Source organism: Arachis ipaensis, chromosome B8 (genome assembly GCF_059453495.1).
Source record: "Arachis ipaensis isolate K30076 ecotype BB chromosome B8, ASM5945349v1, whole genome shotgun sequence".
NCBI lineage: Eukaryota > Viridiplantae > Streptophyta > Magnoliopsida > Fabales > Fabaceae > Arachis > Arachis ipaensis.
In genome coordinates, this window is record NC_142443.1 from 136,947,516 (window position 1) to 137,019,604 (window position 72,089).

Here is a 72,089-nt window from a genome sequence, read left to right on the forward strand (position 1 = left end):
GGGTTCATGAGATGTTTGATTTGGATGCATTTAAAAGTTAGATTCGAAATCTAATCCAATTCATAAAATTTGTTAAAAATGTAGTTCAATTCAATATAAATTATGATCGAATTTTGGTTTAAATTTAATTGAATAAGCGATTTTAATTGAAGTTGATCTAGATTTGAATAACATCCACACATGTTTGATAAGTAAAATGTGCTATTGCAAGGCATGTAAACCGTAATTCTAAACTTTAACCCAAAATAATTCTTTGATAAATTATTACACATACACTTGACCAAGTTGTTATGTATACATCGTATTACACTAATAAGAAATAGTATTACTTTTCAAAACAATTAACTACTAGATGAAAATTATTGCTATTCTGCCCTAACTATAGAAGAACTACATGTACCAATTGAGTCCACAAGTAAATTCTTGCTCTGTTCATAAGTATAGTCTAAAAGAGTTAGTTGAATTCAATTCCTAGAAATTTTGTATGCTGATTTATGTTCATGCCGGTATCACTCATTTTAATTTTTTTTAATTAGGAGTAAAATTTGAATTCGAAACTTTTAGACGAGGACGAAGAGATTATGTCATTGGACTACTCATCTCAATTATTAACAATTGGTATTAGTGGTTATGTGATTCATAAATTTATATTATATTATTATATAAATAAATCTATAAAGAGAGATACATATTAGTTAACCAATATTTTTTTATATTTATCTTATATTTGAGTCAATATTAACCAATTTTCTATTTTTAACTAAAAGTGTTAACTCTCTAAAATTTTTCATATGTATAAAACATTTAATTCATTGGAATGTGGTGTGTACTCTAGTCCACTCTTTAAATATCCTTCTAAAATTAATATATTGAAAAAATTACTAATTTACTTTAACTTGTGAAGGGAATTTGAATATGGAAGGGTATAAATTACTATAAATTCAAGCATTCCTCGTTCAGGGAAAAAGTGTCACTTTCCTGCATTGAAAATATACAGCTAAAGTTGAGAGCTTGAAAGAAAGAAAACAATATAATAGAGACGGAGAGTGAAATATTGAGAGATGGTATTTCGTTATGCACAAAAGCCATGATGCACATAGCCCAAGTATATAATAAACAATGATTCAATAAACAATACATAATATAGATCATATCATATCCTATCATAATAAGGTCACAACGTACTATGTTTAAGCTTTTGGGATTGTCAAATTTCCAACCGAAGTACCTAAAGAAGGGGCAAGTGTCCCTAAGCTGGAGTCCTTATTTATTTAGTTATTATTTTGTATTTGGTTTGAAGAGTCCTTTTACTTTTTATTTTTTATTTTTTTGTCATGAAGAGTCCTTTTGTTTTTTTTTTTTTTTTGTCAATGAATTAGACAACTCTCAATCCTAGGTATCTCAGGTGGATTAGACAATCTCTAATCTTAGGTACAACACACATATCTACACGTTCTTCGCATAGTTACCATTTTTTATTTCTCAATTGCCATTGATAGAAGTTGAACCCAAAACCTTTGAAATGGGAAGGGAACGAAATACCGTGTGAGTTAAAGCTCGTTGGCAGTCCTTTTGCTTTAATGGGATTGTAAATGTAGTTTTCAGCGTGATGTTGACTTGGCTAATCAATATACTCAAATGTTTATTGAACCTTATTAGTTCATTTTCATCACGTAGCCCAAAATTAAGCCCAAGCAACTTAGCAAGCAATGAACCCAATCAAATGACTGAAAGAGACTCCCAACCCAAAAAAAGAAAGAGAAAGACTGAAAGAGACAAGCAACTTGCTCATACAACAATAAAATGTCATACAACTTTTTCAAACAAAAAAATGAAAAAAAAAAATCAGTTCAGATGATATAGATTTTTTTTATGTGTTCTCTTTACAATAAAAGATGATGAAGACATCTGCATAGAAAAAAGAAATTCTTATTCCATCTTTTTCACTTTTTCTATTTCAATTGGACATATATAATACATTCCATCATATCAGCTTTTCTAAAATTTCTTAAAATTTGTTGTGACTTTCCTTTGTATAAAATATATATATTAATATTAATATCTTTCTAAGATTTAGTTAATATTAAATCGAATGCTTTAATATGCGACTAAATATCCTTAATTATAGAAATAACATTGACATCTTTAGATGAGAAGTTTAAGAAAAATCAACATAACCGAATAAATAAAAGTGAAATACAGTCAACTTCATTAAAAATCCTTACAAATGTTAACATCATTTACTATCGCAATTTACATCTACCTACGTTGCTCAACACTTTATTATGTTACTTTGGTACTAAATATTAGAGTAAAAGTCATTTCCGCACCTTAATCATTTATTTAATGGACATTACGTCTCTAACAATTATAAAAACATAAATTGGTTCCATCCACATTTTAATTTGTTTAATCCAATTTCGACAATCAATTGACAACAGATCACACGCTCACGTATCAGATAACGTGTCTACATGACTGTCTCTCTTATAATAGGAATAAATCGTCTCCTAAACCTATCAATTGTCTAGCATAATTCCTTTTTCGTTTCTCCCGCGCTCTCTCTGTTGCCGCCTCCCCCCTCTCCCTCCAAAACTCTCTCTCTCTTCCTCTTCTCTCTCTTCCCCACCACTTTTCTAAGATCCAAAACTCTAACCTCAACACTCCCAATCTGCCTCACATCCTTTCTAAAATCATCATCAAAATTATCACCACTGTACTCACAACACTCTTCATCCTCATCACAATCATCATTGTCATCAATAATATTATCATTAGAACTAAAAAATCTGAGATACTGGTGGTGCATATTTTGGGCCTTTATGGAGACGTCGCGCTATGACGTGAAAAGAGAAGGCAGAGGGATCACAATAGTGGTAGAGGGAATTAACGTCGTCGGCAACAGATTTGAAATTCTTCTCACGGGTTTTGAGCTTAACGAGGAATTCAAGTAGAGGGAGAGAGAGTTGCGGATGAAGAGGAAGGAGGGAGCGAGAGAGAGAGAGCGAGAGAAGCGGTGGAAAGATCAACCTGAACGGTTGATAATGAAATTGAGAGGTTCACGAGCAATTTATCCTTATACAAAAGAGATAGCCATGTAAACACTTTACCTAACACGTCAGCGTATGACCTGTTGCCAACCGATTGTACGGATGGGATTGAACAAATACAAAAGTGGGTGAGAACCGATTTGTGTTTTTATAATTGTTAAGGAGCACAATATCCATTGAATAAATGATTAAGAACCGAAAATGACTTTTACTCTAATATTAAGATATACTAAATTATAATTTTAAATTAAATACTATTTAAGTTACACTTATAAATCCAACTGTAAATATAAATATAAAATTTAAAATTTGATGATTTGGTTTAGATCCATTTGATTGTATATATTTAGAAAAGGTAGAGTTTTAAAATTATATTCAATTTAAACATAGCTTATCAATATAAAATAGACTTTTATATTCAATAAAAAAGATTTTTTTAAAATATTATGATTTGAATTATCAATTTAAACATAGCTTATCAATATAAAATAAACTTTTATATTCAATAAAAAAAATTTTAAATATATATTATGATTTGAATTCATCAATTTATTTAATTTTGAAAAAAAGAAGAAATAAATAAATAAACAAAAATATTTTTTCAAATTTCAAATTTTAACATTTATATCTAGAGTTGTATTTATTAGGTTAAATTAAATAACATTAAATTTAAATTATGATTTAGTGTATCGTAAATAATTAAAATACTATGAAAATTCAATTCTACTAACTACAAAACTTTGACTAGTAAAAATAATACATATATTTTTAGAAAAACTAAACGGGTGGGATTCACCCTATTTTGGTTACAATCAAGATGAGCTCATTCAAAATCAGATGGATCTCACTTAATGTTTTCTATTAAGAAAAAAGAGAAAAAAAATTGGATAATAATATTGTTATAAATTATTTTTTGGAATATAATTTTTCAATTTATTTATAAAAAATTTCCCGCATATTTTTATATGAAATATCAATAAACTTAACGGCTATGATTTAATTAGAGATCTTAATTATGATATTTTAAAAATGTAAAGAAAAACACTGCTCAATATTATACATTTTATTCAAAATTATTATAATAGTAAAAATTTTGTAGACGAGTATTTTAAAGTTATTTTTAAATTTTCAATCCACATTAAAATTTTCAACCTTTTTACTATTTTTTATTTATTAAACCCCTAAAAGAGTGATTTGTAATGATAAATTATTTCTACTACTCCAATAAAAAGTACAAAAAGTTCTATTATATATACACAGTTGTATAATCATAATTGTTCTTTTACATGACCGTTTACGTAGTCAATGTAAAAGATAATTATTTTTTGTTAATATGATATTATGTAATTGAATACACGTGTAAAATAATTTTACACTGATAGTGCATCATAATTAAATTCTAATTATTATTTACATATAAAAATATCTTTACATAAATAGTTGTTACCTTCTCTTTTATATATATTTTTACTTTTATATGTTATATATATGACCAAGGATTAAGCATTTTGGAGATAAAAAATGGAAATTTTTTTTATAGGATAAAAATTTTCACTAAATTCATAAAAATATGTATTGATCCGGCCATTACAAACCCAACATCATAACTCGACATTACCAATCATAACTCGGCAAGTTACGTTATAATTCGGCAAGTTACGTTATAGTTCGGTATCTTACGTTACAGCCAGACTCAACGGATTGTATCCTGAAATCAAAACGTCCAATATAACGTCATCACCCATAAAAACGTAATCATTGCTCTTCAATTCAGGAGACCAACAGAAATGTAACCGATCTATCTCACTTCACCTATAAAGGTATGATATTCTATCTAAAAGAGGACATATTAAATTCTCAATACTAACTTAAGTTTCGGAGTGCCTTTGCAAGTACACTTCCCCATTTTGGATCATTCTCTTTACAAGCGTAGGCTCAGACTCCTCAAAGTTCACAGTTCGGCGTTGAAGGAAAACAACTCGGCGTCGACTTATAGAAGCCGAGCTCTCCTCAAGGTATCATACAAGAACATGTATATTTCATATAATAAATTTTTTTAATTTCTCTTTTAAAATGAATAATTTTTACTCTTCATTAAAAGATATAATGCACTATTGAATTACCAAAAATAAAAAATACTACTATTAGTATATATATTACTATTGGAAGATGTTCACATATGACGTTGTGGCGGTGCGGAACGTGATATTCCGTGCTATTCAACTATTTAGATATAATCTAAAAAAGTGGAATGGTGAGGAGGCATGCGGCCTTTCGTGAAGGAGAGTAGGTAGTACGGATGGTGGGGCCTCAACGGGTTTGGAAAGTTATGCGTTGAGAAAGAAAGCGGTTGGCATGTTTGCCCATAGTGAGTTGATGCTTGGAAGCTGTGGGGGAGTGATTTGACGAAGCTGAGTGGAGCCGATTTGGTTTTGGGTCAGTTGCCTTTTTGGTTGCTTCTCTTTCATGGTTTGGGCCAGTTCAGTTCCATGTAACAAAAATTGCTGTGTTGGACAGTTGTGAATGAGTGTGTTCCAGAAAAGAATATTGAGTGGGTAAAATGTTAGGTTACCCGGTAACCTATTTTAATTTTATTCTAATGCTATTTCTTGAGTTAGAGTTATTTGTGGATTTATTTGTTATGTCTAAAAAATTTAAATAGATAAAATTAGTTTATGTTTGGGAAAATATGTTTAGAAAATTCAAAATATTGAAAGCATCCGATGTTTTTGTTGTTTTAAATAAAGTATGGTTCGCTTGTAGAGAAATTTGTGAAAGTGGTTTTGTTTTACGAAAATATTTTTATAGAAACAAATTCATCAAAGTTAACAGTTAGGCATTATCTAGTAAAATTTTGACATTTCTAAAATTCTGGGTTAAGTTAATATATGTTGTTACGAATTAAAATGTTTATTTTTTGAGACAAACGTTTAATTTCAATTGTAAAAAATTATTTGATTTAAAATATGTTATTTATTGTGGTATAATATTTTAATTTAAAGTTATTTTCTTCAAAGTATAATTCTTCTGTTTATTGTTGTCGTTATCCTTTGTTTTGTTCTTTGACGTTCGTTATCAATTAATTACAATGACTAATATGAGCACGACAAGTATAATTTATGATTTTATGTAAAAAAAGAAATCATAATAACACCACACAGCGGATGTAGTAATCTAAGGTAAAATTTATTAGGTACATTTGAAATGGAAAAAATGTGACTAAATTAAGTCTAAGCAAGTCTTAGTTTTGATTGATTTATCCGTACATGAAAATGTTTTTAAAAAAATTATTGATTTTTCCTGAAAGTGAATTATATGGTATTTGCAAAAATAGGACGAGGGAGAAGATGCTTTTGTTGTTGGAAATTTTTTTTTAATGTTTATGTAAATTTAGAATATTTTTGTTTATTAAAATTTGTAGTTGATAGGTAATGAATATTTTTTTAAAGAAATTCCAGACAAGTGGTATTCATGAAATACAATTAAAATAAAATTAAAAGAAGTAAAGGAATTAAAATGTTACTCAGTCATTATTTATTTGATGGGAGATGTAGCAGGAGAATTAGCTCCTGGCAAAATGAGGGAGCGCTTCCGAAAAAGGGTTTAGGTAGTTATTTTGTTGTGATTAAACTTTACTAAATTGTAATTAGCACTTAAGTAGGGAGGAATCCTTAGAGTACAGAGTGATTAGTACAGCCTTAAGGTGTTATTTCGTCGACTTACCACCAAATTTTGAAAGAGATGAGGGGTAAGAATGAGATATGATAAAAAGTGCAAACACATGCCAAAACACATGACAACGAGAAAAGATTATTACAGCGTGATTAGCATTGCATGACAATAACAGCATTGGTAGAAAGTTGCAGAAGTTTGAAGACAGGAACTGGCATGAAGGAAGTAGTGAAGATAACCACATGGAAAGGACGATGGGACTGGAAGAACAACATGTGACATAGAAGAGAGACGACTTATGGTGTGGGAAGTTATAGTTAGAGCCGGGTGGAGATGCAGTTGGAGCAGGATGTGCCCAGAAAGATTAGTCCGATTCGGGTGGGATGGCGGAGTTGGATGCACCCATCCTGCGATTGGGGATGGCATCAAGGTCAAAGACCTTTTCTGGGGGTTCTTCAGTATCGTCGTCTGAGTGTGCTACGTTTATCTTTCCCTTTCGCCCGATGTTGCGAAAGTGATCGGCGAGGTTGGCATATTTGTCCGTCAAAGCCTGGACAATATCGTAGTTGTAGTCGTAGACAACGACTTCTAGGCTGGCACAGAGTGTGTGTAGTGTCATTCTCGCGGTGTCCTCTATGCTGGTATCGACATCGAACGCAATCCGGCCAGACTCGACCAAAGGCTGTTGACAGGGGGAGGGACCAGTGAGGCGAGGTGGCGGTAACATGTGCGACCATCGCGGAAGGTTTTTGTGATGACTTGGTACAGGGGTTCCGGAATTTCAAGCCTGTCACATGCATCACTAAGCAGTTTTCTCATGCTGAAGGTGAGAAGGTGAGCGTTGGTGGGTTTTCTGGGGGCAAGTTCGTCGGCTACGAAAACAAAGGAAGAGTATTAGGTGCTGCTAGCAAGGAAATGTGATTAGAGTATGCATGTAAAGCAGTTTAGGTGTGAGAGGAACTTACCTCGCAGGTAGTGAGGAAGGGGGATCTGGTCCCCGCGGCGAAACCGTTCATGCAGGGCTCGCAATGCAACACGCTGTTTTTCACGATAATGGTCGAGAGTAACTGGCTCTAGCGCCAAGCCATTGTTAATGCGGCTTAGACCACGATCGTAATCCCCATCGCCGAAGAAGAGGACCCATGCTTTGTCGGCATTATCAAGAGATGCGGACTTACACCAAGATGGACCATGGAAGTCATTGATCTGTTCTTGAACCTCTTCAAAGGAAGTGTAGATCCCAGGTACCCATCCGGCAAAGACGCAGTAATAGTCTGGTGTTGGTTCTATGTGATCCGTGTGGATGAACCCTTTTTTGTTTGTGGTTTGTGTGTAGCCTCCACGGCAATGGCGTCAAAGTGGCAGTTATATAGGAGTAACTAGAATGTCTAGCAAGAATGTCTAGCGTATGCAAGGGTGCAAGGATAAAATTTTTAGATTTGCAAATGGGTGTATGATGTAGATGGCCTGGGTAGAGAATCAAAATCTAATCCACTCTTCCTGACAAAGCATGGACAATTTGACTAAGACTGGACATTGTTCTGGCGGAAAAATAGTTGGCATTTTTGGCAGTAGAAATTGATGTTGAGTAATATGCAAATTTAAGTATAATGGAAAAGCTTTTAGCGTGAGGAAAGTATTTTAAGGTCCTTAATGAACTAGGATAAATAAAAAAAATGTAAAAAATATATAGTCACTTTGAAATATAATAAACAAGTAATTAATCTTCACATGACTACCACACTCGTATAACCATCAAGTGTGTTCAAAGAGAAATCAAAACCCATATTGCTGAAGATCTATACCACTAATTATACGTGTCAACCTCACTAATAAAAGAAACACGGTAAATTTAAATGACTTGCTCATTGATTAAAACAAAATTATTAAGAGATGTAAAACATTTTGGGTAAAAAATGTGCTAGTCATAAGAAGTAACAATATTAAGAGTAATAATAATTATTATAATAGTAACAATTAATGTACGTCATTGATATGAATAATAATAAAATGTATTATAATCATAACCAAAAGTTTTGGCTCTTTAAAATTAAAGTTTAGAAAATTTTTTATTCTCTTAAAATGAATTTTAGGTAAATTTTAGTCTAGTTAAAATCAAATTCAAATTTTTCGGTTCTAATACGATCAAATAATATGAATTTAATCTATAATGGTATTTTAATTTCTTTTAGATAAACCTTAAAATGATATTTTGTTATTTTAAAAATTAATTATATGAATATTTTAGTTGTGTCGAATGTTAAATTTACAATTTCTAATACAATTAAATAAATTTTAGTCTGAAATGGTATTTTAGTTTTTAAAGTAAATGCTTAAAAAAAGTTGTTTTGGTATTTTAAAATTTAACTATAGAATGTTTTAACCTTTTTTTTAAGATATAGATTATGATACCATATAAGAATAAAATCAGACACGCTAGATTCTCGAATACTATAGAGAATAACGTTATTGAGAGTACTAGAATAAGAGTACGACGTTAAGAAGAACTCTTTTTTTAGAATAATCAAATTTTTTCTTGTTGAAAGCTTAAAAAAATGACAACTTTTAAATGTTACTATTATTTTAGTTAACAAATATTAAATTTATTGTTCAGTTAATAAATAACATCTAATTAAATATGCTTACTTCAATGATAGGATAATATAACAAAATTATTTAACTTGTTGCTTGCTTGGGGTACATTCTTATTCAAAAGCGATTATGAGTTGTGTAGTGTAAGCAATATCGTTTTTTATTTTTTTTTACTATAATGCAGTTTCATGTAAACATTGCCAAACATACATAAATGTGTCTTGAAAACAGACTTAGCGCACAGTTCGACTAAAGTTTGCAAAAGGAATTGCATGCAACATCTCGTTGTAAATGGTTACTTCTGCATCGACCTGTCTCTTATAGTTGATATCCGTGGGCCTTGTTTTGTCGATCAAAACTTTCGTATCTAAACCACCCACTTATGAACGAAAATATTTAGGTTTTTCACAAAATTTTAGTTCGGTAGTTGGTGTTTTGAATTTTTATTTTCATGGTATTGAATTGTGTGTAATAGTTTTGTTATGAAATAAATTATTGATCTTGGTTAAAAGAATAAATTAAATAAAATAGAAATTCCATGTGCCCGTGCCAATAATTATAGTCGGTTGTGACGATATTTTTAATTTTTGCTGCATGTGCTAATATTCATGGGGGGATTAGTTGTGGTGAACATTGTTAAGGAAGGTTGCGCTATTTTTTACTGGTCTCCTTTAAACATGACTTTTAAATTTCAAAATGACTTCGTGGTTACTCGTTTAAAAATTGAAATGTGTTTCTGCTACGGACCCCTAGAGCATAGATGTAGACCAAGCACGTGGGTCTGAAACAGACACGAAGGAAGAGACAGGCTACCCTCTATGACAGGTAAGAATGATTTGCCTACGATAAGAGATGCAGAAGTTCTTCCGAAGACGTTTCCATTCTCATTCCCCCAAGGAACAGAAATGTGAAGATAAGGAACAAATAGTGGACGACATTTGTAGCATATGAACCTCAAATGTTTGGTTTTTTATTTTTTTTAAAACCGGTTTGTGGATTAAGTCATATCCGTCGCTGCCAATGGGCCCAAAGTTACAGCCCATCTTCATAACGGTGGATAATCTGAGCCTGTGTTGTGTGGCTTTAGGGTTAACCTTTCTAAAGAAAAGCCATGTGTGTTGGCTTCAATCGTCTACCATTCTCTGAGTATGTGACAGTGGTTAGTTTGTAGCTTTTCGACCAACTCGCTCGGAGCATGAGTGCAAGGACGTCACACCGTGAAACCAAATTGGATGGAGTTGTTGCTTGGGCTTTTGTAAGAATGGTTTAGGAGCAGTGGAAAGGCTTGGACAATTGGTTGTAACGTTTAAATTTCCCTGACCCTAAATGTTCACAAATTCATGCCACGCATGGACGGATCTGTTATGGTGTTTGTTACCCTTATGTGGTTCGGCGAGTGAGCCTAGTCAATATTGTTGTTAATGGGCGGGAAACTTTGTGTCCACAAGGTTGGTTGTACAATAGCCCTGATTGATGTGTTACCTTCCACTGATAAGGAAATCAAAGGTCAAGATGGGCAGAGTGAACCATAACCAACGCCATCAGATCCAATAATTTGGTGAATTAACGTTTTGTGTGGAATTGAGCAGAAACAAGAAGGAAATCAACAACGTTTTGTGTCCACAAGGTTGGTTGTACAATAGCCCTGATTGATGTGTTACCTTCCACTGATAAGGAAATCAAAGGTCAAGATGGGCAGAGTGAACCATAACCAACGCCGTCAGATCCAATAATTTGGTGAATTAACGTTTTGTGTGGAATTGAGCAGAAACAAGAAGGACGAAGGCCCACAGGTATTCCGCTAATCAAAACATACGAAAGGAATAAAAAAGTGGAGTGGTTACCCTCCCTTTTACTCCTTTGATGACATTGATAGGTGACAGCCACATCATCTCCCATTTATGCTCAAATCCCTATAGTGTTAATGGACACAAAGCTGTGTTTATTTTAAGTTGGAGACGGTGGTATCCCAATTATCACCGCCAACACCACAAGTAGAGAAATGGAAACGTTCGACCCATTTTTTATAGATTCTCAGGATTCTTCTGCTGGTGTCGGGTAAGCCACCTACATGGCCGGTGAAACTTTCTCTGCCGTTATTTTGATCACATTGATAAAATCGGATCTTTGTGAGTTAAAATTTTCTTTACTGTTTTCCTGTAAGGTCAATGACGGGCTCCGCGTTGACACCTTTGATGCCCTTGGTACCATTCAGGATAACAGCATGAACTTGGAGCATAGTGTTGACCTGGTTTGTGTTGCTGACTTCCCTTTTCTTATGTTTGTTTTCTTGTTGGTGTGACTGTAGTGGATGCTTAGAGTGTTGTAGTGGTTGGTAGCGTCTCTTTTTGTGACTTAAGATTGATTGAAAGAGTCTCACATGCTAACCTCATGGTCATACCTTAATAGTCTCCGCTGAAGCAGTTGTCCAGCCAGCCGATGGTGGTGGTGACGTTGTCACAAATGAGGAGAAAAGCTTAGTTGGTCGCCTAGTTGATTTGGCTGAGGTATGTGTGGAGACCCTACGTGGTTTGAACGTTGTGTAGGTGTATGTGTTTACTATCCTCATGCCATGTTAATAGCAAGCAGTGGCAGTGAGTGAAACCCCATGAAGTGTTCCGCTGCGATGAGTTTTGGTTTCTTTTCTTGTGGACTCCGGTGGTGAAGCATGTGTCGCTACTTTATTGAAAAGAAAAACCCTAAATACAAATGCGACATATGTTTCTTATGCTGGAAGGTCCCTTTACACCCGATAATGAAAGCATTGGGCTTCACATCTGGGTTCTAAGTAATGTATTAAACTCTGAACGGTTGTGTGCTACATTCTGCAAGGCATCAAGCTAAAGGTTGCCAATGTGGACGCTTACATAGTAAACTTGGAGACCAAATTGGACCTCTCGGAGGGCATGCTCCTTCAGATCCTACAAATGATTTAAACTCACTATGAGGACTACCATAAGATTGTCATGGTTCTCAGGCCTAACAGGGAAAACGAAGGGACCGACGGTGCGGATCTCATAGGCCGTTGTGGTAGTTAGAACAGTGAGACTCTTTTTGGCGCAAACTCCTCTTTTTATTTATCTGGTTTGTTAGGTTACCTGGCATCAGAAATTGTGCTAGTTTCAACAACACTACCCAATAGACTGTCTATCTTTTGACTTGTTTTATCTAACTAGTGAAATCTTTGATGAATATCAAAATTACATATGTATTTTATGATTAGCCTTGTGGATGGGTTAATGTACCCTGGTTAGACACGGAAATTTATTCTAACTAAATAAAAGTTAATGATGTCAATTCTTCCTTTATTTTAGCTAAACCCATTCGGAGCTTCAATTTAGTAAGAAAGTTTCATGGTTTCAGTATTCTTTCACCCATCAACTCTCGAGTTGTAAACTACACATATCAGGAACAATATAATGCATTAAGCAGCTAACAATAAGGACGCAACGCATAATGAGAATGTCAATTTTATATTGCAGGGTATACATGGAAGTTGTTTTGGGAAACAAACAAGTTCTGCTCATTTGTCTTGCTGAATGTTGCTAACGTCATAGTAAAAATGAATACAAAGAAAAGTTTTCCATTAGCTACTCTATCCCATTCAAGCACATAACTTACCACAACCACAAACATATGGATCAATACACAAGCGAAATTAGCTAATTACTAGACAAAATTCCACTATGGTGTAGTTCCCAACAAAAGGAACTCCTCCTTCTAGACTTTAGTTATTGGTCAACGGGGTTGCAATGACACGCACGGTCTTGCTACCTCTTTGGCTTTGGTCTTCATCACCGGCCACCTACGAACCACATGGAAATTAGGATCAAATTCCTCACTTTATGTCAATGTTAGTGCCTGCATATGAAATGGATCATTATCATTTACTTAATCAACGGACCCACCAATCAATCCATTAATAAAGAGGGATATGCTAATTCAAACCAATACTCATACTACATATTTCTGTATGCCACACAATGAGCCCCACAAGGTTATTTAATCATTCATTAAACTCTACTTAGTATATTGAACTGGTTTGGCCAGAAAAATATTTGACGTCCATATAGCACATCATCAACACAAACTTTTCCAACTAGAAAGGTAAGTCACTGTACGTACCGGGCCATGGCTCTGTGATTCACTCTGGGGTACAATATCTTCTGTCGGGTCTTGGCTACATGTTGGCTGACTTGGTGGACTGCTCGGGCAACGAGTTCGGCGATGACCAACTATACCACAGGTGCTGCACTTGCGCCTCTTTCTTCCCCGACACCCAAAAGGCTCTTGAGCACGCCCAGTTCCCTTAGTCCGAACCGCAACAGGATCACGCACTCCTTCTTCGGAACCATCAATGCTACACCTACCGACAGTCCCAACACCATTCTTCATTTCCAATAAAGTAGTTTCTTCAATATCTTCTCTAAATAACTCTTGAAATCATTCTCTCGCATACACGCAACTCTTGCCAACCGCTTACAATGCTGCAGGAAAGCACCCACTCGGACCTTGTATATTGCATTCACATCCCCCTCTTCGTTCATGGGGGAAGACCCCTCCAGCTCAACTTTGGCAGTCTTCGACTAGCGTTCCAAGACTATGTTTTCTGGAAGACAACCTATGTCCAACTGCACCAACACCACAAGTATGTGCACACAAGGTATTCCGAACGACTCAAACCTCAGGCAACTACAAAAAAAGGAATCCTCTAAAAAATGGTGGGCAACAGTCCACCGGAATTATGGCCTACGATACTTTTGTGTCACATAAACTGTCCGATCATCTAATTTGTTGCACTCTACAATAGTAATCCGCACGCTTCTCTTCAATGCATCTCTAAAACACAGAAATATTTCCTTCGTGTAGTTCAGTGCACTTGACTTCTCTAGCTCTGGAAATTGAGTTTGGAGCACGGGGCTCCCATACAACGACCTAAAGTCAAGCTCCTCCTCATTATCCCTTAGGAAATTAACACACCGTTGGAAGTTCGTCACAAACTCTAAGATTCCGTATCGCCTCTCCACAAACCTCCCCATTTTCGCATGCAGTAACTCACATCGAGATGTTGTCATCAGCCCAGCATAAAAGCATCCGCGTATGTACGCCGTTGCCCATGACATCTTCTTAGCATATAAATCCTTTACCCACTCTACTTTCCACACCCTACATTCATCCATCATTGCCTCCCATTGCCTCTCAAACTCCTCAACCTCAACATCGGTCTAAGCAGAGTTGTGAAGCAAGGCTTACACACATTCACGGTTGCATTTTTCAGTAGGTTCCATGCACAAAGCCTGTGATGAGCCTCTGGAAACACTTCCTAAATGGCAAGCCGCATTGCTCTATCCCCATCAGTGATAACTGCGTTAGGCGCTTTCCTTCCCATGCACTCCAAAAACCTTCCCAACACCCACACATATGCCGCTTTTGTTTCAGAAGACACCATGGCTGCGCCAAAGACACATGTTTGGTTGTGGTGGTTCACCCCGGAAAACACAATCACCGGTAGATTGTACTTGTTTCGCTCATACGTCGGATCAAATGCCAAAACATCACCAAATATTTTGTAATCATGTTGACTACACCCGTCACTCCAAAACAGATCACACATTTGTTGTTCATCCCCAACCCGGTATCGCCAATACATGTTCTCATCTGTCCTTGCACAAGAATTGAAATACCGTAATGCGGCATTCACATCGTCGCAGTGCATTGCACGTTGCCACCTAACCACATTATACATATATCTCTTTTTGAACGGAACTAGGTTAAACCCTCACACCTGGGCAGCAATAGACTCATAAATTTTTGGAATTGAAATCCCAACTTGCCTCAAACTTTCGATGTGGGCTACATCAACATCTGATATTTTCCTGTAAGCTGGCAGGTATAACACAAACTTTGCTGGAAGAAGGTCATGGTTATGCTCATCCACAAAACGACACACATACCAACTGGTACTATCAGCTTTCCGTTTTATCCTCATCTCAGCCTGACACCCGCAACGGGTTACAACCTTGTGCTCCCTCTTCCGATCTTGCATCTCAAGTCATTTTCTATGTCTAAATCCTTCTCTATTGCACATGTACGTGTAGCGAACAATTTGACCCTTCCTATTCTTCATTTTCTTCCTTTGTTGCATGGCAAAACCCTTTGCTCGACTGTATTGCTCATAGAAACGACACGCCTCATCCGGGTTAGCGAAGTCCATCTCTAATATCTGTGCACGACTAAGCATTACATGTTCAGTACTGCCATTTTGCTCACCGTGTCGTTCATCCGGTGATTCTCCCTCCAACTCCTCTGCCTCTGTTTCCATCCATGTATCCACCGGCGTCTCCTACACAGAGACAAGCTGACTAGTTATGGTTACCGCTAACGATCCTAAATTACAATTACTATACAACCTACTAAATTATACACCAAAGCCACTCATACCATTGTATCACAATTTTCGCTATCCTCGGAGACGTTAAAATTCTCTTCATCATCTGCATCCAATTCGTGGATCGTTCTGCTACAAGAAGACATTAAAAAAATATTTTGCCTTGCCTCTGCTGCCCCAACTTCCCCCGAGACTCTGTATCTTGCAAAACCGTTCAGCAATACTGAAGCAAATTGAGCAAACAGAATGTTAGTTACGTCCGGAAAGAAGAACAAGGACAGACCATGAATGTGATGCCACCACCAACACTCCAAATTTAAACATGCTATACTTGCACTAATAATCATCTTCCTTGAAAATCACATCACAAAGTACCTTACTAAACTAACTCCCAAAATAACTCGGTATTCCATACCAATAAACTTTCCACAATCACAGCACCCTTAGGCTACGCAATAAAATTACTATACAAATTTATATTCTTCCATTAACGGTTAGACCCATCTACACCATCAAACCCACACCATCATCTAGGTTTCTAAGCAAAAACTTATTGCATCGACATACACTGTTCCAAACCGATGTGCCCCTCCCCCCATAATACCCACCGAGCATAGGCAAAATCTTACCAAAATCTAAATCACATTAAACATCATATAGGCAAGAGCTTACTGACCTTATCCTTCACCGGCATCCCACTTTGGTCTTCACTGAAATACGTCATTCCTCCTTCAACACAAAATGAACGCACTCCTTCGGAGCTGAACAACCCAACACTGGACCGCCGCATCCACTCTCTCACTCCATTTTACCTTCGATCTTACTTCACACTTGCAAAACTATTTCTTACAACAATCATATGGGTTTTCTCTAAATCGGCTCAAGCCCAAAACTTCGGAACTCATGCTAGCTATGCTGTTTAACAAGCTCCACTCCAACTTTGTTTTCACAGCCAGTCCTTAATGTAATTTTAATAGAATGCTTGAGGTTATTTTGGACTATTTGCCCTTCACTAATGGACAAATTTAAAACAACCTACTTAGTGGTACAATGAATACCATATTCCGCACATTCACATCGGTATACGGGATAACTTTCCATTACTATTTAGTATTTACTCCAAGATTTTGGAAAATAAAAAAAGGGACAAAAGAAGTTGGTAGTGTGGGCACGTGATTCCTTCATTTGGTGTGGCCTTTGTGTTACAATCGTTGCGCATCGTCTGTTTGGCTATTTATCTAGATACCTAATCATCAATACCCAACAAGCACCTGCCACGTTAACATTATACAATACTCTAAATTACTTTTAAAAAAATTCATTTTGATGTATTGTAAATATAAAATCGTTTTATACGTACATTTAATTACACAATGTCGAATTAATAAAAATAACTACTTTTATATTTACTGTATGAATAATAATTTAAAAGAACAATTATAATTATATAATTGTATAAATTATTTTATATTGTCAATGAATTATAATTAAATTAAAAAAAATATTCACTGCAAAATACAAGGATTAATTTCTTTATTAAATACAAGTTTTTTAAAGTTAAATGATTGATTATGAAATGTTTTTTTTATATAAAAAATTATATGAGATAATAACAATTTTATAATAAAATATAAAACAAAAAAATTAATTGACTAAATAGTAAATATACATTATGTTCTTTTTATAGAAAAGAAAAAATAAAAATAAAATTAATCAAGAAAAAACTTCTGATTAAGTAACTTTTTTAATACAAATAAAATTTAAACGTTTAATTTTTTTTTAATTGCGCAGACATTAAATATTGAACATATTAGAGCCCAAGACAAATACTTGGGGTTGCCCTCCATAGTTCAGAAATCAAAGAAAGCAACCTTTGGAGCTATCAAGGATAAAGTTCAGAAGAGGATTATGGATTGGAAAAGAAGTTTATTGTCCTCAGGTGGCAGGCACACGCTATTGAGAGCGGTGGGGGAAGCGATTCCTATTTACACACTCTCTTGTTTCAAGCTCCCGGACACGCTGTTAACTGAGATTCATAGCATGCTATCGCAATTTTGGTGGGGTCAAAAAGGCGCAGAACGAAGAATGGTTTGGATTAAATGGGATACAATGACGAGACCGAAGAAAGATGGAGGGTTGGGGATCAAAGATCTAAGGGCACAAATTTTGGCCTTATTGGGCAAGCAATGTTGGCGTCTAATGAAATACCCTAATTCTACACTGTCAAGAATGTTCAAAGCTAAATATTTCAGATATACAGATTTCTTACATGCAGAGATAGGAAGCATACCGTCGTGGGGCTGGAGAAGTGTTCTTGAAGGCTGCAAGGTGATTGAGAAAGGCTTGTTATGGAAAATAGGCTCTGGTGCTAATGTCCACATCTTCCATGATCCCTGGCTCCCACCACCATTACCCTTTAATGTCCCTCAAGCTGCAGTGACAATCCCACCGAATTTGCAAGTGTATTATGTTAGTGCGCTACTAAATCCTGATAGAAGCTGGAACAGAAACCTGATTGAGTCAATTTTTCAAGTTGATATATGCAATAAAATTTTTTCCATCAAACCAACAGAGGAGGAGGATGAAGTTAATTGATGCTGGACAAAATATGGTATATACAAAGTTGGGTCAGGATACAAAGTTGTTTATGGGTTCTTTCATTCTCCTACTTCATTGATGCCTCAGAACATACAGAACAACAGAGTATAAAATAGCATTTGGAAATTGAAATTACCTCATAAAATTAAGATTTTTTTTTATGGAAGAGTCTTCATGAAAAACTTCTGATTTTGCAACAAATCCATAGCCGGTTTGCATCCACCCCCGCCACTTGCCCAAGATGCATGCTGAAAGATGAATCAATTTCTCATGCCTTGTTCTAATTCCCTCTGTCTTCAATAATCTGGAGTCTAAACTTAATAACCCCTGACTTATGGCAGAGAGAAGAGGAGACCTTCATCAATTGGTGGCAACGAGCCTTATCTTGGGCAGCGGCTCAAATCGAAGGTAGACAAAAGATCCTCTTCATCGCGGCGCTGTGTTGGAGCACTTGGAAAGTGAGGAATAGGTGTGTCTTTGAGAAGCTAATAAGTCTAGCGCCGGAGCGCGTGTCATGCACGTGATAAAATTAAAATATTAATTTTAAGTTGTTTTGTTAAAATTAATATGAATTATAATAATTTGATTAATAAAAAAATAAAATATCATACATTATTCGATTTTTCTTAATCTGGTGTTAAGTGTATCAACTTTAATGTAGTTATTAATCGTTTTTATTAATCTACTCTAATGGCAAGCACGTGACGGCGCGACGGGTGGGCGGCGATGGCGAGCACGTGACGCACGACAGATTTGTTCTTTATGTCGTTGAGTGGCCGCTAGGTTTGTTCACTTAGTTGGATTTATGGCTGTTTGTGGGCTTGGTTGTAACAGGTAGCAGTTAGACCCAAATTATGATGAGTTTCATGATCCGGGTTAGCGGAAGAGGGGAATTCCTAGGTAGATTTATAAAAATATGTGAGGTAGTTAAATGGGTGAGTTAAGGAGTTCTTTGCTGTGATTGTGTTTGGAGTTGGGTTAAATGTGTTGTGTCTGTATTTGTGTTTGTAATATCTATTTAGTTTAATTTTTATTTTTATCATATGTTGTAGTTAATTTTAAAATATTTATCTAATACACCATGTGTTAATACTAAGAGTATTTTTTAAAAAGATATATACGTAAAAATAGATATAATATGATTATAGATATAACGTAAACAAATATATTAAATAAAAGGTTAAATCAATATGCTTACCAATGCATTTGTTAAGTTTCTTAAATTGGAGAATAAGTATGTATTTGATTGCTTGGTGATCACGTAGATAATTGAGTAATTGGGTTGCAAATTATGAAGATCAACCACAATGTAATGACCATTTCTCTCTGTTTTTGATCATGATATAAGTTCTCTTTTTCCGGTCAAGAATCCAATAATATCTAATTGAAAAAAAAACTGAATTAAAAGTATTAAATTAAGGACAAATAAATGAATAATATAATAAATTACTAATTTATTTTATACTAAACGATAAAACTAACAATATATTAATAAAATGATATACCTTTAAAAAGATCACAATAAAATTTTAAGCATTTGCATAAATTAAATGTTAAAATTTATGTTATCGATAAAATGATGCTATTATATAATTTTTTGAAAAAATTAAAATAAAAAAATAATTTTGTGTAGGTTAATATAACTTAACTACATACTAAATAAGTTAGACTATTCATTTATTTGTTTTAATATATAAGCATGAGTAAGAAAATTGAAATGATTGTTAGAAATTTTACGATCATTAGCTGTATTTATTATACGTGATTCCTTTTTAAAAGTTATTCTACACACTTGTGCAATTGAAAGATAAATTCTGCTTGATTTTTTAATCACAAAATTTGAGAAGACATATATCCTTTCTTCGATCAGATCATTCTCAAATATTTTTGCCAAATAGTTCTTGATTGAACAAAGAATTTTATCACACTGTAAAATAAATTAAGTATAAAAGCTATTAGCACTTATAAAGCTATTAAAAATATTTATAAACTGGATCCAGCATCACTTGAAAGAATTATGAAAAATAATCAACTAGCCTTATCATCCATTAGAACCATTTCTATGTAAGCCGTCTTGCTCTTGTCAAATTTGGATGGAACTTTCCATAATCTTATAATTCTTACCTTTATTTTCCAAACTTTTTCATCACATAATTTATCATAGGTAATACTATTGATAAAATCATAACTAGCAGCCATTAGGTATGAAAAATAAAAAACAGAAGAAAAACTATGTCTGAATTATGAATCCTCTAAATGATAAATAATTGTAAAACATCAGTATTACTCAATATATATATATATATATATATATATATATATATATATATATATATATATATATAGGCAATATTTTCAATGGAGATACTTGCTACAATTAGGTAAAAATTATGCCATTATATTTTATTAACCTTTATGATTAATTTAATGAAAATACTTTCTCGGTATATATATTATCTAAATATTTAAAGAAGAGAAAAAAATATAATACTAAATAAATAAATAATTGTCAAATAATATAGAGTAAAAATTTCATATTTTATAAAAAATGATATAATCTCTAATGTATTCATTATATAAAATAAGTAAGTTAAACGTATTATCAAAATTTAAACACAACTAAACATATTATTGAACGTGTAAAACTTTTAATAAATATTATTATTAATTTATTTGTACCTAATTATTAATTATTTTATTATTTATTTACAATAATTTTACATAATTGATTAAAACAATTGTCTTATAAAAATAATATTTATTATATACAATTTTTTTAACTTAATTATTTTTTCCTTAGTTATAATGAGAGCAAATAAAAAAAATAACTTAAAAACCGAAAAAGAAAGAAACTTCATATTCAAAAATTTAAAAATAACATATTAAAAAAAAATAGCCGTAATATATAAATTGAGACAACAATTTAAATTTAAATTAATTTAAAACTAATTTAATCAAATACTAATATTAGAACTAAATTATTTAAATAATATTTAATCTATTCTAGTCCTTAGACATGTATAGATTAGAGTCATTCTCGTAACGACAATCAACTAAAATAACATCATAAGTTCAAACATTTAGAATTTATACAAATTTAGACCATCTCCTTATTAAATAAGCTTCATTATTCGCTATCACAATGCAGCAAGGTATAAAATTTTCACACCGAGAAATTAAAATGACCTTTATTTTCCTTAATGACATTGCATTGATGCAAAAAAAGGCCGATAATTTCTGAAAAAAAAAGCTGTTATAAAATTATTTTAATTACAAAAAGTTTAAAATAAGAAAATTTGAATATATTTACCAATTATTGAAATTGCATCTCCGAGTTTGACACGAATTTATCAAAACCGAACTTAAATTGAGGAAATTCAATCTCATTATGTGCTATACTTTGAAAATTTTCGGGCAGATGTAGAAAGCATAGAGGGGATGGAACCTGAACTTGGTCTACAAAACTCCGTGAAAACAATTCCTCAATAAAAAATCGAGCTCCTCCTAAGAAAACTAACTTTACCCACATTCCATTAAGTTGGTCATAATATGTGAGTAGATCCAACCATCTTTTGGTAAAATAGAGTTTACTGCCATTCGTTAGACGCTTACATCTATGTAATTAGAATCCGAATCAGTGAATACAACTTGAGATAATATTTGATGGATGTAGTGCATTATAAACGATTGCGGCAAAAGACAATCGCACTGGAACATTAGATGAAAAGAATAAGTTCAAGTAAGAACAATCATTAAATTATCAAATGAATAATATAATAGAATGAATATATAAAAATACTATAAAAAATTATAAATTGTACCTTAAAGGATCAACTTGGATGAAAAATGAAGAATATATTCTTATTCTATGAAATAGTCAAAGAAGAATAATAAATTAAAAAAAATGAGTTGACTCTCAGATCTAGGCTCACGAACCACAAAAAAAACTATATATAGCCTTTATTAAAACAAAAATAATTATATAAATTAGTTATTATTAAATTAATTTTTTATTATTTACGTTATACATCATATATTTACCGTGATTGAATAAGACATTATCATATCATATACATTTTTATTATGATTAAAATCATAGATTTTTGTTTTAATTTTTTAAGGTAGATATCGATATTAACTTGTCGGAAATTATGATTAATTTAAAATTATATTAGAATGATTGAAAATTAAAATTATTGACAATTAACATAATTATGTATTAAATATTGATTTGATGTATAATTAAAAAAATTTATTGACAATTAACATAATTATGTAGAGAATAAAATATAGCAACTAAAATTAAATTTGTTAACTAATTGAAGTTAGGTAGGCAATGTTTGGCAATTATTTTTAGCATTTAATTATTGATATCTATTATTATTATTATTATTATTATTATTATTATTATTATTATTATTATTATTATTATTAATGGGTCACCATTAAATTAACAACTTGCCACTAATAAAATTATTGCATAATAAATGAGAATTAATTAGAATTGTATCAATATAATTAAAATGATTAAAAATATTTTCGATTGATAATTAGTTTAATAATGCATTAAATATTGATTTTATATAATTATAATAAAGATATTTTTTAAAATAATTTTAGAATTGAGAATAGTACTTTCATTTTAGAGAAAAAAATAAATTTATGAGAAATTGACACCTCATTTTAATCAGTTAAAAAAAAAACCAAATTTAAATATATTAAGTAGATAGATAGATTTTGCATAATTTAAAAAATATGTTTTCTAAAAAAAAAAGAATTAGTTTTTAGATTAAAAATTAGTTTTTTACTTGAAAAACCGATTTTTTTTCATAAAAAATCAGTTATTTTTAAAATTAATTTTTATTTTAAAAATCAATTTATTAATTTTATAATCGATTAATGGTTAATTTTATTATTTAAAATTAGTTTAATTTATTAACCTAAACAAAATTTTTTGTTAACCAAAATTAAATTTAGTTTTTTAGTTAACTTTAACTATATGCAATCAAATGTATTTTATTAATAGAGATTGTCTTATCTTAATTTAGAATGGACAATAATCGAATTAAATATTTACCCAAAATACTCGTATAAATGACCAACTTAAGGCTAGCCCACTCAAAAAAAAAAAAACAAAAGGGGTTGAAAATCACGTTAAGAAAACAAGGAGTTTACAATTTTCAAATGGCAAGTACTAAAGCGTTTAGAATAAAATAGGAAGCATATGTTTTTAGAAAATGACTTTAAATAAATGCCATTAGATTAAATACATGTATAAATAAATAAATGGAGGCAAAATAATGTATGAAACACAAAACGTGTAGACCGAAGAAGTCCCCTCACACGGAAATTTGGAGAAGAGAGTGACTCATTCTCTCTGACCCCAACTTTTAAAAAATAGGAAAAAGGAAAAAAAAAAAAACTATTTTGTTTTTTTATTAAACATAACTATTATGGAAAGTAGCTATCAGTGGCCAAATTAACACTCATTGGAATGTTTTGTCTATTCCTCTGTTCTCTCTCTCTCTCTACTAAACACCCATGGGTCATTGTTTCTTCATCTGATCCAACATAAGCAGAACAAGAGTGATTAATTAAAAAAAAAGAAGAAGAAGATGAAGTTGTTGGGTAAGAACCACACGAGCAGCGACAAGAAGAAGAACTACGCAGTGAAACTGAATCAATTGAAGCTTGACACAGGACTGTTTGGAGCAAGAGGAAGGGTTCTAACCGCCGCAAATGACAAGGTTGCCATTCAGATTGTTTCAGAGACATCAACGTCGTCTTCTACGAAGAAGAAACCAAACCCTCCTCCTCCTTCTTCTTCTAAACAACCTCTCTCATCACTTCTCATGATTCCGTTTCATCGGAATCCAAAATCACGATGCACTCACACCACTCCCGCTACAAGATTCCTCAGCTCCACCACAGCAACTTCTTTCACGTGGGACGCACGTGACCTCTCCAATTTCCATCTTCTCCTCAGCTCTTCACATGCCTTAGACATCGCATTTGATTTTCATGTCTTATATGTAACAACTCCAATCCTAGTCACGATTAGTATATCTATGTCGTACAATTGGTCTGAAATTTAATATAATTTAAGATGTGTGTGTTAATTATATAATTATCTTAATTGATATTTAATTATGAAATGCAGGGAGAGGGTGTAGTGGGAGAATCCGACGGCGAAATGACGGTGGTCGGAAAAGCTTCGACGATCGTTGCCGTGGAGGAGGAGATGATGAAGAAGACGGAGTCCAATTCTTCTTCTCATTGGAATCTTCAAAGAAAGCTTCCAATCAAATTGAGGGTCAATGGCTTATCCATCGAAGCCTCCCTTTCGGTACGTTCCATGTTCATTTTCCTCAATTTTTACTTTCTAGTTCTATGAATTATTTATTTTTCTAAATTATACAGTAACCGACATTGATATAGATATAAAATATTTATACGCATAAATTTAAAATTTTTACTACATATATATATATAATATAAAATATTTTTATAAATAAATGGTAGTGATATTATGATATTTATTAATATTAAAATATAAATTAATTTTTATTTTTTTAATTATATAAAATATTTAAAATAATTTTTATTTTAATAATTAATAATATATATTATTTTTAAATTTATTTTAATAATATATGTTCAGAATAAGGTTGGATACGCTGATAAGTAATGGTTTAAATATGTTTGAGCGTGTCTAGAATTTTTTTTTTGTTTTTTATTAAAACATAGTTGGACACAAAAAATACGTATTAAGAATATAATAATTTTTTTAATAATTTTTTTATAATAGATTAATTATATATATTTAGTGAAAATATATCGAACTTGTTAGAAGTATAATAATAAGTTTTTTAATTTTTTAATATATTGAAAATATATATATAAAAAGTTAATATTTAATTTTTTATCAAATATTTTTCTTTTGTAATACTATTAAAATATGTTGTTAGGACACATACTAATAAGATACATTATATAAAATTATATTTATACCTTAAGTGCATTTATTGGGCAATCCAATTAAATAAGCACACTCACAAAAATGAAAGCCAAGCAAATTTGTTTCAATTTTTTGAGAAAGATAATCTTAATTTTTTTTTAAAACATTCTCTAACTAAAAATAAAATGAATTTAAAAGATTAATGTTTTTAAAGTTGACACAAAAAATCAATTTTTATAAATAAAGATTGTCTTGAAAATCAAGTAATAATTTTGTCCCTCTTTACACAACGTTACAACTTACAACCTCAAGTCCTCCAAGAAAATAAATTAGTACAACCTCGTAAAAACAAATGAGTTTATGCCCTATGTTGTGGTTAATTTTTTTGTATATTGAAAAAATTTTGGTGTAATACTCAATCATTGAATTTTATGGTATTTTTTAAAATTGTGGAAATAGTACAATATGCTCCTTTGTATTGTATATTTTAAATTAAAATATACAATACAATGGAGCATATTATCAATAAAAGGGACATATTATACTGTTCACACAATTTTAAAAAACATCATAAAATCCAATAATTGAGTATTACACCAATGGTATAGCAAAATGTAAAAAAATAAACGCTATGTTGTTGCATCAAGTCATTAATTGCATAGAGTTCATCCCTATTACATCATTTCTCTCCAAAGTCCAAATATTCTTCCAAATAAAGTTTATTTGACCCTGATTCTAGAAAAACTTGTATTATTATTTAGCAAATATGTATTCTAAGATACATATTAATAACGATTGAAATTTTTTTATAAAAAATATATAAAATTTAAATTTTTTATTAATAATAAATTTAATATATATTTTTTAGGACACATATTAGTTCATGGGCTTAATAAAAAAAAGGAAAGTTTTTATATATTTAATGAACTTAATGCATAATAAATCTAAAATTTTGTATTTATATTATCTTTAACTAGTTTTATTAGAATTCCTTTTTATTTTTCAAAAATATTATATATGTATACAAAATATTAAGGACAAAATTTATTACTATATATTTGCATATATAAATGTGTTGTTCCACATTTTTTAATGTACATTTTATATTTCAATACATACAAATAACTAATTTATGAACTAATTTTTTTTACACATATTATAATTATTTATATTTGGTAATCCATGCATGTTTGGTAAATTATATCTTTTCCTTGCAATAAACGCGCGTGTCAACAAAGGAAGGTGCAAATCTATTGGCATGAACTTAAATTTCACGACGACGATGAGCAATAATTATGACTTTTGATCCCATCAAAAACGTAGTAAGCAAAATAATTTTTTAATATTGATTCTCAATTTAGTATTATTTCTTGCCGTTTCACTGTGGACAATAAAATTTTAACTTTCACATATATATTGACGGTGATTGATGAATTGAGGGAGTAAAAAGACAAGTTGATGTTTATATGTATGTTTTGATCCAATAAAATTTGAGAAAATAAAAACTTCGTTAAGAAATTTATTAAACTTTAATGACTTTTAAGAGCCATGTATATTTAGTAATCTTTCGTTAAGAAGTTATTTCGTTGACTTAGGTATATTTTATACTAACTAATTTAGATTAGTATTTGTCCGTTTAAAATTTAAGTAAGTGTTGGGATTTGAATCTAACCTTGTATATAAGATTGTGTTCGTTTATATATACGAGACACTAAGACAAAAATACAAAAACATAAAATTATATTTGACAGATAAAATATAAATAGAAATATTATATTCAGAATTAATATATTTTATATTTTTCTTAATAGAAAAAACACGTAAATATTAATAAAAGATACAATTTATTTTTTATTTTTTATTATTTTTATCAATTTTTTATAATTATATATTTTTTAATTCTTTTGTTATAAAAAAAATAAATTAAATTTTTATAACCTTTATATTTCTATCTTTTTGTATTTTTGTCCAAATTCTTATGCTTGACAAATTAGTACTTAAAGATAAGGTGAAAACAAAAATATATTTAAAAAAATTTAAATATATTAGTATATTAATAGTTCAGTAAATTTTAATTATTAAATTTAATTATATATATTTTTTATAATTAAAATAAATGATTAAAAATCACTGAAATAGTAATATATTGGTACACTTAAAATTTTTTCTAATATTTTATACTAGTTAATGAATGACTTTTGGTAGGTCTCAATGAAGTTAATGAAGATGAAGAATTCTGAGGATGACTCGGCAAGACCAATTAAAAACTCGGTTGAGCCAAAGAGACACGCCATCATAGAAAGAGTGAAGTATCTAACAAGCTTGACCAACAGGGGCAAAAACGGAAAACTACATCACACAGGGATTGGAACGGAACAAACGAGTCCATACGAGTCAGATGGATCTCCCGTGTTTGACTCAGATGACTCGTCCGAGTCCACATCAAGCAGTGGGAGTAGTGGTAGTAATAATAGTAGTATTATAATTGAAAATGATCAAAACTCGGGGTCCAGACTCGGTAAAAGTAGTAATAAAAATGGGTGTTGCGAGAGTGAGAGGTTTATGGGGTCATCGGCGCCAAGGACGCGTTTGGATGGAACAGCGAATAGGAGCCGGTTGCAGTTGTCACGGACTAGAAGCTTCACTGAATTTGGATCCAATACAATCACAACTAAACAACAATTTCAACTCACGACTCGTTCAAGTGCTCTCACGGTATGTAATTTAACTATATTAAATTATCAAATAAATTTTAATTATATTTTATATACAAATCTCGTCATCTAAATAGTCACCATTTGGTAAATAGTCAATTTATTCCATAAAGATTATGACATAAAATTAAGGGCCAATTTAAATAGGTTCAAATTTTTTTTTTATAATTTTTAATTTACGAAAAGTTATAGTATTAATATTTGATATAATTTTTAAAATTAAATTATAATTTTTAAGAAACTATTTAAGTGTTTATAAAAAAATTAAAAAATGACTTCGCTGATAATAAAATTTTTTTTAAAATTAAATTCTAAAATGATTCCTGAGATTTACAAAATTTGATCTCTGACTTACTAATTGTATTATTTGCGTCCCTAAAATTGTAAAAAATGCATCTATTTGGTCCTTCACCTCATTTTTAGCCATTTAACCATATTGCCGGCAATGACATGGAAAATGAATACCACACTGGAGCTTGCCTCTGCCGCTCTTGGGCCCTGATCCCGCTGGAGCTTGTCTCTGCCTTCAGCATCTTCCCGGAGCCCTTCTAGACTCTTCTCGACGTCAACTGTGTTTCGCAGGACACCATCTCACCATTTTCGCAATTCGCGGCGGCGCCTCCCAAGCCTTCTTTTCCAGCAATTTCCAACTCGACAACGGCACCATCATGCTTGAACTCGACGCCACAACGTTTGCCGAACAGGAATTATAGCCCGATCAAGATGGTTCCGGCTTGATTCCAGAAGGAGATCACGAGTATAATCATAGCTAAAAAGCTCGCCCTTCTGTTGGATCAGCTGCATTGGAGGAAGAGAGAGCCCACATAATATTATTATTGTAGACAAATGTGTTAGGACAGTGCGTGTAGGTATTGGAAAATACAGAGTAGGTATAAGAGGAAAAATCAAGCGACGTAGAGGCATATATGAATCGCGAGAAGAGTATGTCATCTTCAACAAGACCTGTGATAAGCATGAAGGCCTGCATTTGGCGAAGATGGCTCTTATTTGAGCAACGGCGGAGGTAAGCTCTGATGGGATTAGGGCCCAAGAGCGGCAGAGGCAAGCAAGCTCCAACATGGTACTCATTTGCTGCGTCATTGCCGGCGGAAATGAGGCGAGAGACCAACTAAATGCATTTTTTACAATCTCGGGAAGTAAATGGTGCAATTGATAAGTCAAAGACTAAATTAGTACAATTCGAGAATCTCAGGGACCACTTTGATAACTTATTTATAAGCTATTTTTAATATAAGTATTTATTATTTAAATTATTTTTTTAAAATGAGCTTAATTAAACTGTCTACCAAACTAAGTCTAAGTATATGTTTGGTTTAGCATTCATGAACGCACGTTAAAAAGTCTTGGACGCTAGACTAAACTTATTTGGATGATTTTTTTTAACATGATTTTTACCCTCAAATGTACCTTGAAGTAAAATTTTGTAGTTTTTGCTTTCAATTCTTACTATTGAGAATTGATTTTAAAATTTATTCTCTCAATTATCCTTCTTCACCTTCTTCCTTTTATACAGTCATCTTCATTTTATTTCTTAACTATCTTTTTTTATTTTTCTCATTTGTTCTATATACAAGATTATCTTATTTTTATTTTTAAATTATCTTTTTTCACCTTCTTCATCTTCCATCTTCATTTTATTTTATGTACCTTATTGTTATTATTGTTTAATTTTATAAATTTATTTATCTTTTATTATTATAGTTTATAATTATTAGACATTTTAAATATAATATACATATAATATTTAAGAAAATATTTTATATAATAATAAATTATAATTTAAAATTTTATAATATAAAAATTGTTAAAATAATAATATTAAAATCTTAATATAATTATTATTTTTTTAATAATTTTACATCTAAAAATAATTTTAGTCATTGTTATTTAAATAATATTTTATTAATTATAATTACTTTTATATTAATGTATCCAACCATAAATCACCTCGAAATAAACTCAATTTAAATCAAAATCAATTTTAATATAATTAAATCAAATCAACTCCAATTTACAAAAATTAAACCAATCACACGCTAAGCTCTTGCGAAAACAAATAAGATATGCTTTGTCTCTTTAAAAGTAAATAATGTGCGATAAAGTGCAACGCTCGTTATTTAGAGTAAAAAATATTTAAAAATAAATTATAAAAAATGTTAATCCATTTCGTAAAAAATAAAAGTGCAATATTTTTGAATTCTAAAGTTTAAATTCTAATTTTTAAATTAAAAATTTTAAATTTTAAATTTTAAACTATCAATTTTAAAAATATAAATCTAAAATATTAATATAAGATATAATGAATAAAAAGCTAACATTGATTAATAAAAAGTACAATATTTTTATTTGGTAAGAAATATTTAAGAATGAACTGTGATAAAATATGGCAAAATTTAAATGGTAAAAAATATATCTTAAATATTTTATCAAATATTATTTATATTTTAAGCATTATGTATATATATTTTTTATTTTCTAAACACTAAATTATCAACACTATCATTCTTTTAAATTAAATTAGTAGTTTACTTTTGTCCTCCTTATTCTTTTTAGAGCGGTCCCCTTCATAGGCTTCATTCCCTGTTACAGAATGCAATTACATTGAGCAACGAATGTTACTTTTCTAGAGGAGAGATGTTATTTAATAAGGTGAAAGATTTTAATATAGAGTAAGAATGTAGAAATACAAAGAGAGGTTGTAACTTTCTTTTATTTAAGGAGTGTGAATTTATTTAAATTATATTTATATTATAATTAATATTAAACGAAGGAGAGTCATAAAATAATAGATGAGTTATCTCTGTTCACATTATACCACTTAGGTATATCTTTTTTTTCAAATCTTACATTAACACGAGATGCTGGTAAAACATTTTAGATAAGCATAAAATTTAACTTGTCGTCTTTACTCACATACTCAATTATATAATAAAATTAAACCTCACTTATATGCATTTTTTTTTTAATACTCATCCCAATCTATGAGTAATTCTTTTGAAAAATCATAAGGCTCTTTTAAAAAATATACCTTTTTCGATTTTTAATATTTAATTTTGTGAGATTGGTTAGTATCTCCGTTAATGATATCTTTACAAAATATGTTTATGTGACAAGTTAGTCACTAATATATCCTCTATTTAATTTTTATAAATAAAAATAATTTAAAAATCACTAATATTTCTCAGTTTTATACAATAAATTTAATCAATATATTTAAAAAATGTAATAAAAAGAAAACAAAACGGCCCAACAATTATTCCAAAAGACAATGAGATTCCTAACAAAAAAGAATTTGTCAATTCTAATTGGTTTTTAACAGATAAATCAACAGTTTAACATGTCACGTAGACTTATTCCATTAATATCGAGAGAAAAATATCGACAGAAGGGCTAACCAGTCTCACAAAAATAAAGATTAAGGATCGGAAATAATTTTTTTTTTTTAGTCTTGAAATAATTGTGAGGAACCATTTAAGAATTTTTTTTTCTTTTCATTTTTTTTTTCACAAGAAACTCTATAGCAAGAATTAAGAAGTATTTATTGAACACTACAGAGTTTTGTGTTACCTAAAAATTTAATGTGGATGTTGAACTCTGCAGAAATCACATGAAGTTTCTTCACATTCACGCTATGAAGACAAGAATTGCAGTTCAAGCAGATGGAAAAGCAAAGAGATTTCAAGCAGGGATGGGAAATTAAAGCTGAAAACAAACGTGTTCTTAGCTTCCTTTGACCAAATGAGTGAACAAGCCTCTGGCGACAGTGCTTGCACAGTGTTAGTTGCCCTCATAGCACACTGGCTCCACTCCAACCACAACATGCCAACAATGTCCCAATTTGACCACCTCATCACACAAGGTCAACTTTATATCTACTTTACTTTTGCCTATTTATTAACATGTTAAGACAAAAACGCTATGTATAGTATCTGTCTCTACTGTCTCCCAATTTATTTCTGTTTCTTAATCATTCAGTATAATTATCCTAAGACATTTTGCAGACAAGATCTAAACTTGTTAAATTTATAGAATTGTCTTATTTACATATTGTATATATGGTATTGAGTACTGATAATCTTACTTGTATTTGTGTTAACATAGGTTCCTCTGAATGGAGAAAACTATGCAGGAGTGATTACTACTTGAATCTATTCCCTGACAAGCATTTTGACCTTGAGACAGTCCTAGAGGCCAATTTGAGACCCATAATTGTTGTACCACAAGAATCATATACAGGTTTTTTCTCCCCAGAGAAGTTCCAATGCTTGAAAGGTGCTATGTCCTTTGACCAAATTTGGGATGAGATAAGAACCAAGGTGGATGAAAATCATAACAAGCCAAGAATATACATAGTGAGTTGGAATGACCATTTCTTTGTTCTAAAGGTAGAAAAGGATGCTTACTATGTCATTGATTCATTGGGGGAAAGGCTCTATGAAGGGTGCCAACAAGCATTCATATTGAAGTTTGATGAATCTAGTGTTATGTATGGTGCTTCAAGGGGAAACATTGTTGGCGGCAGCGGCGGCAATGGTAGTGGCAGAAGATTCGAGGCGGTTTGCCATGGAAAAGAGTGTTGTAAAGGGTTCATCAAGAGGTTTCTTGCTGCTATACCAGTTAGGCAACTAGAGAAGGAAGAGAAGAAAGGGAATGTTTCAAATCCATTTCTTCACAGGCAATTGCAGATTGACTTCCATTATAGCACCATTTCATCAACTTCTTCTGCTATTAGGCATTAAAACCTGTTCTGTAGTTGTTTTAGGATACAAAACAAGAACTGGGATAGTAAACACAAAAAGGTTTGCTTTTGCGAGTTAAGTCCAAAAGTGGTCCCTAAAATTGGTAATTTGTACCAATTTGGTCCCTGAGATCCCAATAGTCCCTTGTATTCTGAAAAATGCATCAAATTAGTCCTATTTTTCGAATTTTTGAGACTAAAGTAATACGATTGATATCCCAGAGACCAAATTTGGGCTTAACTCACGCTTCTGCTGTCTTTGTATTTTGGATAAACAGAAAATATAGAAAGAGAGAGAGAGAAAAAAAAAGACTTGCCAATTCATCCTCCACTAAAATTCAGATTGAAGTTGCTATTTACATAACTCATTACTACTGTAACATTATATTCCTAATAATATGGACATACAAAGTAAGCATATAACAGGAAAACATCAGTCTAGAAGCCTCAATTTCTCAAACTACATCCATAGATTCATCCAATTGAAACTCCAATCTCTCATTTCCTTAACCTTCAACTAATTTTCAAAACTAAAAGCTAGTACTATTGATGGGGCCTAAGCCTAACCTCAATGAAAGATCACACTTGTTTGCGCACGGCGTGGTTTGAACAGGATCACCATTAGCCACAAGTTTCTGAGCAACACCCATAACTGGAGGTCCGAAATCCTTAGCATTTGATTTATGTGAGGCTTTGAAACCATGTTGGGACTCTTCCAAACGAATGTTGTTGTTTCCATGGTAATAAAGGGGATAAACTGAAGACAACCTTGGTGGATGCGGCGACAAACACTGTTTCTTATTGCTGCTACTAGTTGCTGTTGTGTTTGTTGGACCAGCATTCTTAGACACATGATATGGTTTTGTTGCATTATCCCTTGTATTAAAGTTTTGTGGTGTGTGATGAATAACATTGGGAGCTTGTTCTTTGCTATGACTAAGATAACACCTTGGCTTGTTTCTTTGACTCCTTGGAGTTCTAGTTAGGGAGCATCCCAAATTTAAAGCAGCTGAATCATAACCAAAATAACACAATGTAAAATCATTCATACAGTGCAGTTATCTTCACGTGAAGTTAATAGCTAGAGCCGTTAGATGACAAACCTGTCAAATTATTTAACGACTCTCACAGCTAAATAATAATAATAATAACATATACCTTCAATGCAAGGTTGCAAATACTTTCCATTTCCATTTCCAGTTTCTGTAATCTCATCTCGTCGGATTATTGTGTCAATGGCTTCATTAGTTCTAGCCAAAACTGTTCTGAAGTCCATGTATTCGTGCTAAAACAATGGCAAACATTAAATAAAAATAAATAAATATTAGTATAATATAATAAATTAAAACAGGATTCACAAATTGCTGAAAATAAATTAAAAAAAAAATGGGAAAAGGAAGAAGAGGGTTTTAATTTATTTACCTGAGAGTTGGCTTTAGAGTACAAAATCTCTTCAGCTTTGAGAACAACAATAGGGAGCTTTTCTTGGTACTCTTTGTTCTTCTTAGTGGCAGAGCCATGTATCTCATCAACCACCCTAATTTAAATAATAAAATCTATGCATTATACAAGGCATAAAAAGAAAAGAAAAGAAAAGAAGAAAGAGAAAGAGGAGAACCTGAAAATTTCTTGAATGAGAGTTCCTCTAAGAGGTTGGTGTCTTTCACTGTGCCAACCTCTTCTCACACAATCAAACTGCCTGGGGCTTGGTCTTCTCATCTTATGCTTATTATTGGAGAGAAACAAACACAAACACAAACACCTTCCTTTGTTTCATCAAGAGAAACAAAAACAAAATGCCTCAACACACAAACCCTGTGCGTCACTCTTTGTGCACAAGTGTGTGTTGTTGTACCATCACATCTATCATCTATTAAATGACAAAAATAGGGGAAAACACCATATATAGAGTAAATTCTTTTTTAAAATAATTGAAAATGAGTTTTTTTTTTTGTACTTTTTATTTTTAGATGATAAAGAAGAGATGAGCTTGTGTTCTCCTCGTAATCAGCCCTATCAACTTTCAAGTTGAGTCAAATAGTCAGAAAAATAGTAGCTAAAATTTTGATTTAATTTTTAAAATTTTTTGATATTATAATTTTAAATAAATTAATTAATTTTATAAAATTTATGATTTCACAATTTAAATTTTGTTAAAAATGTATATTTTATATATTTAATTTATTTTAGGTAAAATTTTAATTTTTTTACGACATTAATTTGGTCTAATACTAAAAGAAGTGGGGATTATTTTTTGTTTTTTTTGTTTTAGTTTTTTTTTTTATAAAATTTTATTTTAATGTATTAACATAAAAAGCAAAAGTTGTACTGTATTATTTATTTATTTATTATTTAATTAGATTTATATATTTAGATCATTTTTAAAATAATAATTTTTTTACTTATATAATAATACATAATTAGATATTAAATATTTGATATTGATTATATATGAATGTTAAATCCTTTTTTAAATACTAAAAAGATAATTGATTTTTTAGTCTTGTAAAAATTTTTTAAATATTTTTTTGTATAAAATTATTTTTAGGAAAAATTAAGAACTAACTTATCATTTTATAAGAGGGTATTATAAAGTAATTTATCATACGTAAAATTGGCTGAATATGATTTTAAAAAATTGAGTGAAAATGATATAATAATAAATTGGATGGATGGAGTTTTGATGAAGAAAGAGTTAGGTTTGATGTGTCCCCTACTGATCCACATGCCTTAATCCCCTAGCCTTAAGAGTCTTTTTCTCTTTTTTTGGAGTGTTGCCCTCTTTTGTCTTTCATCTATCCTCACCAAGTCACAACCTTCATTGGCTTTGGGTTTGACCTCTCATCATAACAACAAGAGTGGGGGAGTGGGTGACCCCAACATCCACTCAAACTTCGACAAGTGCAAAGGTAAAGGGTCCTTGGTGTTTCCTTTTCCAGGGAATGGGATGAGAGAGGCTAACCTTTAAAGAACATGCGTTTTTCATTTATTTTTTTCTCAAAGGAACTAAGTCAGAAAACTCTATATATATTTGAGAAAATGATAAATAGATTTTTGATCTTTTGATCTACAGATATTTAAATTTTTGAGAATTTAAAAATATATTTAAATTTTTTATCTTTTTAAAATTGAGACTTGTCGATTCTTAGATCTAATTTGTCTTATTTTAAAATTCTTCCACGTGTGTATCCGTATATCGGCCAAGTCAGTACAATAAAAATTACGTTTGATTATTTTGTTGAGTTTGATACACCCAAATAAATAGAGGGATCAATGTGTCTAGGTTTTGAGAAGGTCAAAGACTTAAATATATTTTCAAATTCTCGAAAATTTAAATGTCCGTAGGCCGAAAAGTCAATGACCTATTTATTTTTTTTCTATAGTTTTTTTTATCTTAAATATATCTTTTTTAGAAAAGAAAAAATACTATTACACTACACACTTTGAACACGATATTAGAATACATTATTGTTCGGTAGCTCGCTTGTCGAACGGGTCGGATTTGAAGGTGAGAATGGTGGAGCGACTCGGAAATGGGTGCAGATGGGCCTTGGCACGTAGCTCCTCCGGATTGCCGAGCAATGTATGTAAAAAGGGGGTGGTCCACCTGCAAAAGGACTCTGACGCCCAAGCCAGTGTCCGTATGAGATGGAGGGTTTATGTCAGGGTAGGTGACGTACCTAGGGGAGGGGTAGGACCCTTCCCTTATATAGTCTGTATTGTCGTGGGCCCCACATGGTTAGGCCCTCTTTCCTGGAAGCTTCCTCTCCAGCTGCCTAGCTCCAGCTATCCAGGTTCACGCAAAAGGGGAGGGTGTCGCTCGGGTCGTCCCGTGATTGGCTCCCATCAACCCATCGGGTCGGGCGTCTACTCAACCCTGGTCTTAAGTCTGATGGGCTGGACCGGAACAATGTCCCCAACGCGCTGGCTATGGTCGTGAGGGTCGTAGCTGGCGCGTTTTCCTCGATTCCTCCTATGGTTGGCTCTTTGCTAAATCGATCGCTCGTGATTGGGACGTGCCCCCTACACACAAGTGGCATCCGTCCACTCCTGGAGACGTCAATCGTTGCCTCGTTTCTCGCGCTGGAAATTTAATGCTCATCATGGCAGATTTGAACCCTAAGTGGAAAGTCTGTTTTGCCCCTGCCTTTCGAGCTACTCAATGTTAGTTACATTTCAGTTTTTGTGCCTTTCTTTCTTTACGTTTCAAGACTCTCGCCTCTTTTCATCACTTTTTCATTTGCCCTGCAACTCCTCTCTGATTCTCCAAGCTTAGGCTCTCCGATTCGCTTTTGTTCAATTGCGCTTTGTTGGAATTTGCTGCTTCTTCATTCATCATTTCCTGGTAAGCATCGTCCTTCCCTTTCTTCTGGTAGATTGATCCTGTACTAGCATTGCTTTTTTACTGCTTGGAATGTGTATGGTCGTTTGTTGTTGTTGCTTTGTTTTTATGCTGCCTAGACTGCGTGTGACTGCTACCATATAGGTTTTTTAAGGGGGGGGGGGTTTCCATTAGGTTCATTGTTTCCTTTTGGTTGACCTTTAACCGTAGATTAGCGCATAGTAGGTTGTATTGTCATTTCTGTAGCACTCGGATTTCCGACCATCCGGTCTGACTTAACCGGTGGCTCCCCCTATAGGTATGGCACAGCGTCCCACCGCGAGAGCTCCCGTGGACCGATACGCTTGGGTTACCTCAGACGTGAAAGATACCACTTCCAGGATGACCCTGGAGGAGCTCATGGAATTCCGTCAATCTGATCTACTTTGTAAAGGAGGTCCCGAGGAGGAACGTTATTATGCGTTCATTCCTGGGGACCAGGAACGGATATGCCATCTAAACTTGAACACCCCCCGAGTGGCCGACTGGATCTGGCTGTATAAATCCATGTTTACCAGCCTAGGGGTTCGTATCCCCTTCTCCCCCTTTCAGATGGCGCTTCTGAACTGGTGTGATGTGGCGCCGTCACAACTACATCCGAATAGTGAGGCCTCCATTCGGTGCTTCGAGATGGTGTGTGAATATTTGAAGCTGCCGGACTCAGTGGAAGTTTTTCTATGGTTCTTCATCTTGACGAATCCCTCCAAAGAAGGGAGAGCCAAAAAAGGGTACATGTCCTTTCGGAAAACCTAAGGTAGACGAATCTTCGGGTCGTTCGAAGATTCTTATCATGGCTTTAAGGAGAAGTACTTCAAGGTACGACCCGCCGAAGGTCAGCATCCGTTCTGGCTGACCTTAGAGGGTGAGCGTCGTATCCCGGCCTATTAGAGTTTTGGTGCCGGGGCCAATGCCTTCACGAAGATGACTTACAAGGGCTTAACCCAACAAAATAAAAACATTGCTGACATGTTGCTGGCTATTTTTAGTAAAAACAACGTCAACCCTCACCTCTTAATGGGTGATCCTGAGATGGGTAGGAGCTACATAGGTGAGTAGTCGGCTGGCCGTAGTTTCCCCGTTTCTTATGTTTGACTTGTTTGCTTACTTAGTGTCTTGCTTAACGAACTCTTATATGTTTTCTTGTTTCAGTGTCCATGGCCAGCGGGTAAGTTGGACTTGATAATTTTTTTTCGATGTTCCTCCCTGGAAATAGCGATGATAGCTCCGCCACTCACACCAACGATGCTCCGCACTCCCCCACTCCGAAAGTGCAGTCCCAAACTCCTCAAGGGGAGGTGATCGGCACAAGCACTGGTCCGACCCCCCGACCAGAGGTTCTGGAAGAGGAGGTGGGTCCCGAGGTCACCATCCTAAAAAATCCTAAGAAGAGGAAATCAACCTCGAGCTCGGAGGGGGCGCTCACTGTTATCGAAAGGAACTTCGATGCCAGGACCTTCATCGATTCGCAACTCCTGTCCGGCACCGAGGAGTTCTTTCATGGTGGGGACCTCACCTCTCAGAAAAAAGTGGGTGTATCATACTCTGCTCCGGGCTGCCGCTATAGCGAGGAAGGCGGAGCCCGTTTTGGTTGGTGCGCGGACCCTGGAAGGTAAGCTCCAGGCGGCTTTCCAATCTGTGGACAAGTTGAAGGCGGAGGTGACGTTGGTGAAGACTCAGCTGGCCAAATCCGAAGCGAAGGTGAAGGAGTCCGACATGACGGTTGCTCGTCTCACCGAGAGGGAGCTTACCCTGGAGAGCCAGCTCAATGCTGCTCGGGGACAGGCAGAAGAACTAGACAAGAAACTTGCTAATTCCGTTTCGTCGGTAAATGCCGCTAAGGTCGAGGCCGCCGAGCTAAAGAAGAAAAACAAAGAGACTGTGAAGCACGCTCGGAACGCCATTGGGGCTACCAAGGAGGCGATCAAGGCGCAGGTGAAGTTGCTGGCTCCTGACTTTGATGTCTCAGCTGTTGGCGCCTTTAAGACCATTAAGGATGGCAAGATTGTCGACCTCCCGAGGAAGTAACTTTGTGAAATATTTATACTTTTTGAGTTGTTGTGGCGTTTTGTTTTGTATGTTTTGAACATCTTGGTAGTCTTGTAAACTGTTTACCGTTTCATTTTAAACGATTAACTGTCGAGCTGACTTGTGGCTACCCTTGACAACTTTAATTGCATGGCATATATTTTCATAGCCGCTGCGTAGTTGTTATGGTCTGGGTGGCTCTCGGGGTGATCAGTCCCGAGGTGCCGTGGTGTTATTAATTGTGCAAACAAAAGGTAAAACAACTGGTACGCAAATTATATAAAATAAACCAAAATTCATATAATTGAAATGTTAAAATGGTAAAAGTCCATCTAGAGCGAGATAATTAATACGCAAATCAAGAGGAACAAAAAATAAACGGGTAAACAAATAGGCCAAGGATAAATAGAAAAGCATTTATATCTATGAATATTCAGAATGTAAATAAATTTATCCATAAAAAGATATAACTAAAATTATACTTAATAAAATTATTCAAACTCTAAAAAATTACCAAATTTTTTAAATTATCTTTGATAACCTAATCTTACTCCAAACTCTAATTCCATATGCTCTACGATTTTTAATCAATCACCACCACAACTTTAACCCACTAACAACCATCATTTACTTATACTGAATACTAACACAAGTATTTTTATTTCTGGCTGCAGCCACAAGTCAGAAGCAGAGATACAACTAGGTATGTAATTGTAATCTCATCTCCTCATCTATTTCACTTCATTATGAAATTGGTGTTGTCTATCAACCTTACATATATACAACTCATAGAGAGCATCATTCTAGTTGTCGACAAGGTAAACTAAAACCAATGCTTCGCAGACTCAATTCACTCCCATAGTGAATACATCCACATATCATGCTATCGTTTATACTCCAAATCTAAAACCTAATTCTTATCCATTGAAATTATATAACCATGCCTAACAAAATGGATATATTGGATGCTTTTACCCAACTTCATAAACAACAAACACATGAACTTTATTTTTCAAAATCAATTCTTGTGTGGTTCAACTACGTTTTGAGACTGGAGCTCGTCGACCTTTCTTTTGGAATTACAAGTTCTCTTTTATGTTTATTTATGTGTGTTTGTCTTTGTTTTTGTGCTCTCCTTTCTTGGGATTCTAGTTCGAAGTTGTTTGGGGCTTTGCAGTTATCATTAGTATGACAATCAGTTTGACTGCGACCAGAAACGAATCCAGAAATATCATATAATATTAAAAAAATATACAAATAAATTATAATATAAGATGCATTACAAAAATATATTGATAGAGAATATATATTTAAAGTACAAAAAAATATGTGTACCTTTTACTAACGAAGTGGTACACGTCGATTCTTCATATCATAAAATTTATCGATAATAGAATTTGTGTCAAATCTTTCAACAATCTTCTTCTCAATGTAAATCAAAAGATAATTAATAAGAAATTCATCTTCCATTTTATTTTTGAGTCTATTCTTCACAATATTTATAGCTGAAAAATATCTCCCAGTTGTAGCAGTTGAAATAGGAAGAGTTAATACCAAGCGAATCAAACGATCAATCAAATGATATGTTAAAGATTTTCTTGTTTTCGTTAATCCTTGACATAATTCCAAAATTGTGCACAAGTTAGTTAACTTAACATGATTAGGAATATCAAGTTCATATGTTGAGCTTACATTCTGATATGAAATTTCTCTGTCATTGAAGTCACTTGAATAAAGTCGTTCTACTAATTCACATACTTTGTTGACACTGAAAAACTTATAATTATCTCTGGAATCTAAAGTTGAACTTAAAGTAAGCAATTCCACCATATTATCATTGAATCTTCCATTAATCTCTTGTAATTGTGTATCAATTACAACCATAAATAAATTAACACGGTAATGATGCTCCACTAAAATTTGGTCAACAATTTTGCAAGTTCAGCCTCTTCTAGGAATATGCAATGCATTCATATCAGGAACTTCAACTTCATGTTTCTCACAAAATAATATAACTTCTTTTATGAAAGCCTCTTAACTTGATTCTCTCATTCTTTGAATTAAAGTCTTGGTAGTAGAAACCAGAGTTAAAGCATTCAATATGTCTTAATTTTTTTGTTGCAAATCTTGACAAAGATCATGACTAACTTCCAAAATATTTCTCATCAAATGCAAAACAAAGACAAATTCAAAGGATGTGATAGCATTATAAGCAGCACTAGCATTACCACGAGTGGAAAAATTACTTTCTTCCGTACTTTTTTCAAGAACTTCACAAGTAGCATCAAACATGCAAAGTAAGCTACGTACAGAATTCAAATAAGACCCCCATCTAGTATCTCCAGCTCTTTGTAAAGTACCAATTTGATTAAGTCCACAACCTATCAAAATTTGATCATTGGCAATTAAGTTTGCAATATTATTTACTTGAGTAACCCTTAACTGATCATGACGTTTAGGAGAAACAGTCACAACATTCACAATTAGCGTAAGTTTTGAAAAGAATTGATGAACATAGCAAACTTCTTTGGCTTCAGAAACAAGCACTAATTGTAATCGATGAGCAAGACAATGAATGTAATAAGCAAAAAGGCAATCTTTCAAAAATAGAGCTTGCAATCCATTCCATTCACTACGCATATTACTAGCTCCATCATACCCTTATCCCCTAAGATTTTGAACATCAAGATTATGATGACGAGAAAGAACTGATGAAATTTCTGTTTTCAATATCAAAGAACACGTATCAGAAACATGTTAAGATAAAAAAATCTTTCTTGAACACAATCGTGCTTGTCTACAAATCTCAAAACCACAGATATTTGTTCTTGCTTTGACTCATCTCTTGCTTCATCAATAATTATATAAAATTTAGAATTACCAATTTCTTCTCGAATTGTTGCACGCACTTTTCTAGCAAAGATATGCAATATATCTTTTTGAACATCGGGAGATATATATTGAGTATTTCGAGGAGCATGTTCAAGGATAACATTATTAACATTCTGATTACAGGAAGCTAAAAACTTAATTAACTCAATAAAATTTTTTCTATTCAAAGATCCAGGACTTTCATCGTCACCTCTAAATGCACATGCTTGAAATGCAAGCCATCAAATAGCATCAATAGATGTCTTCAACCTTAAGCGGTTATTTGCAATAGTTTCATCACTATGCCTATCAAGAACTTTGTTTATATGCTTAGATTGAGCCATTAAATCATCACAAGATTTCACACATAAATTATGGGAAAATTAGGAATAGAACCCTCGTGACAAATGCACAATTCACTCTATTGTTTACTTTCTTCCAATTACTAAATCCTAACTCTGAAAATGAATTTTTTTCATCATTGGGAGCACCATAATATTTACCAAATAAGTAGCAAGGCAAACAATAAGCAGCATCTTTTTCTAGTAAATATTCTAACCAACTTGAAAATTTCTTAAATCAAGAAGATTGAAAATATCGATGGTGATTGTTATTACCAGAAACTGGATAGCTAATATTTGTTGGTTGGTATGACTCAGCTATTATGTATGCTCTAAGAACCTTATCACGTTCATTGATATTATACTGCCAAATTGGATGTCACTTTCCTGGATCCCTTTCTAATAAAGAGATATCAACATCTCTTTCTAATCTTGGAACTTTAACTTCATGTTGATGTGTATTTCGAGTAAGATCAGAGAGCTCACTTACTTGAATTTCTTGTAAAATAAGATTAGAGGTTGACTTGTTTGAACTCCAACATTATCAGTAACTTTTCTCTTAAAAATTGCATCAATTTTACTTTGCTTTCTCATCATAAAATATTCTAATTTCTTTTTATCTGAAAAAAAAATTCAAATAATTATATTATTTTATAATAAAAAATATGATTTATTAATTAATAATTTTATACAATTACATATAAAAAATAAAAAGTAGAGTAAGTAGTGAGTACCTTTGCTTTAATTGATATAATAATATGATTGAAGACTTGTGACGCTTGACAGGGAAGTGAGGGCGTCGCTATGGCTCCAAAAGAAGACTGAGCGTCAAAAGAAACAAGAACATGAAAAAAGAGAATGTAGTATTTACTGTTTAGAAATTTAAAAAAAATATAAAAATCATTATATTTTATTTGGATTGGGCTTCTTAGTTCTTACTACTATTTTTTAAGAAAAAGCTGGGGGGAGGCCTCCACTTACCCCCATGTATCCGTCCCTGTGTGACACTTGACAGTGAAGTGAGGGCATGGCTATGGCTCCAAAAGAAGACCGAGCGTATAAAAAAATAAGAACATGAAGAAAGAGAATGTAGTGTTTACTGTTTAAGGATTTAAAAAAATTTAAAAAATCATTATATTTTATTTGGGTTGAGCTTCTTAGTTCTTACTACTATTTAAAAAAAAAAGCTGGGGGGAAGGCCTCCACTTGCCACCATGTATCCGTCCCTCACTACGACAACGGCATTATGTTTTCGATTCAAGTGGAACGAAGTAAAATGGAATGGAGTCAAGTGGTGGTAGCTAGAGGCGGAGTAGGGTGGTATGAGTAAAGAGTCTAAAATTGGGTGAAGTGGGATTAGAGATTCAGGTTAAGTTATGTTAGGTTAAAAAAATATTTTGAGAATTTTTTGATAGTGTTTCGAGGTGTTACTTGAATTTGGGTCTGGATGTAAGATCCAAATGTTTGAATTTAAGGGTTTTGATTTGTTTGCTAGGATGATAGTTTTTTCGACGTCGTTACTTGGACGGTAATGGGGGTACTACAAAAGACTTCGATGCTTAAATTAACAAGAGTTTTAGTAAGTAGATGAATTAAATTGAAATAAAAATTTCCAACCGTTCAAGTATTTATAGGATGGTAGATGAGATTTAGTCATTTTTTTGGAATGACTAATGCGTGAGCATCTTTCCTATCTTTTTCTAGTGAATTTGCATTCAATTTGTTGAGTTTAATCAAGAATTAATTATCTTTTAGCCACTATAGATGCTACTTTGAGTCTTGTGCAATTTTGTTTATTTTAGGTAGCATTTGGTTGGATTTGACGGAGCTTCCGCAGAAAAAAGAGAAGAAGGCTATATAGGGCAGAAATGCTTAGAGGATGGAGAGGAAGCTTGCACAAATGGAAGGAGCACAAGAATTAAAGGAGATAACCAGCGAAGAGCGACGCGTGCGCGTACCTGACGCGTACGCGTGAAAAGCGAAGTTGCACAGCGACGCGTGCGCGTACCTGACGCGTACGCGTGACACGCAAAGAAGACCATCGACGCGTACGCGTGACAAGTGCGAAGTGCAGAAAATACTGATTCCTATTAATTCTGATTTATACTTTATTTTTATTTTAAAATAGGAAAAGATATTATTTTAGTTTTGGAAAATAGATTTTAAATTAATTAGGATTAGATATAAAAGGGAAAAGAAACTTCCCTTCTGGGGATTCCATTCCACTTCAGCCAAAATACATTTTATCAGAATCCTTATTTTTCTCTCTGAACCATGAGCAACTAAACTTCCACTATTAAGGTTAGGAGCTCTGTCTATTCTATGGATTGATACTATTATTTTTCTATTTTAATTCATGTACTGATTTATATTTCAAGAATTGTTTTCATTCTTTATTTTATGAATTTGGGTGGAACGGAAGTATGACCCATATTCTAATTGAGTTCTTGTATAACTTGGAAAAGCTCTTTACTTGAACAACAGCTTGAAAACAAATTCTCCTAAATTTTAATTATCTGGATTTAATGGGATACGTGACATATAATCCTTTTATATTTGGGTAATTAGAGTTTCTGTGGCATATAAACTAGAATTGAACTTCACCCTCTAATTGGAATTAAGTGACCAAGGAATTGGTGGTTAATGAATTTTAGAGGAGACTATGAAGGTCTAAGGAATTAGGGTATAGTCACATATAGTTTGCCATGAATTAAATCTTGCATGATTAAAATAGTTAGTAAGAAAAGTCAATCCAGAAAATAGATAACTCTGAAGCCTTAACTGCCTTCTCCATATTTTATTCCCAACTTATTTAATTGCCTGTCTTCTATTTAATGCTTTTTGAACTCTCAAACACTATTTTCTGCTTGTCTAACTAAGCCAATTAATCAACCATTGTTGCTTAGTCCTTCAATCTTCGTGGGATCGACCCTCACTCACCTGAGGTATTACTTGGTACGACCCGGTGCACTTGCCGGTTAGTTTGTAGTTATAAATTTCGCACCAAGTTTTTGGCACCGTTGCCGGGGATTGATAGTGATTAACAACTATCAGTTGTTTGATTGCTTAGATTAGGCTTTTTAGTTTTAATTTTATTTAAATTTTTCTTAGTATTTTTGAAAAAAAAATTAAATAAATAAATAGCACAAATATTTTTCTTTAATTTCTAAAATTAAGTTTGGTGTCACCTAGTTAATTTCATTTTAATTTCCTCATTTATTTTCCCTTTTTAATTTTCGAATTTTTTGTTTTATTTCAGTTATCATTTTCAAAATTTTTCTGTTTTATTTATTTAGTATTTCTATTTTATTATTTTACACAGGTTACCTCACTGGGAGTTCTCTGCACTCTGACGTAGAGAATCCCATCTTTTCTTATTTTCTGTCTGTGTATGCGCGGGAACAGAGACAAGGAACCTCTCTTAGACGCTGATCCTGAACCGGAAAGGACTCTCAGACGGTGTTTGCAATAAGCAAGACTTTACAAGGCTGCAGAATCCACAATGGATCCTAATAATGCTGTTAATGTCAATGTGGCAAATCCGAATGGGGATGATCAACAGAGGAGAGTGCTTGGCTCTTACTCTGCTCCTACTGCAGATCTTTATGGAAAAAGTATTGTGGTACCTCCTATAGCTGCGAACAACTTTGAGTTGAAGCCACAATTGGTCACCCTGGTGCAACAAAACTGCCAGTATCATGGTCTTCCTCACGAACACCCAAATCAATTTATTTCTAACTTTCTGCAAATTTGTGATACTGTGAAGACAAATGGAGTGAACCCAGAGGTGTACAAACTCATGCTCTTTTCGTTTGCTCTGAGGGATGGAGCAAAGCTATGGCTAGATTCCCGACCCAAGGAGAGTTTGGATACTTGGGACAAGGTTGTTACTGAGTTTCTTACTAAATTTTTCCCACCAAAGAAGCTGACTAAGCTTAGGGTGGAGGTTCATACCTTCAGGCAGAAGGATGGTGAAACTCTTTATGAAGCTTGGGAGAGGTACAAGCTACTGACTAGGCAATGCCTTCCGGACATGTTCTCCAAATGGACCCAACTAGATATCTTTTATGAAGGCTTGGGTGAAATATCCAAGATGTGCTTAGATAATTCTGCAGGTTGTTCATTGCACAAGAAGAAGACACCGGATGAGACTATTGAGCTGATTGAATTGGTTGCTAGCAACCAATATTTATACTCATCTAACAGGAATCCTGTGAACTCAGAGACTTCTCAGAAGAGAGGTGTGTTGGAAATGGAAGCTGTTAATGCTATTCTTGCTCAGAACAAGCTTATGTCTTAGCAAATAAATTTACTTACTCAGCAGATGGATGGAATGCAAGTCTCAGCTATCAACACCCAAAATCCACCTCAAGAGGTCTCTTATGACATGACAGGTAATTTTGTGCAAAATGGTAATTATGGTTATGCTCAATCCTCTTCTGAACAGGTCAATTACATGGGGAGTGCTCCTAGAAACTCCGATAATGATCCCTATTCTCAGACCTACAATCAGGGGTGGAGAAATCACCCAAATTTTGGGTGGAGAGAGCAACCTCAGAGGCCACATAATTTTAATAATAATTCTCAGGGTGGTTTTCAACAGAAAAATTTTAATAACCACCAGTTTTAGTCATCTAAGCAAGTAACTTCTCAGCCCCAGCAGAATAATGATTTGGAAGCAATATTGACAAGTTTTAGACAGGAAACCAGAGCATCAATCAAGAACTTGGAGATTCAGATGGGTCAATTAGCCACAAAAGTTAATGAAATTGATCAGAGGACCACTAATAGCCTTCCTGGTAACATAATTCCAAATCCAAGAGAGGAATGCAAGGCTATCACCTTGATAAGTGGACAAGTGGCAAGTATAGAAGCACAAGTTAATAAGGAGCCAGTTGAAAAAGAAGATTGCAAGGTTATTCAATTGAGAAGTGGTAAAGTAGCTGGCTCTAAGACCAAGGTCAATGAAGAGATAGTTGAAAAAGAAGCTTCAGATGAGAAGAAGGAAAAAGTAGAGCACGTCCCTCCAAAGCGTGCGGACAACCCATTCCCAGACTCTCTTGACACTTATCCTACATTGCCAAAAGCTCCTGAGTACAAGCCTAAAATGCCGTATCCTCAGAGACTTCAAAAGGAGACCAAGGACAAGCAGTTTTCAAAGTTCCTGAAAGTTTTCAAAAAGTTGCAAATCAATATTCCTTTTGCTGAGGTTTTGGAGCAAATGCCTCTCTATGTCAAATTTATGAAGGAGTTGTTGTCAAAGAAGAAGTCTTTAAAGGGAGACGAGACAGTGGTCCTGACTAAGGAATGTAGTGCCATCATTCAGAATAACTTACCAAGGAAGATGCCAGATCCAGGGAGCTTCCAAATTCTATGCACCATTGGGAGCACAACCTTTGAGAAAGCATTATGTGATCTGGGAGCAAGCATCAATTTAATGCCCTTGTCTGTGATGAAGAAGTTGCAAATCTAAGAGGCACAACCCATAGGGATAGCATTACAGATGGCAGACAAATCTATGAAGCCTGCATACAGATTAGTGGAGAATATCTTGGTCAAAGTGGGTAAGTTCTTCTTCCCAGCAGATTTTGTGATTCTTGACACAGGGGAGGATGAGAATGCCTCTATAATCCTAGAAAGACCTTTCCTAGCCACTGGGAGAGCTCTAATTGATGTAGAAGTGGGTGAATTAGTGCTCAGAGTGCATAATGAGCAACTGGTCTTTTATGTCTTCAAAGATATACATTCAGAAGGTAAAGAAGAGAGGTGCATGCAGACTGAGCTTATTGATCCAAACCTTCAAGAATCCCCTGATAATCCACAGCAAAAATTGCAGCTCAAACCTCCTTTAGTGACAATCAATAAAATTCCTCCTGATATCAAACCTAAGTTTGGTGTCGGGAATGCATCATCTACCAAGGAGGAGGTTCCCAAAAAGAAGAAAATACCCAGGGATGGAGAAACAAAAAGATCCCCACTGAAGGTTTCTCCCCAGGAATGAAGGTGGTGTTGACTAAGAATCTAGTATGGATTTATACAGTAGACAGAATCCTCTCTCTGGAGCATATTGAGCTAATTTATGGAGACACAGGAAAGAAGTTCAAAGTAAGGGGTGAAGAGCTGAGCCCCTATGATCCTCATCCTTAGAGGAGCTGACCGTCAAGCTAGTGATGGTAAAGAAGCGCTTGTCGGGAGGCAACCCGATGATTTCGTATCCTTAGTTAATTTTCGCAGTAGTAGTTTTCTTACTTATTTGATTTTTATTGAGTTTTTACTGTTTTTCTGATCATTCAGCTATTTTATAACAGGAACCGAACACTTCAGGTGACATAAAAAAAAGGGGGTGTTTGACGCGCAAGCGTCGCTGACACGTACACGTCATGCAGGAGTACACAACACCAACGAAGTGAACAGAGAGTTGAGCAGGAGTGGCGCTGGAACTATGTTTTGCGCACAAACAAGCCCACGCGTACGTGTACCTCACGCGTGCGCGTCGTTTGCGCTTTTAGCCACCCATGCGTGCGTGTCCCTGACGCGTACGCGTGACCCTGAAAATCGGCGTCAATGAGTGTTTGGGCAGAGAGTTGTGATGGCTTGGGGCTGGAATTGTACTAGAGGCACAAACTTGATCACGCACACGCGTCCCTGACACGTGCGCGTTCTTTCCACAATTAGCCATCCACGCGTGCGTGTGCATGACGCGCACGCGTCATATGAAAATTTTGGTTCCCAGGCCGCGCGAACAGAGAGTTGTGCATGCGCGCGGCCATCTTTGTGCGATTCGCACAAACCAAGGGCATGCGTACACGTGCCAGACGCTTACGCGTCACCATCAATATCGGGCGACCCACGCGTACGCGTACAGCACGCGTACGCGTCGCCTGCACCGCACAACTCCACTAGTGCGCCGTTCAGTTTTAAAATTTTCATTCTCTCTCTCTCCCAAATCCTAATTCTCTCTTGTTCTTTTATCCTTTTATTCTTCTTTCCTTATAATATTTGTTTTTGTTTTCAGTTCTTCTTTGCTTGAGGACAAACAAACCTTTAAGTTTGGTGTTTTCGCTTCGCTTATGGCTTTTCTGTTTATTTTAATAGCAGCAAAGGGAGATGAATGTTCTTCATGGAGGAATGAGATGGCCACTAGCATAACTGAGGTGGTTGAGTTCCTTTCATTCTATTTCTCTTCCGTTCTTATTTTGTTGTTTTCTATTTTCTGTTGCTTTGATTGCCTGCATGGTCTTTAGTACTTTCAGTTCTTAGAATTAGTTTCATTCTGTTATTTGTCTCATGTACCGCTCACTGAACTTGAATCTAAAAAGAAAAAGAAAAAGAAGTGATGTATTACATGAGAAATTGAGTTTATATTGAAGAGTAGTCTTATTCACTTACATGTGGTGGTATTTTCTGTGACTCTGAATGCATGACATGAACAGTGCATATTTAAATTTGAATCAAAGAATGTTGATGTACAAGGAATAGGAATTTAGAGAATTATTATGACTTCTCTGAAATAAACAAAAATTTAATCCTTGAAGCAAAAGAGACAGCAAAAATTTATATATATATATATAAAAGCAAGGTCCAATGCTCTGAGCATCAATAACTAGGGAGGTCAGACATGATTAAAAGCTCAAAGAGTTGTTTCCCTAGTCACATGCTTGTGGTGTTCTTGTGTCAAGTAATCCTTGAGACAAAACATTTAGAGTCGAGATCAATTGCAATTAGCAGAGTATGCCAAAGGCTTTGAGCACCACTGTCTGGAAGTAACTGAAAGAAAAATCAGAACTTAAAGAGAGTTCCCCAGTTAAATGCTTGTGGTGTTTCTGTGTCAAGTGAAGCTTGAGACAAAACATTTAAAGTCACGGCTAGGCTCAAGGTGCAAAGCACCAAAGAAAAGAAAAATTGCTATGTTCAAGGGTTAAATTGAGTTACAAAAGATCAGAGAATTCATAATATTATCCGGATTCTAATTCCGAATGATACTGACATCCTTCTGATTCAAAGGAGAGTGAGATGCCAAAACTATTCAAGATTGCAGTTGTAAATCCCACTATAAGAAGAGACATGAGCTTAATCGAACTCTCATTCTCATACAAATTCACATCCTAAGCTTATATTAGTTTGGTTGCTTGAGGACAAGCAACAATTCAAGTTTGGTGTTGTGATGCGTGAGCATCTTTCCTATCTTTTCCTAATGAATTTGCATTCAATTTGTTGAGTTTAATCAAGAATTAATTATTTTTTAGCCACTATGGATGCTACTTTGAGTCTTGTGTAATTCTGTTTATTTTAGGTAGCATTTGGTTGGATTTGACGGAGCTTCCGCAGAAAAAGAGAAGAAGGCTATATAGGGCAGAAATGCTTAAAGGATGGAGAGGAAGCTTGCACAAATGGAAGGAGCACAAGAATTAAAGGAGATAACCAGCGAGGAGCGATGCGTGCGCGTACCTGATGCGTACGCGTGAAAAGCGAAGTTGCATAGCGACGCGTGCGCGTACCTGACGCGTACGCGTGACACGCGAAGAAGACCATCGACGCGTACGCGTGACTGACGCGTACGTGTGACAAGCGCAAAGTGCAGAAAACGCTGATTCCTGTTAGTTCTGATTTAAACTTTATTTTTATTTTAAAATAGGAAAAGATATTATTTTAGTTTTAGAAAATAGATTTTAAATTAATTAGGATTAGATATAAAAGGGAAAAGAAACTTCCCTTCTGGGGATTCCATTCCACTTTAGCCAAAATACATTTTATCAGAATTCTTATTTTTCTCTCTGAACCATGAGCAACTAAACCTCCACTGTTAAGGTTAGGAGCTCTGTCTATTGTATGGATTGATACTATTATTTTTCTATTTTAATTCATGTACTGATTTATATTTCAAGAATTATTTTCGTTCTTTATTTTATGAATTTGGGTGGAACGGAAGTATGACCCATGTTCTAATTGAGTTCTTGGAAAAGCTCTTTACTTGAACAACAGCTTGAAAACAAATTCTCCTAAATTTTAATTATCTGGATTTAACGAGATACGTGATATATAATCCTTTTATATTTGGGTAATTAGAGTTTCTGTGGCATATAAACTAGAATTGAACTTCACCCTTTAATTGGAATTAAGTGACCAAGGAATTGGCGGTTGATGAATTTTAGAGGAGACTAGGAAGGTCTAAGGAATTAGGGTCTAGTCACATATAGTTTGTCATGAATTAAATCTTGCATGATTAAAATAGTTAGTAAGAAAAGTCAATCCAGAAAATAGATAACTCTGAAGCCTTAACTGCCTTCTCCATATTTTATTCCCAACTTATTTAATTGCCTGTCTTCTATTTAATGTTTTTTGAACTCTCAAACACTATTTTCTGCTTGTCTAACTAAGCCAATTAATCAACCATTGTTGCTTAGTCCTTCAATCCTCGTGGGATCGACCCTCACTCACCTGAGGTATTACTTGGTATGATCCAGTGCACTTGCCGGTTAGTTTATGGTTATAAATTCCGCACCAATGACTTCAAATGATCATAGACAATTTATTCCCTTATAGAGTAGGAAGTTACCCCTTATTTAAATTGGTTATCACTTTAGTGGTGATAATCAAAGTAGTGGGATTAATATCTAGTTTGTCTCCCAAGTTGTGTCTAATATAGATTATAGGAGCTTGTATCTAAGTCGGTTTGACCCAAGCGAATGATGCCAGGCAGATTGATTTCGTTATTGTTGGATCAATTTTGTACGGCTCAATTTCATGTGAGACTCGTTCTATAATGAGAGTGTGGACTGGACTTATATTTAATAGACCCAAAAAAACAGATAGTTTTTTTATTAAGAGCAGTTGGTGAGGCAGTGCCAATTTATATACTCTCTTGCTTTAAATTATCAGATACTTTACTGTCTGAAATTCACAGTATTTTGACAAATTTCTGGTGGGGTCAGAGAGGTAATGAAAGGCGTATGGCTTGAATCAGCTGAAACCAAATGACGCAGCCTAAAAGGGAGGGAGGTCTTGGTTTTAAAGATCTTAGAGCCCAAAACCTAGCTTTACTAGTCAAGCAGTTTTGGCGAATCACAACAAAACCTCAATCTATTCTAGCTCAGATATACAGGGGGAAGTACTATAGATATGGTAACTCAATCAATGCTAAATCAGGAAACTCACCTTCGTGGGGATGGCGGAGTATGTTGGAGGGCAGAAAAGTTGTTGAGAAAAGGTCTCAATTGGAAAGTAGGTTCCGGCTCTACAATTCGAATAATTGCTAACCCTTGGCTACCTCCTCCATATCCAATGAGCATTGCTCCCGAAATGATCTCACATGCTGATCCTGGTCAGCACATATGGGTTAGGAACTTATTGACAGAAAATAGAGAATGAAAACATAACATATTAAATGAAATCTTTTCACCTGAAGTTAGAAGCATAATCCAATCAATTAAGCCAATAGAAGGGGAAGATGTTCTGTAATGGTCTCTCAACAAATTCAGATCGTATGATGTGGCTTCGGGCTTTCAGATAGCATACCAATTTTTTCATGCAGAGCCAGAAATAGAACTTGGAGAGAATTCAATTACCTCAGTTTGAAAAGATCTCTGAAAGAGAAGACTTCCTCACAAAGTCCAAATTTTTATTTGAAAATGTCTTCACGAATGGATACCGGTCTTATCTCTTCTTCACCGGCGATTCCCTTCCACAAGTCCCAACTGCCCGAGATGTCAAATGGAGGAAGAAATCATTAATCACTGCCTTACCCAATGCTCTGGATCGAGGATCTTCTGGGAGCAGAGTCCATTCAACGCAAACATCATCAACCACAACTTCACAAGCTTTTGTCAATGGTGGGAAGTGTCACTGTCAGTATTGCAAGGTAGACATGGAGGTGGGAGAAAGGTAGATCTTTTAGCATGTTTTTGTTGGAATATTTGGAAGACAAGAAATAAACTAATCTTCGAGAATCAGAGTTCAAATCCAATAAATTACACTACTTCGTTGAAATTAATTGGAGAAAAACTAAGCCCATCCGTCAATCCTCTTTGACTCACTTTCTACTTTACCTTTCTTATTCTCTCTCTTTTCTTTATTGTTTTTTTCTTTCGATAGTATTGTTAATGTATTGAGACAATTTGGTGTCTATTGGGAGAACCCCATCTTTTTTTTATTGTCCTATAACTTGGACAAATATTTACTCATTTTTTAATGAATAAAATTAATATTTTTGAATTTTTTTAAAATAATTTTATGGATAAATTTATTAATATTTTATATATTTATGAATATAAATAGTAGTTCCATAACGTTAATATAATGATTTTAGTAATTAATTAAGGAGAGAGGGCCAAGCATTTTAGCATGAGGTTTATAAAAAATGTTTCCTGGATTGTTAATGAAAATTTACTACTAGAAAAAATTTTTAGACCCAATATTTTTTTATGGAAAACTCAATCTAAACCATTAAAGAAAGAATATGTTACCTCAGTTCTGCTCTGGTTTTCTGATGATGCTGTCTAATGGGCCAGATAATATAGGCAGTCAAGATTGGGCCTCACTCATATTTCACCCTTTATAAAACACCTAAAATTTACAACCAAAAAACTTAAACACCAAATTTAGAACAAAACCAAAAACAACTCACCGATAAAACTGCATCTTCAGTTCATTTGGGCTTTGGGTTGAAGTCAGCATTTCAGAGAGCATGAGGATTATTTTAGGTTGACACCAAGCACGTGACGTGACAGCCTGTGAGGAACATGCAAAGTTGAGTCTGGCATGGCCGCCACGTGCTTCTAACTCAACTCAAGTACTGCATATCACACAAATTCTTGAAATTTTTTTGGGGTTAATATTTTTAGATATTGATGAAATTAAAGTATACAATATGTAGAGGATGTATTTCCTGTGTATTGTCAATCCGTAGGAATGTATTGTACTATTGTCCGTTTTTAAAATTTTAAAAAACGTTATAAAATTTAATAACTGAATGTTACGCTAAAATTTTAATATCTAAAAAAAAATATAGTGTTCTAAGAGTAAACGAATGTTCTTAGAACTCGTTTGAAAAGGTTTATAAGTGACTTTTTTAACTTTTAACTTATAAAAATATGTAGTATTAATATTTGATATAATTTTTAAAATAAAATTGTAATTTTCTAAAAAATTATTTTAGTGCTTAAGGAAAAGTTAAAAAAATGACTTCTCTCATAATAAAAAATTTTTTATTATTTTTTTTTTAAAATAAATATTTTAGAACTAAAAAACCAAATACAAAATAATTTATTTATAAACTATTTTTAATATAAATATTTATTATTTAAACTATTTCTTTAAAAGTAATTTAATTAAGTTATTTACTCGAACTGGACCTTATTTTTTGTTATTTATTGTGTTTGATATTAAATTTTATTTTATTAATATTTTTGCACCTAAAAATAACTCCAAATTCTTTGCTTGCGTGGGAAGCGAGACCTCATTCAACACATCAGACGGCTGAGATTTACCCATTACTTATTATAGCAGTATTAGTTATCCTTTTTTCCTTAGAAGTCAGCAGTATTAGACTATTAGTTATCTGTTTTATATAACGACATAGATAATGCCAATGGACACTGGTCCTAGCTAACCTCGAATTACAATAATTACTTTCCCTTGTTTGCCAAGGGAGGCTCAGAAAAGGGGAAACAAAAAAAGGACACCTAGAAAGTCGAAAGAGCACTCCAAATATTAGTTATTTATAGCATGCAATAAGTGAGTGACCAGAACAAAAACAGACAGAAATAAGTATCCCTCAACCAGTCCAATAAAATTCAATCTGATTTATATAAAATTCGTAAATTATGACCATTTCGCATAATAGTGCCTTCCCAGGCTAATTCCGCCATCAATTTAGCAAAATCGTATCTCTTTCATTTCATGTTCATCCCCTCTTTATGGTACTCAATACTCGATTTTCAAGGATGGTTCCCAATATAAAAACGGGGCAAAAAGAAATCTGCATTTTTATTAGTAAAATTTTTAAACCCTGAAAATGCTGTCACCAAACTCTTTCTCTCTTCTTTTTGCTATTCTTCTATGCTTACCTTTGGCCATTGTGTTCACCACCACCACAACCACCACCATAACCACCTCCACTACTACAATCACAATTACAAAGAACACCACTATCACCACCGCCAAACTCTTTCATGACCCAAACCCACCAATCCCAAATCTCACAACCACCTTCTACATCAAACATCCCAACAACACATCACGCCAACCACCGCCGCCGCCACCCTCACCGCCACCATCTGAAGCAGTGGTGGAGTATAACGACGATGAAGAAGAGAAAGAACTCTTCCGTATGGCTTCACGTGCAAAACGAAAACCCACTAACACTAAAAAACTAGCGTTCATGTTCCTCACAACAACGCCACTTCCATTCGCACCTTTATGGGAATCGTTTTTCAACAAATCACCGAGAAATCTCTACAACATTTACGTCCACGCGGACCCCACATTCTCCTATGACCCACCGTTTTCCGGTGTTTTCCGCAACCGCACAATCCCTTCAAAACCCACCGCTAGATACACTCCCACACTCGCAGCGGCGGCGCGTAGATTGCTCGCACGCGCCCTCATCCACGACCGCAACAACCACATGTTCCTCCTTCTCTCCCCTTCTTGCATCCCGCTTCACTCCTTCAACTTCACATACTCCACGCTCGCTCACTCGCGCAAGAGCTTCATCGAGATCCTCACCAACGAAACTGGTTCCTATGATCGATGGGCGGCGCGTGGAGATCACGTGATGCTTCCAGAGGTGACACTCGACGATTTTCGGATTGGGTCTCAGTTTTGGGCCTTGACACGTAAGCATGCGAGATTAGTAGTCTCGGAAACGAGACTTTGGTCAAAGTTCAAGTTGCCATGTGTGCGTTGGGACACGTGTTACCCGGAGGAGAATTACTTTCCTACCCTTTTGGCCATGTGGGACTCCAGAGGATGCGTGCACGCCACGCTCACGCATGTCGATTGGAGCGGAAGTGAGGATGGGCACCCTCGAATGTACCAGAAGGAGGATATTGGGCCTGAATTGTTTTGGGCCTTGAGAAAGGGTAGGCCCAGATACGGTGATAGTGGTAGAGAAATACGTAGGCGCCGTGACCCCTTTCTCTTTGCAAGGAAGTTCGCCCCTGACTCACTTCAGGCATTGATGCAAATTGCAGATGACATTATTTTTAGAGATTAGTCCGATTATATAAAAGTAAATGTACATGCATATATATAATAGGGATTTGCTCTTAAATATTCGATATTGTGTAACTGAATTGGTTAAAATTTGATTTGACAAGATAGAATTTGATTTAACAGATTTAAGTTGGTTATAATTTTTGAATAGAGTATTGATTTAGAGAGCCACTTAAATAAAGATGTTAAAAACGTCTTTTTTTAAAAATGTTTTTTAAAAATTAAAATTTAACACATAAAATAAATTAAATTGTATTATTTTTATTAAAATTAGATCGGACAAATCAATTTAGCAAAAAAATTAATAAATTAAATTTTGAATCGGTATAAATTAATATTTTTTATAAAAATTTACTACAATATTCTTATTATAAAACACAACTAAAATATATATATATATATATATATATATATATATTTTAAAAATTTTAAATTCTAACCCTATAAGATAGAGAAGAAAATGGTTAGAATTTAGGATTCTTAAAATTAATATATATAATAAGAGTATTTTAGTTATTTTATATAATAGAGATATTGTAATCATTTTTTATAAAAAATAATATTAATTTAGACGGATTCAAAATTTGATTTACTATTTTTTGATCAAATTAATTTGTTTGACCTAATTTTGACAAAAATAATATAATTTAAGTGATTATATATATTAAATTTTAATTATTAAAAAATATCTTTAAAAAAAGACGTTTTCTGCGTCTTTATGGGAGCATCCCCCATTAATTTAAGAGTAATGCTACACATCTAAGTCTTTTTATGAACCAAGTCCAATCAAGTTAAATAATAAGACTTAAAATAATGCTAATTATAATTAATTTTTGTTATGTTAAACTAACTTGATTGGACTTGGTTAACAAAACAAATTGGATGTGTAGCATTATTATTCATTTAATATCAACATTTTTTTTACTAAATAGAAAAGAAAGAAAAAAAAAACAAAGACAAAACTAAATTAATTAGCTAGGTTTATATCTAAATCTATTAGATGTTGATGTTCACTCTATAGTTGACTCCAATTCGAGTGAATGTCCGTGCCAAAAGCAGCTGTTTTAGCCATACAATCTGCAACATTATTTGCATTCCTCTGAATTAAAAGAATAGAGACTCTACAATTTCAATTCATAACCTCTTATATATATTTTGCTAAATCCCATTTCGAAATATTATTACTAAGCATTCTTTGGTTTACCAAGAAAAGAGCTTTTAAATAGTCTGTTTCACAAATAACCTTACAAAATTCACTATTCCAAACTAGAAGTAAACCTCTCCAAATCGCATACAATTCAGCAAAAAGAACAATGCACACTTTGACTTTTTCAGTACAGTCTTTCAACCAACATCCATCAGAATTGCGAATAATACAACCAAAATCAGCATAGCCAAAAGGAGCAAAACAACTAGCATCACAATTCAATTTAACAGAATGAACTGGAGTTGGAACCCAATACAAACAAAGCGAAGGAGGAGACAAAGATTGATGCATAGCAAAAATAGTGTGGAACTCCCTTACTGAACTACGAATCAAACTCACCACTTTACCAGCACTCCAACAGTCATCTGTATTAAATAAGTCATGATTCCTGCTTCTCCAAATTCACCAGATGGTCGAAAAGAAAAGAAAAATATCTCCACTCCTTACACTTATGTAAAGCCAATCACGTAAATCCGAGTTATCTGAATACAGGCCTAAAAGGTTTCAGACCTCCTTGGCACTAGGGCACTCCCGAAGACAATGAAGAATGGATTTAGAACCATTCTGACACCGATGAAAAATGCTAGATAAAATTAAGCCACGCCCCAAACGAAACTCTGTCATAGGAATAGCGTTATGAAGACTGAGCAAAATCAAGAACTTGTACTTCTTAGGAATATGCAGTTGCCATACCCACAACCAATTATCACGCTCATTCCAGTCAAACTTTCTTTTGGCTAGCCAATTGTATCCACTCCTAGTTGAGTAGAGTCTAGAAGATGCCACACCCCACGACCAACCCGAACTCTCTCCAGCATTCAAATCCGAATTATAAGCATTCAAATGCTGTTTGACATCTTTTAGAATGTTAGAGAAAACATCATGGAGATTCCATTGACCATCTTTCCAAACGTCCCTAATAGTTAAATCAGAGTCAGATATATGTACAAAAGGGACATCTTGAGCAATTGAGCCCTCAATACTCCAATTGTCAAAAGTTGCCAAACTAATTTACCAAGTAACGATATATTAACACACGCAGGATCTCTAACACCTAGGCCACCAAATTTCTTTGGAGTGACCACGGTCATCCAATTAACAAGAGAAAGATCTCTGCCATCAACTTGACCCTTCCAAAGGAACTGTCTCATCATAGAAGACAATTTATCGCAAACCCAATTTGAAAAAAAAGATACCTGCATATGATAGATATGAATAGATGCTGCAACAGAATTAATCAGGCAAAGTCTCCTTGCTTTATTTAGAAGCTTTCCTTTTCAATTAGCTAATCTTTCCCTCACCTTTTCAATCACCGAATGAAAAGAAGCTCTATTGGTACGGAAATGATTAAGGTTAACTCCAAGATATCTTCCTAAGTTCAAAGCAAAACGTATTGAAGAAACACTAGTAAAAATATCTCTTTTACGAGCAGTCACATTTTTAGAAAAAAAAACTTTAGATTTTTTAAGATTTACTTTCATGCCAGATGCCTTGTAAAAAATGTTAAGAGAATGCATGACCATTTGGACCTGACTTTTTGTAGCCTGATAGAAAAGTAAGAGATCATCTATAAACATCAAATGAGAAAATTTCGGGCCACCCCTAGCAATAGAAACTAGTTTTCAGACACCCTCGACCACCTTATGAAATATATAGCAAGCAAGTCTTTCGATACAAAGCACAAATAATTAAGGAGACATTGGATCACCCTGTCGAAGCCCCCTTCTAGGAGCAAAACTATCCAATCTATTCTCATTTCACATAATAGAAAGAGATGATGCACTGACACAATTCATAATCAAATTAACAATGATGATAGAAAAACCAAAAGTAATGAGAGTACTCTCTAAAAACCTCCAATCCACCCTATCATAAGCTCTTTTATGATCAATTTTAAAAGCAATAGTACATTTCTTATATTGTGTATGCTTCATGAAATTTAGAATTTCTTAGACCACAACAATATTATCAGAAGTACCACGACCCGGAATAAAACCTCCTTGTAAAAGACTAACAATATCTGGAAGAAAGGGCCCAAGTTGATTAGTCAATAGTTTGGTAATAATTTTATAAACAACATTACACAAGCTAATAGGCCTGAAATCCTTCATAAAGGTAGGGTTATCAATTTTAGGAATAAGCACAATCAGAGTTTCCATGATCCTAAGATTTAAGTACTCTTCCAAAAAAGCGCTCCGGACAATATTCCAAATCTCAGCGCCTACTATCTCCCAATATTCTTTAAAAAAAATAACCTTGAAAGCCATCTGGACCAGGAACTTTAAAACGGCTCATACTAAATACTGCTGACTTGACTTCCGCAAAAGAGACAGGGTCAATTAACTTAGCAGAAGCCTCGGTGCTTAGAGTGGGCATCGGAACATTCCCTAAACAATCAACCTCAACCTCTTCCGTTGTACCAAAGAGATTCTTGTAAAAAGAGAAGGCTTATTCTTGGAGAATATCTGGATCAGTAGACCAAGACCCATCTCTAACATATAATCCATATACTCTATTATGATGTTTACACACCAAAGTCTAAAGATGAAAGAATTTAGTGTTTCTATCCCCATAAATGACCCACTACTCTCTAGATTTCTAGTACCAAAAAAGTTCCTCTTGCAATAAAAGCCTATTGTAATCTTTTCTTAGTTCAGCTTCTTTAATTCTCAGAGACAACACATCGGTAACCTCCAAATGCCGTTGAATCTGATCAATCTAAAATTTCAGCTTATTTTTTCGAACAAAAATATTTCCAAAACCCTTTGAGTTAAAGTACAAAGAAACATGTTGAACCATCTTAAACCTCTCAGTAATTCTTCCAGACCCTTGATTCCAAGCCTTAAAAATAACATGTTTATAAGAAGGATGTGTTGCCCATGCAGCTGAAACCTAAAAGGACGAGAACCTTTCACTCTAGGGCCACCATGACAACGAACTAAAATAGGATGAGAAAGGTGCTTGTGACTTGCTGTGAGAAATGGTATGTAAGGAAGGAGCTACATTAGAAGCAGATGTCGCGCTCTACATATGCGAAGGACATTGATAAGAACACGAGGTATTTCCACAACTTAGCCTCTGCGAGAAGGAGAAACAACAGGATTGATGCGCTACTCATTAATGGAAGGATGATAAGGAATCAAACTATGATTAAGATTGAGATTAAAGACTTTTACAAGAATTTGTATCATTAGGAAGAGTCTCCTTTGGTGGGGTTCAAGGTCAGTTTGGTGGAAATGATTGGTGAAGAGGATGCTTTGGCGTTGGGGGTGCAACCAACTCCTGAGGAGATTAAAGAAGTAGTGTAGAATTGCGAATCATCCAAGGCCCCAGGTAGTGATGGGTACTACATGAACTTTATAAAGAGGTGTTGGGCTAAAATTGGCTCTAAATTTACGGCGGTGATGATGGAGTTCTTTCTGATTTCCAAGCTACCGACGGATGCGAATCTCACTTGGATGGTGTTCGCCCTTAAGTTTACTAGTGCTAAGAAAATCAAAGACCTTAGACTGATCAGTATGGTAGGTTGTGTGTACAAAGTCATTTCAAAAATGCTGGTTAGGAGGATGCGAGCAATCATGCCACGACTAGTAGGTGAGACTCAGAGTGCTTTTGTTAAGGGACGAAAGATTCATGACAGGGCCCTTATCACATGCAAAACTGTTCAATGGATTAAAATGAGGAAGAAGGAAGCGGTGATAATAAAGCTAGATTTCCAGAAAGCATATGATAGAATCAGGTGGAGCTTTGTAGACCTTATGTTGCAAAAGATGGACTTTGGACGAAGATGGAGGAGTTGGGTTATGGAGTGTGTAAGTACGAGTTCTATGTTAGTGCTGATAAACGGATCACCATCTAAGCCATTTAAGATGGAGATGGATTTGCGATAGGGTGATCCACTGTCTCCATTTCTGTTTGTATTTGTCATTGACATTCTACATAGGATTCTTAGGGAGGCGGTGAAAAATGGGCGAACGTCGCTGTTACTGGTAGGTAGAGATCATGTCGAGCTGTCACACCTTTATTTTACGGACGATACTGTCCTGTTCTACCCCCTGAAGAAGAAACCATTAAGAATTACAAGAGGATCATTCGTTGTTTTGAGCTTATGTCGGGGCTGATTATTAATTTTGATAAGTCAAGCTTGATTCCTATCAAGTATCAACTGTGATGATCAATGGGTACAGCGTATATGTAGAGTGCTGGGCTGTAAGATAGCCTCTCTTCTAGTGAAATACTTGAGGATCTCGCTAGGAGCGAACCCGAGGTTGGTGAAGACTTAGAAGCTCATCTTAGAAAAAGTGGAGGAGAAGCTAAGCATGTGGAAAGCCAAGGTCCTCAATAGAGCCGGTAAGTTTGTGCTTATTAAATCTGTATTGAACAGCCTCCCTGTATATTATTTAAACTTGTATAAAATGCCAAAGGCTGTTGTAGAAAAATTGATTTCCCTACAGAGTAGGTTTCTTTAGAGCAAGGAGGATGGTAGAAATGGTATGGCTATGGTCAGGTGGGAGGTGGTGCAGGCTCCCAAAAAGCTTGGTGGGTTAGGCGTCAGGGATGCTATGGTGCGTAACACAGCCCTCCTTTTTAAATGGTGTGCTCTTGTAATAATCTGAACCCCAATATGATGCTGTCAGCCCAGGTGTTACATACTCCGGGGGGGAGCATAGAAGGATATCTGCCAAATACAGTTCAAGGATCAACAAGTAAGACAGAAGATGATTAATGAGTTGTCTATTGAGATTGGTGATGGGAGAGGAACTCGGTTCTGTGAGGATGTATGGTTGCGTGGAAGGTCCCTGAAAGATCTATTTCGAGGATCTTCTTAGTTTCAAACCAAACTGGATTCGTTATAGGGGATTGTGGATTCTGGGACGGGTTAGAGTGGAGATGGAACTTCCAATGGAGGCGAGAGCTATTCCAATGGGAGTTGGACTTAGTGAACCAGATGCATGAAACTTTAAGACTGTTTAAACTTGCATATGACAGAGAGAATAGAGTTGTGTGAAAATTTGATAAACAAGGTGTATTTTCTACTAACTCTTTTGTGTAGACACTGCAGGTGGAAATGCTTCCAGAAGATATAGCAAGTTACAGCTTTACTAAGACAGTTTGGAAAGGTCTAGTCCCACCAAGAGTTGAATGGTTTGTTTAGTTTGTTTTGATTGGAAGGGTCAATACGAAGGAGAGGCTGAGTCAGTTCGGAGTGGTTAACCAGGAAGACGTCGCATGTGTGTTATGTAACCAAGGTGTTGAATATGGTGACCACTTGTTTCTTGGTTGTGATTTTTCTTGACAGGTTTGGTGTGCATGGATGTCTTTTGTTGGAAGGCAATGGTCGTTCCCAGAGACACTAAAGGAACATTTTCAAAGTTGGACTGAGCTATCAACTAGTAAACAGGAGCGCAAGCGGTGGATGGTATGTTTCTGTGCGATTATCTGGAATATTTGGCTAGAAAGGAATAGAATGATCTTTCAAAATAAAGGAAAAGGGGTTGAAGATGTAATCCATCAGTCCTTCATGAACTATAAGGAGTGGTTAGGTGTGGATACCTTCTATTGTTGATGACAATGTCGAAGATGATAGGGGATATCTATTAGTATTCTTTGAGCAGCTTACTATTTTTTACTGTGACTTTTCTATTTGTTGTCTCGTTTGCTTCACTTGTTGTGTTGAGCTCTTGCTTTAAAAAAAAAGGTAATATGAGAAGAAGAAATTTTATTAGTTTGAATTTGAATAAATTCATCGACATCAAAGAGGGAAAGCTAATAACGAGACGAATCCAAAAAATCTTAATTCAAAATTCAAATATTAACTAAATTAAATAAATTATTTTTCAATAATTTAATCAAGGATATAGTTCTAATATCACTTGTTAAAAATATTTTATTTTTTTAATCCCAAGATTATTCATGTTAAATTAATTAAAAAAAATTAAGAGTGCTCCGCGTACTTGAATTTGTGAGTATAATAAAAAAAAGTTTGGTCATTTGCGTCTTCTTCGACTAAAATCTTCTGTATATCTAATAAGGTTGAATCACAACTTCTTTGATGGTAAAAGATCTGTGGAGGCAACTTTGCTGCTTTGATGTGTTAGGAACCAAAATTCTGATGTCACTGTTTATATTTGAGAGTGACACTCATTAAACCTTAAAGGCCAAATAAAATAATATCTCTGATTTTATTCTCATTTAATTTCAAATAAAAAATAATGACTTATTTAATTCAACATTTATGACAATAAATGAGATTATCGTTATATAAATAATTTAATGCAAAATAACTTAATTTGTGATTATAATTAATATATGTACTGTATATAAATATATTAGTTTCCTAACACAAAATAATACATACTTTATCTTTTTTTTTTTGTGATAATTTCATGACTAAATTATTTTGATAATTAAATTTAATTAAATTGGTCTGATAATTTAAATATTAACAACCAAAAATTTTAATTAAAAAAAGAAAGATAGAAACAAATTTTTATTAAACTTGTTTAACTAATATTGTAGAGTTAAACCTTAAAATGGTCCATGAGATTGGCATTGGGTACTAAAAATATTTTTGAGATTCCAATTATATTAATTATGTCCCTGAGATTGACAAAAGTGCACTATGTTAGTCCCTGATCCATTTTTCATTAACGACGTGATGACATGACTTGATGACGTGGGCTGTTAATGACACGTGTGGCATGCTGATGTGGATGGTTGTGCCACGTGTCACAATCCTATTTGGCCACGTGTCTATTTATGCCATGTGTCGCAACAGTATTCGTCCACATGTTGTCCATTGTGTCATCATTGTAGATGCACCAAATTAGTCCCTCACTTTGCATTAAGTGACTCATTTTAGTCCCTACAATTGAATGTCGTGCACCAAACTAGTCCATTCACCAATTTTTTCTTTTTTTTTTTTTATAAATTCAAAATTTTCAATATCTTTAAATACATTAATTTCAATTCTATTTTTTCACATTTTATTCAAATACAAGTGCTTTTATAAAATATTTTTTTCTTGCGGATACCCCTAATAGCCGTCTTGAAGTTGACGTGAAGGCATTTCAAACACTCTCACTACCATCTCCGACATCTTTCAATGCTTTTATAAAATATTTTTTCTCTTATAGATACTCCTAACTGCCGTCTTGAAGTTGACGTGAAGGCATTTCAAGCGCCCTCACTACCATCTCCGACCTCTTTTGTCTAGATTGAAGAGGTCGGAGATGGTAGTGAAGGTGCTTGAAGTGCCTTCAGTCTAGTCCATTTACACACAACTGAAACGTGTATTTCATAAGAACAAAAAAATATTTATTTTAATTATTGATTTCTTGTTAAAAATATTTTTTAATGAAAAATGTGTCTAATCAAACATATAATTTTTTTTATAATAACATGCTTATATATTACAAAATTTATCAATGTTAAATTATTATAGAAAAAAAATTATATAATTAAAACTAAAATCTTAAAAATTTTTAGAAAGGACTCGTATTTAAACGATATATCACAAAATAGAATTAAAATTAGTGCATTCAAGATATTGAAAATTTTAAATTAAAAAAATGAGAAAAAACTAGTGAAGAAACTAATTTGGTGCACGGTATTCAATTTTAAGAATTAAAATGAATCACTTAATACAAAGTGAGAGACTAATTTGATGTATCTACAATAATGACACAATAGACGACAAGTGGACGAATACTGTTGCGACACGTGACCAAATAGCATTGTGACACGTGGCACAACCATCCACATTAGCATTCCACGTGTCATTGGTCACCACATCATCATACCATTACACGTGGCCAAACTATGGAGTGACACATGTGACTAACATCCCACATCATCAAGCCATGTCATCACGTCGTTAATGAAAAATGAGTCCGGATCTAATATGGTATTTTTATCAATCTTAGAGACGTAATTAGTGTAATTAGAATCTTAGAGACGATTTTAATACATGACACCAATTTTAAGAACCATTTTGGGGTTTAACTCCAATACTGTATCATGTTTATCATTTCATAAGGAAAAAAAACAATGCAAATCGTTTTATATCATTTGAAAAAGAAAAAGTATAGGTAAATAATAGATACTGTGAATCATATAAGCATCAATTTCATACTACGTATGATTACTCCTAATCTTACTATATTCTTATTTCCAATTTCCGACGTAGCTCACATAGTCCCTCTGCATTTAATTTTTTTTTTTTGTAGTGTTGTTAAAATATTTAAAGAAAATGGTAAACATTAAAGATATTATTTATTTATTTATTTTTATCTCATATATACAGATAGGAAAAAAAAAAGTTACACCAACTACCAATATGCTAAGATTGAGAATGGATCATTATAAATTAATATCTTTCCTATTTAATTGAAAGCACGTAGTCAACCAAGATTCAGATTGGATTTTATCATTAAAATTTACTCCTTTTATTCTAGTTCTAGGCTTTTTTTATTTAAATAAAATAAATTACTTATTTATTCAAATAAATTGTAATACACATTTTACTATTTTAAACATTTAGTTATATTTTTGTTAGCGAAAGAAAAAACAAAAACAAAAATTACACTGTTTACATTAGTACTGACAGCAAAAATAATATAATATTAAATTTTTTTTTTTTTGCATTATTAATGGAGTAATTTTTTCTCTTTTATTTTCTCAATCAAATAATAAACAAGATGAGAAAAAAAATTTCGTGCAAACTGAAAGTGAGAGGTGACAATAATTTTTTCTCTCATCTCTTTTTTGTATTTTCGTTGGCAGTGATTGAAAAATGTGGGAGAGACCATTTTCGTTAGTAGTTACCACAAAGATATAACAAAAAAATTTACTGTTATTTTTGCTGTCAACACCAGCGTAAATATTGTAGTTTTTGTCTTCACTTTTTTTTGTTAAATACAACTAAATGTTTAAAATAGCAAAATAGTGTATGTATTAGGATTCAAATTGGTTAATAAATGTTTTATTTTATTTTATTTAAATACAAAAGCCTTTTATTTTAACACATTTGTCACTTTTCAGTTTTTGAATTTTAATTTTTATATTAAAATCCAAATATATTTGAATATAATTTATATTTAAGTTACATCAAATTTTTAATGTACTAAAATTTTAAAACTATGGATACGTTGACACAAATAGAATAATGTATTATTTATTTAAGAGTAATTATTCAAATTAGTCCCCGAAGATTTTAAAAGCAGACATTTTAGTCCCCAAAAAAATTAATACATACATTAATCCCCAATGTTTATCTCTGTCACCCAAATCAGTCCCTAATCCAGTTTCCGGCGTGACTCATCAACGGAGACCGCTGAGTTGGCACGTTCACTCGCACACGTGGCATTTAATTGTCCACGTCTGCTAAAAGGACAAAATAGTCCCTGCACAAGTAGCCAAAAGTGATGTCGTTTTAGTGTCTTCTCCCAAACATCTCATTGCAAATAAGTGTGAAATTCTTCATCTCTTGAAAACCCTAGTTCTTCGAAAGTCTCTGATTTTTGTCCATAACTAGAAATATCAATCTTACTTATTTATGGAAGAAGATCCAATTTTTCCAAAATTGCAGGATGCAGCTTTGATTTCAGGCGACACGAAATAGGACTTATTCGAATCAGATTCAAGGGTAGATCTTGCAGCTTGGAGTTATGTCTGCTTATGGCCATCAAATGGAGGAAAACTATTCTGCAAGGAGTCTCTCTGGTGGTTCTGGTATGTAATGCTAGCTTCATCCCTCTTCTTCGTTACTAATATTTTGGCACAAGAGAACGGCACTTTGTAGCTCCACGCACTTTCAATTTTTAACACTTCTTTTTTAAATATGATTTTTTATTAGATCGGCACTATTGTATCTAAGAACATGGACTCCTTTCTTTTATTAAAGTTAACAAAAGAATGAGTATGCATGATCTGTACCTAGCTAGGTATGGTGTATTTATCATATACATACAAGACCATAACTTGGATTAATATAACAATAGTGCACCGTATTCAATACATCAAATTAGTAAAAAAAATATAAAAATATACAAAAAAAGGTTATCAAATTACTAATCACATATATAAACATATACAAAAATGCTTTATCTTTCTCCTTTAAATTATCCTTTTGGTTATTTTGGCACAATATTGATAATTATCTAAATTTTTTATTTCATGATAACAGAGTTGAGGAGCAGTTATGTCTTGGAATCAAGATTTTACATCACTTTTTTTGCAGTAACAAACTTGATTACCTCACTTGCCACTATTGGCCTTCTAATGATTACTATGCTGGTTGTTTTGACATTTTGCTATTGAATCCTAATTCATCTAATCTATATCGTAGGTAACATACTAATCTTGCCTAAATTTATTCTTTTTTCAGTTTATCAAAGTTTATTTTGAAATAACTGATAGTTTATCATGTCTTGAAAAAAGAAAAGATTTTTTGTGTATCTATAAGTATTCTTTTTTGTTGTTCTAACTCCAAGTTGATCTTCAGCACCAGTTAACTTGACATAATCTTATTGTTGTAGGTTTCATGATAACAACATTGTTAATTGTATGTTAGAGTTGCAATTAAAAGGCAATCTTGTTCTAGGATGTTGCGATGGATGGTGGTGAGATTGTTGGTAATGTTTCACACATATTTGCTGCTGAGACTGCTAGTTTGGAGCATAAAGTCATGGAGTTGCAGAGTAGAGCTGACATGTAAAAATTCATCCAAATGTAGTTCCAGAAATTGAGTGCAACACAAGATTTTCAATGTAGTTTTTGTTATATCGTATTTGCATTGTTGATTTTGGTCATGGGTTGCAACTGCTTCTTTGTAACTGATATATATAAGCAATGATTCAGTTCAAGGTTTGAATGATATTTACATTCTGTTTTCTTTGTGAATTGAATCAAAGTTAGATTAAACAAAATATTTGCAACATATAAGTGTTTATAAGTTTTACAAAAAATTTTCTTGGATGTTCATTATAAGATAATTACACAATTATATTTGTATGTAATCTAGCAAATGATTGGCTTAGTACCAAAGCAATTAATAAAAAAACAATAGTGTTTTCATGGATTTGTTCCCTGGATGTTAGTTAATAAATTCATATACACATTGGATCTAATATAACAAACTCTAAAGATACTAGCAAAGAAATTAATAAAAACAGCACCAATAGTTGCAATATCAAATACGTTGCTCTAGCAACTTTAAAATATAGTAACTACTTAAACCAAAGACAAAATTCATGCAAATACCAGTCTAATCGTGATTAAAAAACAAAAGAGAGTTTTGTCCAGAACAATCTCTCATCCCGAGGAGCATTATCAGTATTTTAAGTTTTCTCCATAACAAAAAAAAAAAGATTAAATTAAGACATCAAAATACTCTAATCATTTGTCTTTAGTTTGCAATTCTTCTTCTTGCTCCACATTTTCATCACTCTCTTCATCACTTCTTCTTCGAATGCTTGAAACTAGGATTTGGGATAAAATGGAACATCCTCGATGCAGTCCCCTTACTTGTACCTGCAACAGTTTCTGCTGAGATCCCGTGAATGGTTTTAGGTGGCGGAATAAGAGGTGGTGTGTTAGAATGGATTGGTGCAAGATGATGAGGCCTAATGATAGGTTGCTTGGCCCTTGCACTTGGTGGATTAGACGCTCCATAGTTACCTGCAACTTGACACAATGTAGTTGGAACAGTGTGCTGCAATGATTAAACAAAGCCATGTTAGCTTAACTATCAGCCTAGCAGCACAATGTGAATACTTAGTAGTAATTTTACTCACAACATTAGTCATGAAACCAGATGAGTTTGTTGCTGCCTAAGCCGGATGGGAATGCTCAACCACATTCTAAAACAAACAAAAATATATCCACAAAATGTCCTTGAGCTATTTTAAAAATGACAATACAGCCCCATAGTGATGCAACAATATGTTTGGTCGTGGTTATTACCTGCACTTGGGGTGCTGATTGAGATACATGGATCTCCTTTGTCGGTTAGGTTGAGGTTCCAAAATTTGCTCCAACTTTTGTTGTTCTTTTGGTAGGATTAGTTGGTCTTCTAGTTGTTGTTGTTGGAGGACCCTTGCAAGTCTTGAAATTGTGACCAGTCTCGCCGCACTTGCTGCACGTAACCTGAAATATTTTTTTTAACTTTGTTGCCTTCAATTCTGCTAGCTTCTTTCTCCGATGGATCTTTTCTCCTCCTCTTTACTGGTCTACCTACTGGCCTCTTTAGCTTTGGAGGAACTGGATTCAAGTAATTTGTTTTCTCCTAATACTCATCGGAGTTAACAGGCTGGATGCAGTGTTGATATGTCGCTAAAGCTGCTCCAATCTTCAAAAGTGGATGAACATATGTTTCAGGTCTATCACCCCTTCTAGCTATGGCAGCAAGTGCATGGGCACACGGAAGGCCTACATAAAAGACATACTTTTAGGAACTAAAACACAACAATTTCATAAACAAAAATTAACTGACAATGTAGTACCTGTTAATTGCCAAGCATTACAGGTACATTTGTTCTGAGACAGATTGACAGAAAGATTCTTTGATCCCTGTTGGACCTCAAATATTCTCCTCTCATCGTCACCAACCCAAACTGGCTGCCAATATCTAACATCCTTCATAATGTCGTCAAGCCTTTTTTGTTGAGTAGAAGCCACTTTAGAGCCCATGTGGGTCTCCAATACTTGTTTGTATTTCGTCATCCTCCTCATAATATAGCACCGAAGCTCCTCACACATAGTCAAAATGGGTTTGGACCGATAGTTAACTATTTTTGCATTTCAAACCTCGCACATATTGTTGGTGAGGTTATCACACTTTGGCCCGTGACTAAAGTGAGCTTTGGTCCAGCAAGCTGAGTCAAACTTTGCAAGGTAGCTCCATGCATCCTCATTTATCCTTTTCAACTTCTTCATACTTTTCTGGAACTCGGCATCAGTGGTGCATTTAGCACATTTCCATACAATATTTTTAACTTTCTTGTCCTTGTATCGATTTGTGAAGTTTTTCCAGATATGCCTGACATAGTTCCGATGATGTGCGTGAGGCATCACCTCCTTTAACACAGGCAACAGACCCTATCTCAGACCATCAAAAGAAGACACACACAATTAATAACAACTCACATAAATCATTAATAACTAATAACAACTCACACAAAGTATCTATCCCTTTCTTGACACAGTTTTGGAATTTTTTATTGTTTGTCTCATTTCCTTTTCTCATTCAAAGCATCTATCCCTTTCTTTTTTCTAGCAACGAGAAAAAAAAATATATGTACTATAGTTAGCTTTTTTGTCATATATGTAAAAATATGCATAAAATAAAGTCAAGCATGAACAAACACCTATGATAACAACAACAGGATGAAATCTCATAAGACCCTGTCATGAGACACAATCTTTAAGTGCATTTAACCAATCTTAACAAAAACAAGAAAAAGGTTTTGGCACCATTAACAGAAAAAGGAAGATCATATATGACAACACTTCAAGATATGCTGCAAAGTAGAGGTAGGTTATCCACAAAACTAAAGAGCTAGAAAACGAAACAAGAAGGACAAAAATCAATATATTAAAACTAACTATCAAATAACTAAGAAATTAATAATTTAAGAGTGTTAAAACTAACTATCAACTAACCAAGAAATCAGCAGTTTAACCGATATGTCAAATACTTATCAGAATATTAAAACTAACTACAAATTAACTAACAGCTCATATAATTTGAGTACTAATACTAGCATAATAAAACACATTTGGCATTGGTAATATTAAGCTAAATATAATTTTACCTTTTGTTGGTCTGAAATAAAATTCCATCCATGGATATATTGATCCCCAAGATCTTCTTGCAACAACGTGAGAAACCATTTCCAGCTTTCTTTAGTTTTTACTATCAACAACAGCAAATGCAATCACATAGAAATGATTGTTCGCATCCTGACTTACAGCCGATAGAAGTTGTCCCCCAAAGTAGCCCTTCAAGAAGCAACCATCAAGTCCGATTAGTTTTCTACACCCAGCTTTGAACCTCATTTTACAAGCATCTAGAGAAATGTATAGCTTATTGAACAATGGAGGAGATTGAGGCATCGGTGTCACATCTAATATGGTGGAGCTTCCTGGGTTACTCCTAAGGATCTCACTCAAATAATCCCTCAACTTACTATATTGTGCTCTCTCATTCCCGATCACACGTTCTCTTGCTTCTTTGAGGGCCCTATACACCATCTTCCCATTAATGATAACATTGTAGTCGATTTTGATGTGCTCATAAGCCTCACTTAGAGTAATATG

General features: G+C 33.8%; 5 protein-coding genes and 1 pseudogene across 6 annotated transcripts in view; 3 read left to right on the forward strand and 3 right to left on the reverse strand.

Annotated features, from left to right (window-relative positions):
* Positions 1-13,041: 13,041 nt before the first annotated feature.
* Positions 13,042-15,621, reverse strand: LOC148549975 (protein FAR1-RELATED SEQUENCE 5-like; annotated as a pseudogene).
* An 8,141-nt stretch (positions 15,622-23,762) lies between these two features.
* On the forward strand, positions 23,763-33,068 carry LOC107611696 (uncharacterized). 2 transcript variants are annotated; one of them, XM_088497525.1, is made up of 5 exons: positions 23,763-24,332; positions 24,461-24,646; positions 27,464-27,973; positions 31,594-31,852; positions 32,095-33,068. In XM_088497525.1, the coding sequence occupies exons 1-5, from the start codon at positions 23,916-23,918 to the stop codon at positions 32,730-32,732; spliced, it is 2,010 nt and encodes a 669-aa protein (XP_088353651.1). In that variant the 5' UTR covers positions 23,763-23,915; the 3' UTR covers positions 32,733-33,068. The 2 variants fall into 2 exon arrangements, with proteins under 2 accessions (XP_088353651.1, XP_088353652.1); XM_088497526.1 differs by having other exon boundaries at positions 23,770-24,332; positions 27,476-27,973.
* On the reverse strand, positions 33,048-34,606 carry LOC107613795 (histone acetyltransferase). Its single transcript, XM_016315950.3, has 4 exons — positions 34,350-34,606; positions 34,154-34,268; positions 33,890-34,016; positions 33,048-33,740 (listed from the first exon to the last, which is right to left on the reverse strand). Exons 1-4 carry the CDS (start codon positions 34,448-34,450, stop codon positions 33,262-33,264), a joined length of 822 nt encoding a protein of 273 aa, XP_016171436.1. The 5' UTR covers positions 34,451-34,606; the 3' UTR covers positions 33,048-33,261.
* Positions 34,607-38,033: 3,427 nt separating this feature from the next.
* Positions 38,034-39,137, forward strand: LOC148549976 (uncharacterized). Its single transcript, XM_088495883.1, is given in 5 exon segments — positions 38,034-38,160; positions 38,262-38,277; positions 38,326-38,461; positions 38,563-38,683; positions 38,686-39,137. Coding segments are annotated over 5 exon segments (852 nt in total).
* A 15,949-nt stretch (positions 39,138-55,086) lies between these two features.
* LOC107612019 (Core-2/I-branching beta-1,6-N-acetylglucosaminyltransferase family protein) lies at positions 55,087-56,621 on the forward strand. Its single transcript, XM_016313864.3, has one exon. The coding sequence runs from the start codon at positions 55,362-55,364 to the stop codon at positions 56,562-56,564; it is 1,203 nt and encodes a 400-aa protein (XP_016169350.1). The 5' UTR covers positions 55,087-55,361; the 3' UTR covers positions 56,565-56,621.
* Positions 56,622-71,675: 15,054 nt separating this feature from the next.
* Positions 71,676-72,089, reverse strand: part of LOC148549977 (uncharacterized) — a 1,848-nt gene continuing 1,434 nt past the window's right edge. The window contains exon 1 of the mRNA XM_088495884.1: positions 71,676-72,089. This exon is cut by the window's right edge and continues 1,434 nt beyond it. Coding sequence (XP_088352010.1) covers positions 71,676-72,089 — 414 coding nt within the window.

Coding starts and splice junctions, on each gene's coding strand:
- LOC107611696 (XM_088497525.1), top strand. CDS start 23,916: ATGAAGTTGTTGGGTAAGAACCACACGAGCAGCGACAAGAAGAAGAAC. Junction 24,647..27,463: donor CCATCGAAGCCTCCCTTTCG/GTACGTTCCATG, acceptor GACTTTTGGTAG/GTCTCAATGAAGTTAATGAA. Junction 31,853..32,094: donor TGACCACCTCATCACACAAG/GTCAACTTTATA, acceptor GTGTTAACATAG/GTTCCTCTGAATGGAGAAAA.
- LOC107613795 (XM_016315950.3), bottom strand. CDS start 34,450: ATGAGAAGACCAAGCCCCAGGCAGTTTGATTGTGTGAGAAGAGGTTGG. Junction 34,269..34,349: donor CTCATTCAAGAAATTTTCAG/GTTCTCCTCTTT, acceptor TATTTAAATTAG/GGTGGTTGATGAGATACATG. Junction 34,017..34,153: donor ACTCTAAAGCCAACTCTCAG/GTAAATAAATTA, acceptor CCATTGTTTTAG/CACGAATACATGGACTTCAG.
- LOC107612019 (XM_016313864.3), top strand. CDS start 55,362: ATGCTGTCACCAAACTCTTTCTCTCTTCTTTTTGCTATTCTTCTATGC.